This window comes from Pinus tabuliformis, chromosome 1_2 (assembly GCF_031772625.1).
Source record: "Pinus tabuliformis cultivar Carrire ecotype Pingquan chromosome 1_2, CPIR1, whole genome shotgun sequence".
NCBI lineage: Eukaryota > Viridiplantae > Streptophyta > Pinopsida > Pinales > Pinaceae > Pinus > Pinus tabuliformis.
Genome location: NC_142298.1, coordinates 366,988,219 through 367,060,307, shown reverse-complemented (window position 1 = coordinate 367,060,307; position 72,089 = coordinate 366,988,219). Strand labels below are relative to the sequence as shown.

The 72,089-nt window shown below is 39.1% G+C and overlaps 4 pseudogenes; all 4 read right to left on the bottom strand.

Moving 5' to 3' along the window:
- Positions 1–23,190: 23,190 nt before the first annotated feature.
- On the bottom strand, positions 23,191–24,087 carry LOC149205897 (ribosome-binding factor PSRP1, chloroplastic-like; annotated as a pseudogene).
- A 71-nt stretch (positions 24,088–24,158) lies between these two features.
- On the bottom strand, positions 24,159–25,292 carry LOC149205896 (uncharacterized; annotated as a pseudogene).
- A 4,146-nt stretch (positions 25,293–29,438) lies between these two features.
- On the bottom strand, positions 29,439–30,259 carry LOC149205895 (ribosome-binding factor PSRP1, chloroplastic-like; annotated as a pseudogene).
- A 133-nt stretch (positions 30,260–30,392) lies between these two features.
- LOC149205894 (uncharacterized) lies at positions 30,393–31,545 on the bottom strand (annotated as a pseudogene).
- Positions 31,546–72,089: the final 40,544 nt, after the last annotated feature.

Below are 72,089 nucleotides of genomic sequence, written 5' to 3'. Positions count from 1 at the left end.
TGATTAGATAAATGAATGTGAGACTTCATTCAATATTTTGAGAGAGAAATTATTAAGTTCTTCAATTTTTGTGTTCCGAAATTGATTAGTCAATTTTCATGTGCATGTGGATGTTTTGAGTATAACTCTACCTATAGCACTAACACAACCTATAAAAGGAAATATTAATCACCCTATACACTTTACTAGCATACATTTACCTTGAGATAAAGGGAAAAAAACCACCATTGAATGAAAGACACTCTACTGTTGTATGCCCTTCAAAAGTTTTAGAATTATCCATTAGGAGATCACTTAAGCTTTATACCAACCATTATTTTTAGATTATGTAATTATTAAACTAGTGTTGGAAGATCAACTACGAAGATGGTTACTTGAAATTTGAGTTTGAAGTAGTTGTATAGCTAAGAAAACATAATGTGGACCTAATTACCAATCTATAATAGAATTAGGTTATTTTGGAGAAGAAGAGGATGATCAATTACCAGATGTAGACTTATTTAGGTTTAAATCCATACCATATTACTTGTAAAAAATTTTCCTTTTTAACAATAGTTGTGGCATCTCAAGTATATAGTACAACAAAGAGAATGTATTTGGTTGCTAGAATTGCCAATTACAAATTGATTACTGGAAAAATTTATATAATGGGAAATAATGTTGTGCTTGTAATTGCATCTTGGATTATTAAAATTGAGATATTATATGGGAGTGTCACAATGGAGTCATTTGGGGACACTGTGTAGGTAAAAATTCTATAAGAAAAGTTATACTAGAAGGTCTCTAGTTTTGTATAGTGTTTAAGGGAACCAAAGAAGGTACCAAGAGTTGTGACAATTGTCAAATAATTTAAATACCCTTTAGGATATATGAATTGTTTTTGCATCCAAATGCCAGTTTAACCATTTGAAAAGTGGGTTGTGGAATTTATTAGGTCTATTAACTACCTACTTGGTAAGCTAGTGTAACATACATTATCACTATTACTTACTATATAATCAGGGGCAATGCTAGTTGCCTAATATTGTTTATTTCAAATTAAAGCTTAGCTCATTTCTTAAAACATCGTTACTTGTTTTGGTTTTCCATGAAGTCTATAGTGTGATTAGGGGAAGCATTTTTTGAACACCATTATCACAACCCTCTATTATTCACATGGTAATGGTACAATGTACACTTTCAATAAGATCTTGGAGCATGAACTTACCAAAATTGATGTTATCAATAAGGATGACTGGGATGAAAGGATATCAACATTATTATGAGCATACTAGATCACTACAAAAGATTATTCAATTATGCCTCATTTTGATTAGTTTACGGACAAGAAATAGTAGTACTAATAAAGTTTGAGGTCCTTATTTTTATTTTTATGTAAGATACACAAATAATTCATGAGGAACCCTTAGAGGAAAGATGGGTATATTATTGTAACTTGAAGAGGATAATTTCCTTGAGTTTTCACTAAAATGTGGAGAAGGATAGGCAAACAACTTGACATGATATAAATATTAAGAATAAGGCATTTTAAAAGAGTGATTTGATCCTATTATATGATAGTAGGTGCATAAAAAAATCTAAGTTTCATATGGATTGGTTGGATCCCTTTTTAGATGCATAGATAAGAGGGTAAAGCACTATACAACTAGTTTAACTTGATGATATACTATTATAGTGGTGGGTGAACGTTGGTCAGCTAAAACCTTTCACCCGCCCAACACTAATGCATGTTTCATATCTATGTAGAGTAATATGTAGATATATTTTTTTCTACTTAAATATGTTAAGTCTATTTAGGGTTCATCTTGCCCACTTAATTAGATTCCAAGTCCAAATCTTTTAGTTTTCCACTTTTAACATTTCCCATTTCAATAAGATTCATTTATGTTTTTGTAGTTTTTCTTAGGGATATGACACATATTTTAGGACAAGGAGGGAGAAAGCCAGTAATTCAATTTTTGACACCTTTTCATGATTGTGAAAGTCTTTCGTAGAAATTTTCTTAATTCCTTAATTTAGGAGGGTTTGTTTTCATATGGCTGGGTGCAAATGAAAATTAAATACATGTTATGTTAGTGATAGGTGCATCATGAGATTTTGGTTGGGGTTGGGATTGGAGTATCATTGCAAAGATGTAGTGGCATATAACTTTAAATAGGTCAGGAATTATTATTAATGTGATGATTTGTTATAGTATGGATTTTAGTATTTAAGGACTATTTTTGGTGGACAAGGTGAATTTATGGAATTTTTTTAAATCCAAATTTACTTGCACACGGGATGGATAGAGGATATTACCTACCCATATTTAGTGTTATATTGGATAGAAATGTTAGGCTTAATCATTTTTGCTCATTTCTTTATTAGATTGTGCAACCAGTTTCTCCTTATTTCATTAATAGTTTGTACAACCATTTTCTCCTTGTTTATTTAACAATTCATGATCAGTAATCACATGAAAATCTAGATAAGAAAAATGGTGAGAACAAAGCTATTGCTAAGATTCCTCAGTTTTGGTTATTATTCTGTGTCCACCTCAAGATTATTAGAGTTTATACCTGAAATCATACACAAGTATGGAAAACATGGTGAGTTTGTACCTGAAATCATACATGAAAAGTTACAAGCGGAGTGAAAGTGAATGCATGTTGTACCAAAAGGACACATGCTAAGCATATTTGGAAACAAATTGAAGCTATGCTTAGGGATTCAAGGAAGAAAAAATTTGTGGTTGATGAGTTCATGGTTGCTCCCATTAAAGTATTGTAGGACTTAAAACGGAAGGAAGAGCACTCAAAGTTCATTGAGGAATATTTATTCCTAAAGCTACATCCCACAATGTAGAAGAATTAAGTCACAATGGAAAATAAAGAAACGATGTTCACATGGAGAAATGAATTTTGATCCTTGAAGGAGTTCAGACTTTTAAATTTGTTGAGGAATCTTGTCTTTAGGAGCACAGGGGACATGTTTTTTTCAAGTTTGATATTTTTTGAGTCAGATTCACTAGTGATGTCTCCATGTCAAGGCCTATATGACTAATAGTTCAAGTTATTCACCTTATGATGAGACTTTTGACAAAATTTCTAGATGTGATGAAGGGGTTTTAGAAGCCAAAAAAACCCATAGGATTAAAACATGCCATATAATTGTTATAATAAAATATGTAACCACAAAGGGTAGTAAGGGACCTAAGATGTAATCTATAAATGCTTTTCGAGTCAAGATGGCTTTCTAGATTATGGTTTGTAGAGTCATGATGAAATCAAATAAGGAAGAGTGTACCTTGGACACTTTGTAAGTGCTATAATTCTACATCCAAGGTGTGTACTTGGATTGGTGCACATATATTCTCTATGAAGGTATTGATGTATTTTGATATTCCCAAGATACTAGGTAATTGTTTATCTATGGATACATTATCATGGATCTCGCTGTGATATAACCGAAGGAACCATTGGATCACACTCTTGTTTTCTAGAGGACAAGGATTTATTATTTATTATCTACTATTCTTAATGGGTTTATAAGGACCCTAGTGATATTTATTTCAACAGAGTCTATTTCTATAAGTGGTATAATACTTGATGGTGGCTAACATGAAAATCATCTAAATTCCTAATTGCCTATTTGATTCTGAAAAATAGGTTTTGATTTTTATTGTATATATGCATCTTGCATGGATGTTGGTGGCAAGAATTGGTTTTCACCCTTACCCTACATTCTCACAGACGAGGCACTTAAACTTGGGTTACAATTACGTTTCAAGGTATAATGAAAGCATATAGATATAAGCTTGGATTATTTATTTGATAAGGGAAATGATGCTTAGTCTATTTTAGTTGTTAGGAAGAAGATTATAACAATCTATAGTGTATTACTTGAATTTTGATTCCTAGGTTAGTATTGTGTATGTATATCATGAATGTATAAAATTTGAGTGATGATTTGTGTAAGATTTTGGTGCAGCGGAAACAATGGTTTAATAAAAACCCACAAATGGATCTATAAAACCCAACAATCACCCCTTTTTACAAAATATAAGCCCTTTTCCCTATCGGAATCCAAAAGCCTTTGAAAAAGCCTAAAACAGTGCTTTTTCCCTTTCGGGACCCAAAATACCTTTGAAAAGGCTAAAACCAAGCTTTTCCGCCTTTTACACAGTTATATGGACTATTACCGCAGATCCAGATCTGGCCGATCGAACGGCTTAGAATGAATCGCAATATTGGCGATCGGGATTCCAATGGTCCTCACTATCGGCGCTATTCCCCTTGCGGAGGTCTGATGTGATATCGTTGATCACTATCGGTGATTTCAATGGGTTGCTTACAATATATATATATAACTCCGCTCTGAAGTGCTGATGCGATTTATGTCGGCAATCACAATCACAAAGGGTTGGGTCAAAAATTTAACGTGCGTCGATCCAACCGCGCGATGCGATATATATGTCGGACCCGATAAGGCCCAAAACTCCCATGCATAATATTTCATGTCCGCTTTCTTGAATCCGCTAAGTGTTTAGCGTGATTTCCCTTTGTAAATGGCTTTTGGCGATGCGATAAGGAAATACACAAGGTCGATGCGATTTGGGTTTCTACGGACCCGATATCATTCAAAACCTCCGTCTAAAGGATTTGAAGTCCGGATTTTCAATCCGAATGGCTTTTATGCCCAATACTTAGTGTATTTTGGGTTCTCTGCCTGTGAAACTAGAACAATGGAATGTGCTCACTAAATGATCCTTTAACACAATATCTCCATTAAAAAACATGAAAACCACAAGGACAGCATCTATAACATCTGAATCAAAGAAAAGCAAGCATTTGAAGGCCTCCACGACTATTTATAACACTATGCACGCAACACTATTTTATTTTCAATAAGCAATAACAAAGTCTTGGCCTTAGGCCATATTACACAGAAAAAGACCTTTGTCTCCAAAAAGAATGCAATCCACACACACTCTCTCTATGCTCTCACTCCACTCATCCCCCGCTCATTACATTTTCCTTCCTTTTATGCATCGATAGACACTCTAACCATATCTAACATCAAATCTCTATTTTTAATAGATCTAACAACAATCTTCTATCTCCTAACTCTTTCTCACACCTATGCTAACAACCCTATCTCTAGATTTAAAATAAGATAGTCTCTAACTTCTTACAATAATGAATTATAACTAATTTCTTGAGAGATCCAACCCTCTCAGTAAAACTGGTTTTTTTTTACTAATCAGGTCAATGAATTTCAACCTCTTTTAGCCACAACATGTGAACAAGTTTTCACATTGCTGGCTAAGTCTGGATGCTCCTGCATCAGACTCCCGGGGAAGAAAATAATTGTCCTTCAAACTTTCAGGACTTACTCCACACTTTTGTAGTTCTGTTATAGTCAACCAACTAGAATCTTCCACTGCCTGTCCTTTCCACTGGACTAGGTACTGGAAATAAGTCTACCCTCTAGTTTTCTTGGATACTCTTTGATCCAAAATAGCTTCAACTTCTTTCTTGGCTGCTTTTGGTACCTGTTCCTCCTAGTTCATAGTTTGAACTTCATCACCTATAGCTTCTTCGTGCAACTCTGTCTCTACCTCTTTGTACGGACATAGATCTGCAATATTAAAAATGGGGTATATTCCAATCCCTTCTGGCAACTCAATCTCATATGCATTGGCTGAAAATTTTCTGACAATTTTGCAAGGTCCTATCATTTTCAATTTCAATTTGTTGTATGTTTAGCAGGAAATATCTCTTTCCTCAAATGCACCATCACTAAGTCTCCCACTTGGAATTCTTTCTCTCTTCTTTTCAGATCTACCCTCTGCTTGTATTTTTTGTTGCTTTCCTGAAATTTGCCTTTGACTTCTTCCTGTAACCTCTGCATCTATTCTGCAAATTCTTCAGCGTTTGCACTCCTGGCTTCCTGTTTTCCCAAATCCCTGAGTTCATACACACCTCTCGAATGCATTCTAAAGACAATCTGAAATGGACTCATTCTAGTGCTTCAGTTTGGTGTATCATTTTAAGCAAACTCAGCTTGAGCTAGTGCCAAATCCCACTGTTTGGGATTCTGATATACTAAACTCCTTAATATATTCCCCAAGCTTATGTTCACTACTTCAGTTTGTCCATCTGTTTGAGGATGGTATGTTGAACTAAAACTGAGGTTAGCTCCCAGTTTTTTCTAAAGAGTCCTCCAAAAATGCCCTACAAACTTGATATCTCGGTCAGATACAATACTTATAGGTAACCCATGCAATCTTACAATCTCTGAAAAGAATAAATTAGCTATGTGTGTAGAATCACTAGTTTCCCTACAAGCAATGAAATGTGCCATTTTAGAAAATCTATCTACTACAACATAAATGGAATCATTTCCTCTCTGAGTTTTTGGTAATCCCAAAACAGAATCCATGCTAACTACATCCCACGGATGGTCTAGTATGGGCAATGGCTGATACAGTATTGTATTCTGACTCCTTCCTTTGGCATGCTGACATATCTTGCATTTCTCAACAAAATTTTTAACATCAGTTTGCATTTTGGGCCAATAATAAAAAGCATTCACCTGAGCAAAGGTTTTATCTTGTCCAAAATGACCAGATAATCCTCCACTATGTTTCTCCTTTATGATTTTTTCCATCATGGAACATTTTGGAATACACAACTTATTGCTTTTAAATAATAGGCCTCCTTGAATGAGGTAGTCCAACCACTGAATTCTGCTATGGCTCATGGGATTTTGAACTGTTGTGTGGATATCTCTGAAATCTTCATCATCATTGTACATTTCAATAATTTCCTCAAATCCTACAACACCCACTTTGAATTATTGCATAAAGAAACTTACCCTGTTCAATGCATATGCTACTTTATTTTCCTTACCACTCTTATGCTTTATTACAAAAGTAAAACTTTGCAGAAATTATACCCACTTGTCATGTTTCTGATTCAGCTTTGACTGGTTATTGATAAACTATAAGGCATGATTGTTTGAATATAATATGAATTCTTTTGGTAGAAAATAATGTCTCCACTTTTTCAAAGCCTGCACAATAGCATAAAACTCCTTATCATAAGAAGAATATTTCTTCTTTGCATCATTCAGTTTCTCACTGAAATATGCTATTGGTCTTTGCTCCTGACTCAGAACTGTGCCAACTGCAACTCCACTAGCATCTATTTCTACTTGAAAGACTTTCTCAAAATTAGGCAATGCTAAAATTGGCTCCTCTGTGATCTTCTTCTTCAACAAATTAAAGTTTCTGTCTGTTGCTTCTGTCCATTGAAATGGTTGATTGATCTCCTTGATTGTCTCAAGGATTGGTGCACAAATTTGACTAAAACCTTTTATAAACTTTCTGTAAAAACTTGCAAGTCCATGGAAGCTTCTTACCTCAAATATGCTTCTAGGAGTAGGCCAGTTCCAAATTGCTTGAACCTTCTGTAGATCCATCTTCAAGCCTTCTTTAGGAACTACAAATCCCAAGTAAACCAGCTCATCCTTCATGAAACTACACTTCTTTAAATTTATTAGTAGTTTCTCTTTCTGTAGAGTTCTTAGGACCAACTTAATATGCTCTAAGTGCTCCTCTTTACTTTTACTAAAAACCAAAATATCATGAAGGTACACAATAACAAATTTACCTGCATACTCCTTCAAGACTTGATTCATTAATCTCATGAACATGCTGGGTGCATTAGTGAGCCCAAAAGGCATCACTAACCACTCATACAATCCACTATTTGTTTTGAATGCAGTTTTCCTTTCATCACCTTCTCGGATTATTATTTGATGATATCCACTTTTCAAATCTATTTTAGTAAAGTATTTTGATCCACTTAGACAGTCCATTAAATCATCCATTTGTGGCAAAGGAAATCTGTACCTGATTTTGATTTTGTCGATAGCTCTGGAATCTGTGCACATGCGCCATTCTCCTCCTTTCTTTGGACTGAGTACTGTTGGTACAACACATGGACTAAGGCTTTCTCTGGTCATCCCTTTATCCATCAGCTCCTGTACTTGCCTTCCAACTTTTGTGTTCTCTTGAGGAGATAGTCTATATGCTTCTTTATTTGGCAAGCTTGCTCCTAGTATTAAGTCAATGTGATGACTAATACTCCTCATCAGTGGTAATGCATTTGGCAACTCATCCACAATAATATCAACAAAATCATCTAACAGTATTTTAACTTCTTCAGGAAAATCATTCAAGTTTGTGGAAGTTAAAATTACCTTTGGCCTTCCCACAATAGCAAAATGCAACTCCTCATTCTTCACTACTTCCTATAGCAGCTCCTTTCCACTCATCAGCATAACACTACTTCCAAGTGTTCCTTTGTCAACATCGTCCTTCAATGGCAGCAATGTGTGTTTAGTTCCATCTTTCTCCAAAGTACAAGTGTTTCTCCTTCCATCATGAATAGCTTTCCGATTAAATTGCCACGGTCTTCCTAGTAATACATGACATACATCCATGGGCATTACATCACATAAGATCACATCTTTATACGTACCAATTTGTATCTCCACCTTGCATTGTTCAGTCACAATGATCTGATGTCCCTTCTGCAACCATGACACTTTATAAGGAGTAGGGTGCATGGTCTTTGCTAGCCCGAGCTTGTCCACCATTTCTGTAGAAACAAGATTGTCAGTGCTTCCACTATCAATTATTACTTTGCAGCACTTACCTTTTGACTTACAGGTAGTTCTAAACAAATTCTTCCTCTGTGCAGGTTCTCCAGTCTCCTTCTCTGCTCTAAGCAAAGTTCTTCTCAATAACAGTGATTCACCTTCTTCAGGGGGTTCTTCCTTTTCCACAAGTCGAGGTGGTTCTGGCTTTGCCTCAACCACATTCACACTCCTCTAACTTGCTGGTTTATTATGAGGACAATCCCATGACATATGTCCCCATTCTCCACATGTATAACACCGAACATCTCTTCCTCGCCCTCTTCCTTTGGGCACAAATCTTCCTCTATTAGATTCTCCCCTCTGTGGTGGTCTACTACTTGAGCTTCTTGCTTCATGCTGATGTTGTCGTCCTCTTGATCAGGTAGCTCCTCTACCTCTTGCTGAGCTTTTTCCTCTATTCCTCTAGTTCTGTTTCCTCAAGATCTTTTCTTTTTCCTTCAAACTTTCTTGATAGGCTTCCTCAATAGTTTTGATACTTAACAAGCTAATCTCATCTTTTATGTCATGCCTTAAGCCATTTATATATCTAGCTACCTTTTCCACATCATCCTCTACATGTCTTGCTCTAATATTCAATCTATAAAATTCTTTTGTATACTCTTTAACCGACATTCCTTTTTGCCTTAAATTTTTCAATTGCTTAGAAAAATTGAAATGATAGTATTTAGGAAAAAACTTTCTTTCATTTTACTTACCATTTTATCCCATAACTTGATCTTGGACTTCCCTTTCCTCGTTCTTGATGTGTGTACCTCGTCCCACCAGATGGCTGCGTGACCCTTCAATCTGGTATCTGCAAACTTCACTCTCTTCCTGATGTAGGAGCATCCATCACCCTTAGACAAAGGGAGGAATCCAAAGCGGAAAAAGAAAGTGGACGTGGACCAGGGGAGAAAAACAAGGAAAATTTTGTTTTAAAACAGATTTAAAAGATGGAATGAATAAGTCTCGAAGACTTATTAATGTAATCTGCCATGTGTATACAGGTTGTTGAGCAAATCAAGGAGGGGATGTGATCGGATCCCTCATAGTGATCCGATCCACATAGTGAGGGGATGTTATCTGCCACATATGCATGCATTATCAAGCTTTAAGGGCTTTTTGTTGGAGGATTGATCTGATCCTTCTGTGATCTGATCCAACAATGCTTCCTTATATATATGTGATTGAACCTGCATGTTCAAAGTAGTAGATAGAGAGAAATAGATAGAAGACTGTGAGAATAGCGTGTTTACAATGTAGTTGAAGGAGAACCCGTGCTAAGGCTGAAATGCCTTATATTTGTAATTATGTTGTATATAATATATAGTGTGCTTAAGTGTTGCTTTGTGCCTGTGTCTTTTATTTCTTGAACAGTCTGAGTATGTGGGTTTGATCGACCATTGATCACAGTTGGATCGATGGTGATCCACTAATTAATATATTGTTGTTGTATATGAGTGTTCATGCATAAATAGAATTATGGCATGCGTAACCGAAATGTTTCTAGACTATGGTGGAACTGGATTTAACCGTAGAACCCATCAAAGGAGTGTGTAAACCGACTTACACTGAGAAATCACCCAAAATCCTTAGTATATCCATAAATCGGATGTGAAATTTCATACAGAATGGCCTATACCCTTATCGGGTCTGGAAGACATATCTGGTCGGCGTTTTCAACGAAAGAGGTCCAACCATTAAGCAGAGCAATCAGCGATAAGCGATGGATCCTGGACCATCAGATTGGAAGCCCGGATCGAAGACCCAGATACGATCGGTGATCGCATATCATAGAGGCCAAAGGATTTGGACAGTGGAGCAGCAAAGGGCGATACACCGATCGCAATATCACAGATAAACTAGTCGGCGATCGGTTGGATCAGAGATCGGGTGTATTGGGGGACCTGAAGGAACAGAGCTTAAGGTAGTGGACCCGATGATGTATAGAATCGGGTATATATATTTTAAATTCCAGTATATTGAGTCGGAGTGGGATTTCCATGACTTTCCCGTATTCCGATAGTTAATGGTTGAAAGGGGTTTAAGGCTTGAACACCTATGTGTAATGCCTCTGATGGGGAAAAAGACCCGATAGTATAAAGCTTCTGATGGTGTGGAAAAAGGGTCTGATATGTGTTGTGGTCCATGGTTAAAGGCTGAAGGCCTAAATAAATGAATGAATGCTTCCGATAGGCTTAGTGGATAGAATAAAACTCATGTAACAGAGAGTGATTAAAAATGTAGTCAAATGAGAACCTATTCTAAGGCTGCAATGCCTTAGTTCTGTAACTTTATACATATAATGAATGGATTGTATATTATGTGGATTTGCGCAGATTTGTGTATTAAGTATTTTCTGTTCTATTGTATATATGTGCATGATGGCTTGAATTCCTGTGTTGTAAGTGTGTTGATCAACCATCGACCCCAGAAAGGATCGATGGCAACCCAAAGATACTAATAGAAGTTATGCGTGAATGTCAGAGAGGATGGCAGAACTGGATTTAACCGCAGAACCCATCAAAGGCGTGTGTAAACTGACTTACACTGAGAAATCGCGCAAAACGCTTAGTATATCCGTAAAGCGGACGTGAAATTTCATACAAAATGGCCTATACCCTTATTGGGTCCGGAAGACATATCGGGTCCGCGTTTTAAACGAAAGAGGTCCAACCATTGAGCAGAGTGATCAGCGATAAGCTATGGATCCTGGACCGTCGGATCAAAAGCCTGAATCGACGTCCCAGATATGATCGGCAATCGCATATCGAAGAGGCCAAAGGATTTGGACAGCGAAGCAGAAAAGGGTGATACACCGGTGGTGATATCACTAATAAACTAATCGGCGATTGGTTAGATCAGAGATCGGGTCTATCGGGGGGCCTGAAGGAATAGCGCTTATGCTAGCGGACCCGACAATGTATGGAATCGGGTATATATATTTTAAAGTGGAGTATATTGAGTCAGAGCGAGATTTACATGACTTTCTCATATTCCGATAGTTAATGGTTGAAAGGGGTTTAAGGCTTGAACGCCTATGTGTAATGCCTCCGATGGGAAAAAAGACCCGATAGTATAAGCTTCCGATGGTGTGGAAAAAGGTTCTGATATGTGTTGTGGTCCATGGTTAAAGGATGCAGGCCTAAAGAACGCTTCCAATAAGGCTTGTGGGCCATAACCCACAGGCCTCAAAATTGATTTGTTAAGGAAAATGGATTTTGACTAACCCCCAAAATATCCTTTCCATCATTTGGTATTAGAGCAGAATAAGATTCTGCATGCAAGAGAAGGAGAAGGATTCCAGAGAGAGAAAGAAGAGGAGAAGGAGGTACAGTTGTTTAAAGTTGGAGAGTTATGATCTTACTGTCGCACAGAGAACGACAGCAGAAGGTGAGTGGATTTACAGCAAACCTAGAGCATGGAGTGCTCATATGGTTCCAGAGGAGAGAACTTGAAGCATGCCAAAAGACCGAGTGAGGAGAGCTTGGTGAGGTATCATGTAGTAGGAGGAGACTGTTACTACAGAGGTTTGGTTGCAGCTCACAGAAGACCATGAAGTCAGTTCCACTAAAGAATGCAGTGGGTAGAATTGCTAAGGACAAGGAGAAGCATATGACCAGGAGGTCATAAATTTTTGTGCCTCGGGAGTCTGATGCAGGAGCATCCAACACCCTTAGATAAAGGGAGGAATCCAAAGAGGAAAAAGAAAGCGGACATGGACCAGGGGAGAAAAACAGGAAAAAATTTGTTTTAAAACAGATTTAAAATATGGAATGAATAAGTCTCGAAGACTTATTAATGTAATCTGCCATGTGTATATGGGTTGTTGAGAAAATCAAGGAGGGGATGTGATCGGATCCCTCAAAGTGATCCAATCCAATGTTTCCATGTTATTTGCCACATATGCATGCATTATCAAGCTTTAAGGGCTTTTTGTTGGAGGATTGATCGGATCCTTCCATGATCCGATCCAACAATGCTTCCTTGTATATGTGATTGAACCTGCCTATTAAAAGTAGTAGATAGAGAGCAACAGATAGAAGACTACAAGAATAGTGTGTTTACAATGTAGTTGAAGGAGAACCCATGCTAAGGCTGAAATGCCTTAGATTTGTAATTATGATGTGCATAATATATACTGTGCTTAAGCGTTTCTTTGTGCCTGTGTCTTTTATTTCTTGAACAGTCTGAGTATGTGGGTTTGATCAACCATCGATCATGGTTGGATCGATGGTGATCCACTAATTAATGGATTGCTGTTGTATATGAGCGTTCGTACATAAATGGAATGATGTCGTGCGTAACCGAAATGTTTCCAGATTATGGCAAAACTGGATTTAACTACAGAACCCATCAAAGGAGTGTGTAAACTGACTTACACTAAGAAATCGAACAAAACCTTTATTATATCTGTAAAGCGGACATGAAATTTCATATAGAATCACCTATACCCTTATCAGGTCCAGAAGACATATCGGGTTAGTGTTTTAAACGGAAGAGGTCCAACCATTGAGCAGAGCGATCAGTGATAAGCGATGGATCCTAGACATGTTAGCACTCAAGGAAAATCTCCTAGGTTGTAGCTCGGAGATGCTTGGTAACATATAAATTAAACTATTTTTGCAGAAGTTTATTGGAAGGGATGATGGTTTGATTCAAGCCAAATAACCACTTCTACTCTATTTTCACTCCAGACATGAATGAACACCCTCAGACTACAAGGCTTTAGACCACCAATGCTCAACAATTTAGGAATTAGGTGAGCATGGAGAATATTGACCACACCAGTAGATACACACAACCATGTGATGGTTGGCTGCAACCAGTAATGAAACTTGTAGATCTAATCTATTGATGCAAAGACAAGGTGACAGTTGTTTTGCATCAGACACAGAAGAAACCTGAGTGGCCTACTCATTGATACATTCAATATTTCAATACAGAGATAAGATGACAGTTATATAGTATTAAACATAGAAGCAATCATGAATATAGCACCACAGGCACAATCTTAGAATAGAGAAGAAATGGACAGTGAGAATGTAACAACAAAAGAAGCTTACATTTCTGAAAATGAAGATGAGATGCTACAAATTACAGAGTGTCTAGAGTCTCCAAAAGTTGAACCTTACATCAAATGCCAACCTTGATTACATATTTCTGGTGGCTATTTATAATTTTTCATTACAATGGCCCCCCTGGCCTTTAGGGATGGGGGATCTTTAATTGACCACCAACTGCATTTAACTGTGTGATAGTGTCTCTGAATGAAGTTGCTTTCTTCACAGTGAGAACCTGATCAGTTTAGGTGCTGTGTTATCCTTTCGGTGGTTGGATTGATTCACAGCAGTGGAGTTTCGTGACTGTTTAATTTGGTTTCTAAGTCGTGTTGGGTCCTTTTTTCCTTCAACCATGCTCTTCATTTAATTCAGTTTCATGGTCAGACTGTCGCCAGACTGACGGACTTTCCCATCTTCTCCTTCGAGTAACAGACAGGATGTGGGACATGGAGTGCATGGGCAGATGAACGGCTGGGATGATCGTGGATGGTGGTCATCGGATCAATGGAGATGAGTGGCGAAGATCGTTTTACAGAGGCTAGCGATTGCAGTGGGAGTGGGATGTGTCTGGGCTGTTAGATCTTCAGCGGGTAGATTGGACGGTTATAGAGCGGTGGAGATGTCCGGGTGATAACGGGCGGGGTCATTTAGCTTGGGTGGTAATTGTTATCATCGCGCGAACATCAGGCGATACATGGTAAGTGTTAGAAGTCACGCGATTCCATTCAGCGGCTGACACGTAGCAGCAGATGAGAGAGAAAAACCACCCATATCGCGTGGGTATTGTCTATTCTAGTTGCTCATGTGATGTGAGCGAGGACCGTCAGATATGGTGAAGGTGATCTGACGGTGGGGAGGGATCGGGCATGTTTTGCTTTATCGGGCACAATATGGGCTGATGGATTGGTGGGAGAAGATCGATGGCAGAAATGTTGTGCGATGAGTTATGAGCACGTAAAGGCATATGGTCGGGTTTTTGGGTACTTTGGCTTTGCGCTTGGGGCTAATGGTAGAAAAAGGGGGTTTTGTTAGGTTTAGAAGGTGAATTAAGGAACGGGAAGGGTAGAAACTGAGCGGGGTAAGGGGAGAAGGGGAAAATGACCCAGGTGGGGCCCCTTTTAACAGCAGCAGAGCAGATCGAGCCCTTCCTTGACCTTTCAAAAGTCAACACTAAACCTCAAGGCTAACATTGGCTCCTTCTGGGGATGAAATCCTCCCTGTGAGGTTTCAAGAACCGTAGACCACTACCTTCTACATAAAAACAAGATCAAAAACATTGCCTAGTATTCCATTGGGCATGGAGTCAAACTAGTATGAAATAAAAGCCTGAAAACCAACATATTTACAATACCAAGGCTTAAAAGCCTTAACTGAAACAAAGTTTGAAGAACAACTCATTGACTGGGCCATCAAAAACATATCCTCCTTCCTTTAAAGCATTCCCTTTGAGAAAACATCCATTAAACTGAAAATTGACCCTTTTTACCTTTCTATGAAAGGTTTTTCTTGTCTTGGTCAATGTGCATATCAGAAAATTCATCAAAGACTTGCAAAATCCTATTGATTTGATCCTTTACTTCAAAAAAATTCTAGCATTTGGTATTATCAGGCAGAGATGGTCTATATTTCACCTTATCTCTGTATGCTTTTAGCCTTGGATGTTTTTCTCGAAAGGTTTGGCACACCTGCTGAAGGATAAGGTCTGCTTCATACTCTGTTGTGTCATTTCTGACCTAAAAAGTTAATATGAAGGATGAATCAATGCATTCTTGTGTGGGGGACACAAGGACTTCACCTATTCCTGCAGCTTCCTTAGAGCAAGCCCCATCAAAGAACATGTCCCAAATTTGTTAGCCTTCTTGCTCTGTGATCTGGAAAACTAGTTTTTTAAGCTGCGTAGAGGCCAACTGATAAGGCTTGGTAATGTCAAGGTAGAGCTTAACCATGACAGTCTTGGGCATTGGATTATGGCCGGCTCCAGTGTCCATAAGACAATTATGAAGGATTTCATCATGAATAGATAGAGAAACATAGAATGATGGGGAGTTGTCTTCACAACTTTCAATGATTGGGCTGAGAATAGTAGCTAGTTAGTCATCTTGCAGATTTACATAGTCAGTGGAGGCTTGGATTGCTTTAGGCTCAAGATCCCCAAGGATGGATGCTTTGAAGGACTCATTCTTCACTAGTTCAACCAGAGGCATAGGTATTCTTGGCTTCTGAATTTCTGATTGAAAACCAAAAGAAGAAGGGGACTTGTCAAGGCCTCTTACCTCTATGGTTGGAGCTTTGAGGATGATAGGTGGTGTGCCCCAGTATTGCAGCAATAATGTTGCAACTCCTGGAACTCCCTTCTTTAATTTTATCAACCCGATAGTTCGTAACAAACTTGGAAGCGACGGTGTTGTATGCACAAGTACTAGCTCTTGCCGCAGCTGTCACTTGGTCAGCTGGCACAAGTCCGCTAGGAGCTTAAGCCAACTTCTATGAGCTCTTAGAAGAAGCTTTTTAACTGATGAATGAAAGCTAACTCAAAGGGGCTAATTTACTTGCCGAAATAAACTGGAAAGCGGAAAGGAAATGCAAACCCTAGCAAACCCTAATTTTACCAGCTAGCCCTACTGATGTGAAAAAGAGGATGCAAGCTACTGAAAGAGATGCCATTGACTTCTAGGAAGGTAAAATTCATGTGTCTAAGTTATCACTATGTGAAGAAAACATCTTTTTGTATTTTTGAATAAGTTGTCACAATTATCATGCATACAATTTAACTGTTTTTTATTGTGCCGAGGTGGATTGGCGAGAGGAAATGCTTGGAAGAGGTCGGGAAGGTTCAGAGAGGGCCTAAGGGGTCCCTAACACCCTTCCAGAGAGTTTCACAGAGTTTGGCTATCAAGAAACCTCATTCATGAGCTTCTACAGGAAGTGTGCAGGGGTTCTACAGGATGTTTCAGGAATTTCTACAGGATGTTCAGAAATTTCTACAGGATGTTTTAAAATTGGATTTTGGAGGATGGGTGAGTGAGGGAAGATGCATGAATAGATATGGAGGTAGGATAGGGGTCTGAAGTGGCCCAGGGGCTGGTGGATGGAGTGGTGAGAAGGTGTAGATAGCTAAGTTGGCTCAAAGAAGGCTGAAACAATGATGTACAAAAACTAGGGTTATGTGAGCAAATGTGGCAAACGTGAGGGAAGGATTCTAGGTAGAGGGTGGAGTGGATGGTGCTGATGGAGAATAAGCAGATGAAGGAGTGGTACAGGTGCTCTGCAAGTCGTTTTTCCAATCTGAACCAACAAAGACTTGTAAATTCAAAGACCTAGTTTCGTTGACCTAATTTGCTAGCTGTCAATAAAGAGAATGAACAGAAGTGTGACCTGCAATGAAACCATGTATTTTAACTCATGCAACTAAGCAAACGAGAGTCTGAACTTGTAACCAACTTCTACACATGAAGATCAAACACTAGTGATTGCATGGCAAAGCAAAATCAGTGTTTTTGTGGGCAGAAAAGTCATCCTAGTCACAGCTCCTGATCCCACTGAGGGAGAGGTGAAACCACAGATGTTTTTTGCCCCTTTTATTGAATATTTTTTTTTTAACAACCTATCAACTAAATCTGAGCATGAAAAGCTATTTTACTCATAAAAAACAACCTAAATAATAAAACAAGGTTTAAATCTAAATAACAGATTTTATTCTAAGAATGCAGCAAAGACACATGAAAGTAAACAAAGGAGGTACTGGGCACTTGAGATGGGCCCAACCCCAAGAGCTATAGCCTCCTAAGAGAGATTTAGAGCTGGTGCAAAGCTGGATTCATCTTTATTGATCAAAAGAAATGTTACATTCCAAAAACTGTCCACAAGGAGAACTTGAAAATGTGTTGAAAGCAAAGCTAATCTACTGCCTAAAAATCGAACTACAAAATGACTACAAAATGAATACAAAAATGACTATAAAGTGACTAACTGAAATGAGGCCCTAAGCCCTCTTATTTATACAAATTTAGGACCCCAACAGTCCTCCTAAACTTTAGGGACTCGACTGCTCAAAACTTGCAGTTAACATTAGTCCTACTTGACTTGCTTGGCTGCCCTTGCGATAATTGATTTGGTGGCCCTTGAACTCAGAGCTGATGGTGGAGAATTCGAGGTAAGGGCCCATAAATGAAGGGGACACCTTCCTAAAAATCCTCTCCCTTTTTCTCCCACGAATTTGGTTGCCAAGTGCTCATTAAGACCTTTGATTTTGTCTCCAAATTGACCAAAAAGACTACACAAAGCACACATTAGACTTGTTGGCATAATGACTAACCCAGTTCACTCTATTAGCATAAATATAATCAAAAATATGCAATAAACTAATGAGAATGGTGGATTAAGTCGAATTAGGAGGTTGAATGAGCCCATATAATTATCCATTTTTGGGGCTCATCAATAGGATCAACTGATAGCTACTTCTACTTATTGGCTTGATGTTCTGCTGGAACAACAGCTTTATGAACAGGAGTTTCTTTAACATTATTCATCATAGACCTCAGATTATATTGGTGTTGATCTACAATTTGTAGAATAGCTGCACCATCCCATTCTTGGCTTATCTAGTCATTGAATAATGACTTATCATAGGCAGCTTTGGTTAAAAAAGTGGCGCTGCCTTTGTCTTCCATAGAATGGATATCATCATCCTCCTCAAATTGTGCTTCTTCCATGACTGCATTTTGAAACGGGGTCTTCACCCTTTGGTCTTCATTGGCATCTTTGTTTCTTTGCAAAATCTGCAACTACTCATTTGCTCTTCTATATGGATTTGGATTTGGAAGAGCAAAGGGATTAGGAACCCTTGCTTTCCCAGAATGTTGCTCAACCATTAATTTGGAAACTTCAGAGGCTAATGACTCTATCATCTTGGCCATTTTATCGATCTTGGGATCTGAAGATAATGAGGGCTCACCCCTCTGTCTTCTTCTATCAGCATTACCTTTTAGCTTTTCTGCAGCCATGATGTTTGATTCTACTTCCAGGGCCGCATCTTGTATATCAGTCAAAGAAGCACATCTTCTCTCCCTCAATAGTAAACAAAAATAAGAATTGAAGGCATTGGCATAGGTGAGCTTAGCAGAGGTAGCGGTGGGTTTCACTTCTGCTGGTATCTTGTTGTACATGCGGTTAAATCTCTTATTAAAATCAGATAGCGGCTCACCATTTTCCCTCTGTAAGTTCCCAAACTCAGTATGATAGTAGAGCAGATCTTTCTTATCCCCCCAATGCTTTAGGAATATATCATCCAAGGCCTCAATGTCTACTATAGACCTAGGGGTTAATTCTCTGAACCATTTGCTAGCCTCTCCATCTAGGCTTTGCACAAATACTCTCATTCACACATCATATTCACTAATGTCTAGATTATCAGCGTAGCTATAGAAGGACTCAAGATGTTCTTCTACTGTGACTCCTTCTGTTCCAATGAACTTAGGCATGTACTTCTGATATTCTCCTACATGCATGGCATTCAAAAGACTAGGCAAAACCAAGGTCCCATACCTAGCAGCTATGATTCTTTCCATTTTGGTGGGTGCTTGTGGGCCTGCCATGAGTGGGGTAGACGAAAGAATGCTAGCAGTCTAAATGATAAAAAGCTGAGGGGTGACTGACAGGGCTAAAGGAATATGGTGGACTGGAGGGTAGGTTTCCTTTGTGTTGAAATCTAAAGGAGGACCTAAAGAATAAGGAGCTTTATGAATCTCTAAAAAAATTTCCTCACTGCTAGTGCTATAGGCTATATTCTCAATATGTATGTGCTCTGTTACAAGCCTTTCTTGCAGAGATGCATAAGATTGTTTAGGTTTACCTGATCCTGATGCTCCCTTTTGTGATGTCTTTCATTCCTTGATAATCTTCTTAGGGTCAGGTACTGGGTGAGCTGGTGACTTCTGAGGATTTCTCCAAGTTTGCCTCACAAACTGAGCCAGAACTGTGATGTGGAGTCACAATGAGGTTCAACCTCCAGTAGAGTTTCCATATAGATGATTATAACCAAAAATGTGTCTAGACTTTTTCTATCATCAAAGCTGAATCTGTGTCGTTCTCCCAGGGAAGATGAGCTTCAATCTTCTCTCCCTGGCAACGACACCTATTATGCTAGCTCTCCAGGAAACTCTCCTAGGTTGTAGCCTGGAGATGCCTGGTAACATATAAATTAAAATATTTTTGCAAAAGTTTATTGGAAGGGATGATGGTTTGGTTCAAGCCAGATAATCGCTTCTACTCTATTTTCACTCCAGACATGCATGAACACCCTCAGACTACAAGGCTTTAGACCACCAATGCTCAATAGTTTAGGAATTAGGTGAGTATGGAGAATACTGATCACACCAGCAGATACACACAACCATGTGATGGTCGGCTACAACCAATAAAGAAACTTGTAGATCTAATCTATTGATGCAAAGACAAGGTGATAGTTGTTTTGCATCAGACACAGAAGAAACCTAAGTGGCCTACTCACTGATACATTCAATATTTCAATACAGAGATAAGATGACAATTATCTAGTATTAAACATGGAAGCAATCATGAACATAGTGCCACAGGCACAAGCTTAGAACATAGAAGAAATGGAAAGTGAGCATGTAACAACAAAAGATGCTTACATTACTGAAAATGAAGATGAGATGCTGCAAGTTACAGAGTGTCTACAGTCTCCAGAAGTTGAACCTTACATCAAATGCCAACATTGATTACATCTTTCTGGTGGCTATTTATAATTTTTCATTACAACGCCCCCCCTGGACTTTAGGGATGGGGGATCTTTAATTGACCATCAACTGCATTTAACTATCTGATAGCGTCTTGAATGAAGTTGCTTTCTTCACGGTGAGAACCTGATCAGTTTAGGTGTTGTGTTGTCCTTTAGGTGGTTGGATTGATTCACGGTAGTGGATTTCCATGACTGTTTAATTCAGTTACTGAGTCATGTTGTGTGCTTTTGTCCTTCGTCCATGCTCTTCATTTAATTCAGTTTCATGGTCAAACTATCGCCAGACTAACGGAGTCGGCCATCTTCTCCTTCGGGTAACAGGCAGGACGTGGGACATGGAGTGCGTGGGCAGATGAACAGTTGGTATGATCATGGAAGGTGGTCATCGGATCAAGGGAGATGAGTGGTGGAGATCATTTTACAGAGGCTAGTGATCGCAGTGGGAGCGAGATGTGTCCAGGTCGTTAGATCTTCAATGGGTAGATCAGATGGTTATCAGGCGGCGGAGATGTGCGGGCGAAAACAGGCAGGGTAGTTTAGCTTGGGTGGTAATGGTTTTCATCGCATGAACATCAGGTAGTAAATGGTAAGTGTCAAAAGTCACGTGATTCCATTCAGCGGCTGACACATAGCGGTGGATGAGATAGAAAAACCGCCCATATCGCGCAGGTATTGTCCGTGCTAGTTGCTCGTGCAATGTGAGCGAGGACTGTCAAATATGGTGAAGTTGATCTAACGGTGGGTAGGGATCGGGCATGTTTTGCTTTATTGGGTGCAATATGGGCTGACGAATTGGTGGGAGAAGATCGACGGCGGAAATGTTGTGCGATGAGTTATGAGCGCGTAAAGGCATATGGTCGGGTTTTATGGGTACTTTGGCTTTGCGCTTGGGGATAAGGCCAGAAAAGAGGGGTTTTGTTAGGTTTAGAAGGTGAATGAAGGAACGGGAAGGGTAGAAAGTAAGTGGGGTAAGGGGAGAAGGGGAAAATGACCCAGGTGGGGGCCCTTTTAACAGCATCAGAGCAGATCGAGCCCTTCTTTGACCTTCCAAAAGTCAGCACTGAACCTCAGGGCTAAGACTGGCTCCTTTTGGGGATGAAATCCTCCCTGTGAGTTTTCAAGAACCATAGACCACTGCCTTCAACATAAAAACAAGATCAAAAACATTGCCTAGTATTCCATTGGGCATTGGAGTCTAACTAGTATGAAATAAAAGCCTAAAAACCAACATATTTACAATACCAAGGCTTAAAAGCCTTAACTGAAATAAAGTTCGAAGAGCAGCCCATTGACTGGGCCATCAAAAACATATCCTCCTTCCTTTAAAGCATTCCCTTTGAGAAAACAACCATTAAACTGAAAATTGACCCTTTTTACCTTTCTATGAAAGGTTTTTTTTGTCTTGGTCAATGTGCATATCGGCAACTTCATAAAAGACTTGCAAAAGTCTATTTATTCGATCCTTTACTTCAAAAACTTTCCAGCATTTGGTACTATCAGGCAGAGATGGTCTATATTTCACCTTATCTCTGTATGCTTTCAGCCTTGGATGTTTTGCTCGGAAGGTTTAGCACACCTGCTGAATGATAAGGTCTGCCTCATACTCTGTTGTGTCATTTGTGACCTGAAATGTTAATATGAAGGCCGAATCAATGCATTCTCGTGTGGGGGACACAAGGAATTCACCTATTCCTGCAGCTTCCTTAGAGTAATCCCCATCAGAGAACATGTCCCAAATCTTGAGCCTTCTTCCTGTTAGTGCTCGAATCTACCTTAGGCTGAAGGAAGGCAGGATTTCAAGGTAACATCAAACCAAGCTCAGCCTCGTAGCTAGCCCTACGAGGATAGGAGAGGGCTCTCTCCGGGTCTATCTCGACAAAAGGTATCCAATAGGGTCTGAGATGACTTAAATGCAAAACTAATAATGATTTTAGGCTAGTAAATAGATATGAAAGAGATAATTCAATAAATGACTAAGTTTCTGGGTTGTATGGGACAAGGACAACATGAGTAGAGATTTAACCATAGGTACAGGATATTTCATAAGGCGAGATAGGCATGAGGCTTTAGCAATCAAATTGAATTTAAATGGGGTGAAAAGATTGTTTAAGAAGACTGAAAAGGGCATTAATGTATGAATCCTTTCCAGGAAGAAGAAAACACATAAAGTCTGAACACTTCCTCAAGGCAGAGCAATGACTGAATTCTACCTTTCTCACTTAAAATTATTCAGCTGGAAACGATCATGAATGAACTACAAAACATAACAAAGACATATGAAACATAAAGGAAGAAACACATGCTAAATTCATACCGCAAGAATCTTATAAATCAGAGCTGCACCATTTAATTAATTCTCTGTCAAAACTGTACAGTGATAGTGCTAGGTTTTTTCCTCCCACACTTTTTCTCAGAGCTCAGGCCCATTTACAAATGATTTTTCATACCATAAATAATCTCTACCATGAGAAAACAAATCGACCAAAAAAAATGAGGGAGTTGTTTCAACTAAAATCATGAAAATAGCAAAGGAGTTGTCCATCTGTTCTAAAGATAGAACAACGTTACATTTTCCACTCAAATGACCAATGGAGAGGCGGAAGCTGAAGCTGTAAATCCCTTTGAGTTGCAACTAAAGACAAAAATAAACCATTCGTTCATATTTCTCTATTATGATAATTATCTACGTTTTAAACTTAGGCGTTCGCTTTCCTTTGCTATTTCTTTAGGAACTTCTGGCGCTTCCATTGTTGTCTACCCCCTTTCATAGTTTTTTGAAACTATCAATCCATACCCACCGTGTTTTCTTTTATAAAGAACATTTATTTCTCCAGTTTCCAAATTATAGAATGCATAGAGATCGTGATCAACATTCACCAACTGCTCTAAGGCTTCTTCATTGGTCATTAGTGGCATTTCAAAGTATTTCACCCAAACCACCTCATCAAATAAATCAATTTCTTCATAACGCGTGTCCTTGACATCTCCCAAATCATCAGATTCTTTGTCAAGCATATCCTTGACATCTAACAATTCTTAGAGAAACTCCCAAGGCTTAGGTTGTTTGCGCATCTTGGATGGACGGCCATGGCCCCCATCTTTCTCTTTGATCTTCCTCAACTTTCTCTGAATAATATCCGAGATGATGTCTATGCTGGCATAGATGGTTTCAGCCTCCTCTTCAGCTCTTACAACTCCATGCTTTTTGTTTTGTGAAGATGGTTACCTCACTCCGCCTGATTTTCGGGTCTTTTCCAATCTCCCCACCTCGGATGGACAAACGGACATCGACTTCTCTTACTAGGTTGGCATTTTTCTGAACTGCATTGGCAACCTTTTCTTCTACATAAGCCTTCACTACATCTGTTAACTCTCTCCTATGCGCTCGAACTTTGGTGATGATCCTGATCCCTAGGCTCACTCATCACTACTCCTTGTGTCTAAATACCATCGCGCTCCTATATTTCTGCTACGGTGACTTTTCACCTTACGCTGGCCTTTTGAACAAAAACTAATTTTTCAATAAAAATGGTTTCCACTAAAATTTTGCCTTTAATGAACGCACCCAGCTGCCATTTGCTAATCTCACCACGTGTCTTCAGTTTGCAGAAATTACTTGTATCACCATTGTTTGATTACCAGCGCATTTATTTTTTTTTAATCACCTGATTAGTCACTAATACAAACAATGAAGAGGCCTCCTGCTCAAATACTTCGTCTTGGTGTTTTCTTCATAGCTTCAAAAGAATATATGTACCACTCAGAACTTACAATCTGTGCAGACATAATGGAAAGTGCAATCTTGATGCTCTGAAAGTGGTAGGGATGGGCTTTCTTCTCCATTTTCAGAACAGAGGAATATGATTTCCCAAGTCCATTCAGTGCAATAGCCTCGTTCTCCAAATGCTTTTCTTCTGCAATACGAAAGGAAACCTTGAAATAATCTATAGCTTCCCAGATTATCTCCATATCGCTACACATTACCTTCTCCAAGAGCTCTTCCACTTGAATGCGCGCCTGGATTGTTTCACACAGCGTTTGGTATTTGAAAACCTCTGTTTTCAAATCTGCTACATGTTTCACCACTTCCTTACCCATGGAAGCAGCACCTACAAGGGTTTCAGCTCGTTCAAGGAGTCCATAACAGTCACGCATTGCGTTCAAACATTTCTTGTAACCATCCCTGTCAGATAATTCTGTATTCGTCAGGGATTCAACGCCCCGTCGAAATATGAACTGTGCATGGATTTTATAAAGCATAGCGCCCATTCTTCTCCTCCCTGCCCACTCTGTTTTAGAGCTTGCCACGGTCTCGCAGAGAACTCTGAGGAGGGGTTCAAAACTTGTGCAGCGATCACCGTAAAGCTGATCAGAAGACCACTGAACGATTTTGGAAATTGTGTCTTCAATCTGAGTTAACCACTGCTGTTCTTTCACTGCCAGGCTTCCATCATCTAAAGCATTGAAATAAAACTCTAGGCATCTGGTCATCCCGGATCTTGCAACACATAATGCAGAACCTGGTCCTTGTTTCTGTTTCCCTGCAATTTTTTCCTTGATGATATATCCATTCGGTTTTCCCCTCATAACCAATTTAAGGCAACCAAGTTTTTATAACGTGAAGCTTTGTCCTCCTCAGTGCCACTGACACCGAGGACTTTTTCATAGAATTCGTGAGCTTTCTGTAGCTCGTGGCGTGCCACAGAAGGCCTAAGGTCACCTTTTGATACTTCCATGTACAGGTTGTTTCCATCACGAAAGCAACTGGTATCTACGTGCATTTTTTCTCCATTACCTGAAGTAATGAGTCATTGATACGAGAAATTCAATGCCTCTTTCTAGACAACACCAAACCGAAGTCAACAGCAGTGGCAAACGCACTCACACATTCATTTGGATCAAAAAATTTGCAGTTGTTTGAAAAATTGAGCAATGGAGATAAAATTTTGGGCTGGGGGCTCTGTGCGCCGCGCCTGGGGAGTGCGTCGCGCCAGTGTTAATTTACACTGCGGAGGAGCGCCCAATGCGCCGTGTGGCCCATGTGCGCCGCGCCTTCTTCCTATGCATCGCGCCGCTCTATTTCAACACAATTTCGATCTTTCTCACCCCAAACGATTTTGTTTTTCTTTTTCTAAGCTTTACACGCTTGGGGACATGATTTTTACATGAAGATTTCCAATTTTAAATTTTCCAAACTCATTTTCATAATGCTTGAAAATGCCTTTAGTTACAAACTCTGTTCTTTGCTGCAAGCTTTGTTTTGCTTCCTACGATTCACCCCAGCTCGAAACTCCCGACAAAACAACAGTTGTGCATCATGAGGATTTTGGTACAAGGAATTCATATCCAGTGAAGTATCTTTAGTATTCTCCCAGTCAAATGAAAATCGAAACTTTTCACTTGGCTTGATAACACATTTCTTAGGCTTCTTTGTTCCCAGATACTGCTCTTAATAGCTTCAAGTGCTTTCTCCCTCTCTCTTTCGCTTTATACGCGGCACTTTTTCACATTTTAATACAACGTTGTTTTTCTTATTTCCACTTGACTTTTTGAACTGACGATGACCCTCTTTGTCAATTTTGCAGGGGTGTTTGGCATGCGATCTTGGCAGAAGATGACCAGGGTTGCGCCTGAAACATTGCATGTTTAAGCTTTAAAAAATTACATATTCACTACAAAAACAAATTTGACGATTTCTTCTTCAAAACTCTGTTTTGAAGAAGAATCATTCTTGAGCCTTATTGATAATGGATATTTTGAAATGAAGACTTATTGGAGACATCCTCATGGCCTGTGGGCGTTATTTGACATTGTTGAAGACCAAATCAACTAACCCTAGTCTTACTGACTGAAATGCCTCTTGCTGACCATGAGACCAAACAAGACTGTACATGACTTTAAAACTGACTTTGATGAACAGACTAGAGCCAACAGAGCAAGGCATGAGGGATAATAAATGAAAAGAACCTTCCGTCAGATTATTGCATGCCCCTAGCAGAATGCAGATGAATGACGAAATGAGACACCTAAAATGAAATGCAATAAGAGAACTGATCTCTGACGGAGGGATGTAAAGACCGACTCTAACATTGGCTCCAATGGGGATGGTAGCTCCTTGGAGGTGCCAAGAATGGCAGATCTCTGGGAGAGCTAGACAGTGCCTTCGTCCATTGGGCTATGGAGTCATTATTTCGACAAACAACACTAGACTTTGACTCAAACTAGCTCAACTTTAAACTGAAATAACTGCTGAAATGGCTGAAAAAACTTGCCTTTAACAAACTAACTCAAAATGACTAAGACCTGGACTTAAAACTTAAAGCTTGGTGGCAGTAGATGACCACATGTGTTTCTTACAAAATAATATACCATCAAACTATATCAAAATGCCAATGCAACCAATCAAGCAGATGCCTTCTTGATTGATCCTCCTGATCAGATCTTCTAGTCAACAATAGATACTGGTAACTGGGCATCCAAAAACACAGTTGACCATGATCTCCTTCATCACTAAATACTGCAATAATCACCTTCACTGCTGAGTGCAACAGATTTTCCATTGGATCATGAAAAACATGAAGTATTTCCTCCTGCTGAAAGAGCAAGGTGTCTTTCTCCTTTGATTTTGATCTTTCATCACACTGTAATTCAATAAGAGCATGTTCCTAGTTCTCAAAAAATTCTGAACAAATAGATGTGCAGATTCCCCCTTCAAATAACACTTCAAAACATGAGACGTATCAGGAATAATCTGAAAGGGAATCCTGAATGGCCTGATCTTCTGTAGTCTAAATATATTGTAGTTCATCTTCATATGATATGAAAGACAGATTCTCATTACATTCATCAATCATGAGAAAAGAAACTTCAAATGATTCTTGAAACCCAACACTAACATTTCTATCATCTACCATAAATTCATCCAGAGAAACCTTTTCACTTACTTGAACGAAAATCTCGTCTTGTTTTTCATAGAGGGAATGAGCTGCCTTCTCATGAAGATCTAGTTCTGGTGAGATGAGGGCAGTTAGGTCTGTAAATCCGCTTTCTCCATTTGAGACAGCATCAACCATGCAACTCTCTTTTTCCTCATCACAATCTGTCTCTCGATCTGATTTATCATCATCACTTTCTGAGATTGGAACATTAGTTTCCTGCGTTACCTACATGCTGTCTTCTTCTATGGACAGATCTGAAATGACATTTCCTCTTTCATCACTTTCAACCATATGGAAATCTTCATCCTGCTGATCTTGACAAGTATCCTCTAAGATTTATGTGTGCTGCTGAAACGGATTTTGATATAGGGCTTCCATGATCTCTTCATCCATGAAATTATCATATTCATAATACTTCTCAAGGCTTTCAATAAAACTATAAGCATGCTTGAAACAGTCTTGAGCTAAATTTAATGATGGATAAGATTCTTTATACCTTTCAAAGAACATGGTATGAAAATCTTTCAAACAGTAAATACAAGCAGGCGGTAAACTTTCATACCAAGATTGGGCTTCACCCTCTAGGGTGGCCAGGAATATCTTCATCAGGCAATCTTCAGGAAAATCAACCTTCAACTTGTGAATATGCATGTGAAATCGAACTAGATGTAAAGCAGCATCCTTCTTACCATCATCTTTAAACGTCGGCAAATTCCTTGACCAATCTACCTTCGGAATTTTATTTGGAAACCTGGAATGTGATCTCGGCTCATAGGAGCATATCTTCTTGCAACCCGTTCCATCTTGAAAATCTCAAGACTACTCATCTCTCTGCAGTGGAGTCACCATGAAGCATTGATTGTTGGATTCTTCAGTGAATGGAATCGCCAGGTGATGATTTCAGCCTTCTGATGTCTGATCGTTGTCCACCATCAACAATCAGATCGGAACTTGAGATATGTACTGGGGCAAGACAATCTACAAGTAAACTTCGTTGTCCACAATATGGTCACCGCTATGTTAGTGCTTGAATCTACCTTAGGCTGAAGGAAGGCAGGATTTCAAGGTAACATCAAACCAGGCTCAGCCTCGTAGCTAGCCCTACGAGGACAGGAGAGGGCTCTCTCCGGGTCTATCTCGACAAAAGATATCCAATAGGGTCTGAGATGACTTAAATGCAAAACTGATAATGATTTTAGGCTAGTAAACAGATATGAAAGAGATAATTCAATAAATGACTGAGTTTCTGGGCTGTATGGGACAAGGACAGCATGAGCAGAGATTTAACCAGAGGTACAAGATATTTCATAAGGCGAGATAGGCATGAGGCTTTAGCAATAAAATTGAATTTAATGGGGTGAAAAGATTGTTTAAGAAGACTGAAAAGGGCATTAATGTATGAATCCTTTCCAGGAAGAATAAAGCACATAAAGTCTGAACACTTCCTCAAGGCAGAGCAATGACTAAATTCTACCTTTCTCACTTAAAATTATTCAGCTGGAAACGATCATGAATGAACTGAAAAACATAACAAAGACATATGAAACATAAAGGAAGAAACACATGCTAAATTCATAACGCAAGAATCTTATAAATCAGAGCTGCACCATTTAATTAATTCTCTGTCAAAACTGTACAGTGATAGTGCTATGTTTTTTCCTCCCACACTTTTTCTCAGAGCTCAGGCCCCTTTACAAATGATTTTTCATACCATAAATAATCTCTACCATGAGAAAACAAATCGACCAAAAAAAATGAGGGATCTATTTCAACTAAAATCATGAAAATAGCAAAGGAGTTGTCCATCTATTCTAAAGATAGAACAGCGTTACATTTTCCACTCAAATGACCAATGGAGAGGCGGAAGCTGAAGTTGTAAATACCTTTGAGTTGCAACTGAAGACAGAAATAAACCATTCGTTCCTATTTCTCTGCTATGATAATTATCTATGTTTTAAACTTAGGAACTTCTGGCGCTTCCATTGTTGTCTACCCTCTTTCATAGTTTTTTGAAACTATCAATCCATACCCACCGTGTTTTCTTTTATAAAGAACATTTATTTCTCCACTTTCCGAATTACGGAATGCATAGAGATCATGATCAACATTCACCAACTCCTCTAAGGCTTCTTCATTGGTCATTAGTGGCATTTCAAAGTAGTTCGCCCGAACCACCTCATCAAAAAAATAAATTTCTTCATAACGCGTGTCCTTGACATCACCAAATCATCAGATTCTTTGTCAGGCATATCCTTGACATCTAACAATTCTAAGAGAAACTCCCAAGGCTTAGGCTGTTTGCACATCTTGGATGGACGGCCATGGCCCCCATCTTTCTCTTTGATCTTCCTCAACTTTCTCCGAATAATATCCGAGACAATGTCTATGCTGGCATAAATGGTTTCAACCTCCTCTTCAGCTCTTACAACTCCATGTTTTTTGTTTTGTGAAGATGGTTACCTCACTCCACCTGATTTTCGGGTCTTTTCCAATCTCCCCACCTCGGATGGACAAACGGACATCGACTTCTCTTACCAGGTTGGCATTTTTCTGAACTGCATTGGCAACCTTTTCTTCTATATAAACCTTCACTACATCTGTTAACTCTCTCCTATGCGCTCGAACTTTGGTGATGATCCCGATCCCTAGGCTCACTCGTCACTACTCCTTGCGTCTGAATACCATCGCGCTCCTATCTTTCTGCTACGGTGAGTTTTCACCTTATGCTGGCCTTTTGAACAAAAACTAATTTTTCAATAAAAATGGTTTCCACTAAAATTTTGCCTTTAATGAACGCACCCAGCTGCCATTTTCTAAGCTCACCACGTGTCTTCAGTTTGTAGAAATTACTTGTATCACCATTGTTTGATTACCAGCGCATTTTTTTATTTATTTTTAATCACCTGATTAGTCACTGATACAAACATTGAAGTGACCTCCTGCTCAACTTCGTCTTGGTGTTTTCTTCACAGCTTCAAAAGAATATATGTACCACTCAGAACTTACAATCCGTGCAGACATAATGGCAAGTGCAATCTTGATGCTCTGAAAGTGGTAGGGATGGGCTTTCTTCTCCATTTTCAGAACAGAGGAATATGATTTCCCAAGTCCGTTCAGTGCAATAGCCTCGTTCTCCAAATGCTTTTCTTCTGCAATACGAAAGGAAACCTTGAAATAATCTATAGCTTCCCAGATTATCTCCATATCGCTACACATTACCTTCTCTAGGAGCTCTTCCACTTGAATGCGTGCCTGGACTGTTTCACACAGCTTTTGGTATTTGAAAACCTCCGTTTTCAAATCTGCTACATGTTTCACCACTTCCTTTCCCATGGAAGCAGCAACTACAAGGGTTTCAACTCATTCAAGGAGTCCATAACAGTCACGCATTGCGTTCAAACATTTCTTGTAACCATCCCTGTCAGATAATTCTTTATTCGTCAGGGATTCGACGCCCCTATGAACTATGCATGGATTTTATAAAGCATAGCGCCCATTATTCTCCTCCCTACCCACTCTGTTTTAGAGCTTGCCACGGTCTCGCAGAGAACTCTAAGGAGGGGTTCAAAACTTGTGCAACGATCACCGTAAAGCTGATCAGAAGACTACTGAACGATTTTGGAAATTGTGTCTTCAATCTGAGTTCTTTCATTGCCAGGCTTCCATAATCTAAAGCATTGAAATAAAACTCTAGGCATCTGGTCATCCCGGATCTTGCAACACATAATGCAAAACCTGTTCCTTGTTTCTGTTTCCTTGCAATTTTTTCCTTGATGATATATCCATTCGGTTTTCCCCTCATAACCAATTTAAGGCAACCAAGTTTTTATAACGTGAAGCTTTGTCCTCCTCAGTGCCACTGACACCGAGGACTTTTTCATAGAATTCGTGAGCTTTCTGTAGCTCGTGGCATGCCACAGAAGGCCCAAGGTCGCCTTTTGATACTTCCATGTATAGGTTGTTTCCATCACGAAAGCAACTGGTATCTACGTGCACTTTTTCTCCATTACCTGAAGTAATGAGTCATTGATACGAGAAATTCAATGCCTCTTTCCAGACAACACCAAACCGAAGTCAACATCAGTGGCAAACGCATTCACACATTCATTTGGATCAAAAAATTTGCAGTTGTTTGAAAAATTGAGCAGTGGAGATAAAATTTTGGGCTGGGGGCTCTGTGCATCGTGCGCACTCCCAGTTCGTCGCGCCTGGTGAGTGCGTCGTGCTATTGTTAATTTACACTACGGAGGAGCACCCAATGCACCACGCGGCCCATGTGCGTCGCGCCTTCTTTCTATGCGTCGCGCCGCTCTATTTCAACACAATTTCGACCTTGCTCACCCCAAACGATTTTGTTTTGTTTTTTCTGACCTTTACACGCTTGGGGACATGATTTTTACATGAAGATTTCCAATTTTAAATTTGCCAAAGTCATTTTCGTAATGCTTGAAAATGCCTTTAGTTACAAACTCTGTTCTTTGCTGCAAGCTTTGTTTTGCTTCCTATGATTCACCCCAGCTCGAAACTCCCGACAAAACAACAGTTGTGCATCATGAGGATTTTGGTACAAGGAATTCATATCCAGTGAAGTATCTTTAGTATTCTCCCAGTCAAATGAAAATCAAAACTTTTCACTTGGCTTGATAACGAGTTTCTTAGGCTTCTTTGTTCCCAGATACTTCTCTTAATAGCTTCAAGTGCTTTCTCCCTCTCTCTTTCGCTTTATACGCGGCACTTTTTCACATTTTAATACAACGCTATTTTGCTTATTTCCACTTGATTTTTGAACTGACGATGACCCTCTTTGTCAATTTTGCAGGGGTGTTTGGCTTGCGATCTTGGAAGAAGATGACCAGGGCTGCGCTTGAAACATTGCATGTTTGAGCTTTAAAAAATTACATATTCACTATGTTATTACTGAAAAGATTTCAAAGGAAAAGGGTAAGGTAAGGGAGAATTGGTCTTGGTTATTCTCATGCTCCTTTCATGCATAAGAAGCACATGGCAAAGCTCAGGTTCAACATACATCAGAGTTTTCCATTTAAACTCAAGTAAGGCAGTTAGCACTCAAGAAGAAGAATGTAGCTTTGAGGAAGTCAGAAAAGAAATTGATGTCTACCAACCTTGAGATTGCCCAATTCAAGGAAAGGGATTACTTACAAGGTATAAACATCAAGCAAAGGAGACAACATGGTCAGCAGAAGGATTCGAAGACAAGCATAAGAATGAAAAGCATAAAAAGGGGGAACTTTCTCTCCTTGTTTTTACCAGTCAACATCTAGAAGAGTTTCTGAGCATTTAAGAACTCATCTCTAAAAACTGAAAGAGGCTTTCATTCCTAAGATACTGAAGTACAAAAACCTCTTCCAATTTCTTCAAATCAATTATGATCTGGGAGAAATGAAGGACCAAACTTGCACTACGAAACTGTTGTAGGTGCAGTTTTTCACAGGCATATTTCTCTGTTTGACACCTGTTTTTCAAAGAAATATTATGGACGGTAGGAAAGGTGTTTGAAAAAACCAAGAGAGGTTTTTGTTAAGAATATATTGGTTCACAAAAGCCTCCTTCAGTTTCCTCAAGTCCATTACGGTATTGGAGAAATGAAAGACTAAACTTGCGCTACGAAACTGCTGTAGGTGCAGTTTTTCAAAAAATCAAAATTTCCTGTTTTACACATCTTCTTCAAGGATCGATTTTGGGCAGCTGGAGTAGTATTTAAAAAACCCAAAAGAGGTTTTTGTTCAGCATGGATTTTTTCACAAAATCCTCCTTCAGTTTTTCCAAATACATTTTGTACGAGAAGTTATGAGCTCTGTACCAAGACCTATTTTTCAGCCAGAACAGAGCAAGGGACAGTCTCCTAGTTTCTAGGAACACCAAAAGGATGAGTCATCAAGGGCCGGCTGGAAGGTTATGGGCTTCATCAAATTCGACTTCATGAAGTTTTAGGTGTCAAATAATGTTTTAAATGTTTATATAAGGTTGTTGTAATCATAATAAGGAGTTACACTCCTAGTTGTATTAGGTCTGTAGGACTCCTAGTTAGTTGTCCTTTGTATTAAATAGTTAGTTTTAACTGTCAATAGGTGTCAAATTAGGAGGAATTCAAATTCCCCTCATGCTAGAGGAAGGAATATACATGAACTCTATATATGGGAGAATAAATAATGTAATCAAGGTTGGAAAACTTTATAAAAGAGCATAGTATTTGGCTTATGTAAAGACTCACTTTCAGTAATATAATTTTGATTTTACTTCTCATGATTCATGAAGGATTTTTCATATTCAAAATGTGTGATGTTGTCTTCTTCTTGGTTTTGTTTATAGTGGTATGGATGTATAATCACTCAGAATTCACTGAATGTGCTCTGATTTCCTGTATGCATCTATAAACTGTGTGGTTCCTTATGAGTGTATATTCTGAATATTCAAATGTTGAATGCCCTGACTTCCATGTAAGGTCAAGATCTTTGTTGTATTGAAGTGTTGTTGACTCCATAGGCCCAATGGATACTTGTTTGATGTATTTCCAGCATTCATATTTGTCACAATTGTTCTACAAGAGTTAGCCATCTTATTTTTAATCAAAATCATTATTACACCCAGAGAGAGCCCTCTCAGGTTGAGGAGGCTAAGCCTCAGCCTAAAGTAGGTTTGAAATAGTTACTTAGAATCAACCTGAACAGCAGCCTATCAGGGTCTGATTTTGAGATAACATTTTGGTGCGTCTGCCGGGAGCCTGAAGTCTATTCATTCCCGAAATTAAGAGGTTGAACTTCTGAAGGTAGCAGGAGCTCAGACATCTTTTTGAGGCTGCAAAACTACCTTGGCGACTCCACACATCGAATAAGAAATTGGAAGGTGACTCCACTGCTAGAAGATCAGTAGCTTGATGAAGTTACAAGATGAATTCCACTGCAAGAATGAATTCCAGGTATGCTCCTATGAATCGATCTCATATCCCTGGTTTTCCAAATCCTATGCCAAAGGTTGATTGGTTAGAGGATCTTCCGATATTCAAAGATGAAAAGAAAGACAATGCTGCTCTTCATTTGGTTAGGTTTCATATGCATGTACGCAGTCTTAAGGTTCATTTCCCTGAAGATTGTCTCATGAGGATGTTTATGACCACTTTAGAAGGAAAAGCATGGTCTTGGTATAAAAGTTTGGAAAATGGTTCATTATATTCTCTTGCTGATTTCCATGATGTGTTCTATGACATGTATAAAGAGTGTCATCCCTCCTTATTGCTGGTCAAAGATTGTTGTAAACATTCTACGAGTTTTATTCAATATTTGGAGGATTGTTATGATGATGATGAATTTATGGATGAAGAAATTTTAGAGGCTCTTCATAACAATGCATTTCAACACCAAGAAGAAAGTATAACATCTCATGAAACGCAGCATGAAGAGCAGCAGGGATTTACTTGTGAAAACCATGTTTCATCCTTTGATATGAATGAAGAGATGCAGCAGTATTCTCAGTCTTCGAATCATAATGAAGATAAAAATGATTACACACAACAAGAAGAAATATTGGAAGAAAATTTTTATAACCCTCAGGTAGAGGAAAAGGTTGATCATTTATGTAATTCCTTGCAGCAGCTTACATCAAAGAATGATCACAATAGTGAGGAAAATTACATTGTCTATGGGAGTCATGAAGAAAGGCAGTTGGATAGCACATCAAAGGAATTTTGTGTGGCTAAGGATCAGTTGTCTAAAGAGATAGAATGTTATGATGATTATCAAAATAACCATGTTTTCTTTGACCCTATAAATGAATACATGGCAAAGTTTTGCACATCAGCATTTCAATTTCATTTGCATTATGAAGATCATATACATTATAGGTTGATTTGGTCATCTCACTACCATGGTTATTTTGAGGTTGAATGCAGTCAAGAGCCTCCAATATCAGAGAGGATAATTGATTGGCTTTATTGGAAATATCATGTTGCTTGAGCTACAAGTGGAGCTTGCAGCTGATAGGGTAGGTAGGTAGGAAAATGCAAATAAGCTCAAGGTTGACTGAGCATTTTTTTTTCAATAGTGGTAGATTTCTTTCTCTCACAATGATCATCAAGTTTAAGCCCGAGGTGAAGGCCCAAGAAGCTTAAAGGGGATGCTTGTCAAACAAATTTCTGTTTATCATAAGAGGATAAGGCACTAGACCTGCGAGTTCTTAGTGTACCACAAGGGCACACTATCCAAAGTGGAGCCACTGTTATCACTGAAAAGATTTCAAAGGAAAAGGGTAAGGTAAGGGAGAATTGGTCTTGGTTATTCTCATGCTCCTTTCATGCATAAGAAGCACATGGCAAAGCTCAGGTTCAACATACATCAGAGTTTTCCATTTAAACTCAAGTAAGGCAGTTAGCACTCAAGAAGAAGAATGTAGCTTTGAGGAAGTCAGAAAAGAAATTGATGTCTACCAACCTTGAGATTGCCCAATTCAAGGAAAGGGATTACTTACAAGGTATAAACATCAAGCAAAGGAGACAACATGGTCAGCAGAAGGATTCGAAGACAAGCATAAGAATGAAAAGCATAAAAAGGGGGAACTTTCTCTCCTTGTTTTTACCAGTCAACTTCTAGAAGAGTTTCTGAGCATTTAAAAACTCATCTCTAAAAACTGAAAGAGGTTTTCATTCCTAAGATACTGAAGTACAAAAACCTCTTCCAATTTCTTCAAATCAATTATGATCTGGGAGAAATGAAGGACCAAACTTGCGCTACGAAACTGCTGTAGGTGTCGTTTTTCACAGGCATATTTCTCTGTTTGACACATGTTTTTCAAAGAAATATTATGGACGGTAGGAAAGGTGTTTGAAACAACCAAGAGAGGTTTTTGTTAAGCATGTATTGGTTCACAAAATCCTCCTTCAGTTTCCTCAAATCCATTACGGTATTGGAGAAATGAAAGACTAAACTTGCGCTACGAAACTGTTGTAGGTGCAGTTTTTCAAAAAATCAAAATTTCCTGTTTTACACATCTTCTTCAAGGATCGATTTTGGGCGGCTGGAGTAGTATTTAAAAAAATAAAAAGAGATTTTTGTTTAGCATGGATTGGTTCACAAAATCCTCCTTCATTTTTTCCAAATACATTTTGTACGAGAAGTTATGATCTCTGTCCCAAGACCTATTTTTCAGCCAGAACAGAGCAAGGGACAGTCTCCTAGTTTCTAGGAACACCAAAAGGATGAGTCATCAAGGGCCAGCTGGAAGGTTATGGGCTTCATCAAATTCGACTTCATGGAGTTTTAGGTGTCAAATAATGTTTTAAAAGTTTAGATAAGGTTGTTGTAATCATAATAAGGAGTTACACTCCTAGTTGTATTAGGTCTCTAGGACTCCTAGTTAGCTGTCCTTTGTATTAAATAGTTAGTTTTAAGTGTAAATAGGTGTCAAATTAGGAGGAATTCAAATTCCCCTCATGCTGGAGGAAGGAATCTACATGAACTCTATATATGGGAGAAGAAATAATGTAATCAAGGTTGGAAAACTTTATAAGAGAGCATAGTATTTGGCTTATGTAAAGACTCACTTTCAGTAATATAATTTTGATTTTACTTCTTAGAATTCATGAAGGATTTTTCATATTCAGAATGTGTGATGTTGTCTTCTTCTTAGTTTTGTTTATAGTGGTATGGATGTATAATCACTCAGAATTCACTGAATTTGCTCTGATTTCCTGTATGCATCTATAAACTGTGTGGTTCCTTATGAGTGTATATTCTGAATATTCAAATGCTGAATGCCCTGACTTCCATGTAAGGTCAAGATCTTTGTTGTATTGAAGTGTTGTTGACTCCATAGGCCTAATGGATACTTGTTTGATGTATTTCCAGCATTCATATTTGTCACAGTTGTTCTACAAGAGTTAGCCATCTTATTTTTAATCAAAATCATTATTACACCCAGAGAGAGCCCTCTCAGGTTGAGGAGGCTAAGCCGCAACCTAAAGTAGGTTTGAAATAGTTACTTAGAATCAACCTGAACAGCAGCCTATCAGGGTTTGATTTTGAGATAACACACTACAAAAACAAATTTGACGATTTCTTCTTCAAAACTCTGTTTTGAAGAAGAATCATTCTCGAGCCTTATTGATAATGGATATTCTGAAATGAAGACTTATTGGAGACATCCTCATGGCCTGTGGGCGTTATTTGACATTGTTGAAGACCAAATCAACTAACCCTAGTCTTACTGACTGAAATGCCTCTTGCTGACCATGAGACCAAACAAGACTATACATGACTTTAAAACTGACTTTGATGAACAGACCAGAGCCAACAGGGCAAGGCATGAGGGGTAATAAATGACAAGACCCTTTCGTCAGATTATGGCATGCCCCTAGCAGAATGCAGATGAATGACGGAATGGGACACCTGAAATTAAATGCAATAAGAGAACTGATCTCTGACGGAGGGATGTAAAGACCGACTCTAACACTTCCTTTGTGATCTGGAAAACTAGTTTTTTATGCGTAGAGGCCAACTAATAAGGCTTGGTAATGTCAAGAACGAGCTTAACCATGACAGTCTTGGGCATTGGATTATGGCTGGCTCCAGTGTCCAGAAGACAATTATGAAGCATTTCATCATGAATAGACAGAGAAACATAGAATGATGGGGAGCTGTTTTAACAATTTTCAATGATTGGGCTGAGAATAACAGCTAGTTCGTCATCTTGCAGATTTACATAGTCATTGGAGGCTTGGATTGCTTTAGGTGCAAGATCCTCAAGGATGGATGCTTTTAAGGACTCATTCTTCACTAGTTCAATCAGAGGCATAGGTATTCTTGGCTTCTGAATTTCTTATTGAAAACCAAAAGAAGAAGGGGACTTGTCAAGGCCCCTTACCTCTATGGTTGGAGCTTTGAGGATGATAGGATCAAATTTTCGCTACTTCTGCTTATTGGCTTGATGTTCTTCATGAAAAACAGCTTTATGAACAGGAGTTTCTTTGACATTATTCATCATAGACCTCAAATTATATTGGTGTTGATCTACCATTTGTAGAACAGCTGCACCATCCCATTCGTGGTTGATCTGGTCATTGAATAATGACTTATCATAGGCAGCTTTGGTAAAAAAAGTGGTGTTTCCTTTCTCTTCCATACAATGGATCTCATCATCTTCCTCAAAATACTCTTCTTCCATGACTGCATTTTGAAACGGGGTCTTCACCCTTTGGTCTTCATTGGCATCTTTGTTTCTTTCCAAAATCTGCAACTGCTCATTTGCTCTTCTATATGGATTTGGATTTGGAAGAACAAAGGTATTAGGAACCCTTGCTTTCCCAGAATTATGCTCAACCTTTAATTTGGAAACTTTAGAGGCTAATGACTCTATCATCTTGGCCATTTTATCGATCTTGGGATCTGAAGATGATGAAGGCTCACCCCTTTATCTTCTTCTATCAGCATTACCTTTGAGCTTTTCTACAGCCATGATGTTTGATTCTACTTCCAGGGTTGCATCTTTCATATCAGCCAAAGAAGTACATCCTCTCTCCCTCAATAGTAAACAGAAATAAGAATCGAAGGCATTCGCATAGGTGAGCTTAGCAGAGGTAGGGGTGGGTTTCACTTCAGCTGGTATCTTATTGTACATGTGGTTAAATCTCTTATTGAAATCAAATAGCAGCTCACCATTTTCCCTCTGTAAGTTCCCAAGCTCAGTATGATAGTAGAGCAGATCTTTCTTATCCCCCCAACGCTTTAGGATTACATCATCCATGGCCTCAATGTCTGCTATAGACCTAGGGTTTAATTCTTTGAACCATTTTCTAGCCTCTCCATATAGGCTTTGGACAAATACTCTCATCCACACATCATCTTCACTAATGTCTAGATTATCAGCATAGCTATAGAAGGACTCAAGATGTTTTTCTGATGTGACACCTTCTGTCCCAGTGAATTTAGGCATGTACTTCTGATATTCTCCTACAGGCATGGCATTCAAAGGAGTAGGCAAAACCAAGGGCTCATATCTAGCAGCTATGATTCTTTCCATTTTGGTGGGTGCCTGTGGGCCTGCCAATACTGGGGTAGATGAAAGAATGTTGGCAGTCTGAATGATAGAAAGCTGAGGGGTGACTGACAGGGTTAAAGGAATATGGTGGACTGGAGGGGAGGATTCCTTTCTGCTGAAATCTAAAGGAGGACCTAAAGAATAAGGAGCTTTATGAATCTCTGAAAATTATTCCTCGCTGCTAGTGTTATAGGCTATATTCTCAATATGTATGTGCTCTGTTACAAGCCTTTCTTGTAGAGATGCATAAGATTGTTTAGGTTTACCTGATCCTGATGCTCCCTTTTGTGATGTCTTTCTTTCCTTGATAATCTTCTCAAGGTCAGGTACTAGGTCAGCTAGTGACTTCTGAGGATTTCTCTGATTGTGCCTCACAAATTGAGCCAGAACTATAATGTGGAGTCGCCAAGAGTTTCGGCCTCCAGTAGAGTCGCCAAATAGATGATTACAACCAAAAATGTGTCCAGACTTTGTCTATCATCAAAGTTGGATCAGTGTCATTCTCCCAGGGAAGCTGAGCTTCAATCTCCTCTCCCCGACAACGGTGCCAATTACGTTAGCTCTCCAGGAAACTCTCCTAGGCTGTAGCTCGAAGATGCCTGGTAACATATAAATTAAACTATTTTTGCAGAAGTTTATGGGAAGGGATGATGGTTTGGTTCAAGCTAGATAACCACTTCTACTATGTTTTCACTCCAGACATGCATGAACACCCTCAGACTACAAGGCTTTAGACCACCAATGCTCAACAATTTAGGAATTAGGTGAGTATGGAGAATACTGACCACACTAGAAAATACACACAACCATGTGATGTCCGGCTACAACCAGTAAAGAAACTTGTAGATCTAATCTATCGATCCAAATACAAGTTGACAGTCGTTTTGCATCAGACACAGAAGAAACCTGAGTGGCCTACTCTCTGATACATTCAATATTTCAATACAGAGATAAGATGACAGCTATCTAGTATTAAACATGGAAGCAATCATGAATACAGTGCCACAGGCACAAGCTTAGAATAGAGAAGAAATGGATAGTGAGCATGTAACAGCAAAAGAAGCTTGCATTGTTTAAGATGAAGATGAGACGTTGCAAGTTACAGAGTGTCTACAGTCTCCAAAAGTTGAACCTTACAGTGTCTCTGAATGAAGTTGCTTTCTTCACGATGAGAACCTGATCAGTTCAGGTGTTGTGCTATCCTTTAGGTGGTTGGATTGATTCATGGTAGTGGAGTTCCATGACTATTTAATTCAGTTGCTGAGTTGTACTGTGTCCTTTTTTCCTTCGGCCATGATCTTCATTTAATTCATATTCATGGTCAGACTGTCGCCAGACTGACGGAGTCAGCCATCTTCTCCTTTGGGTAACGGACAGGACGTGGGACATGGAGTGCATGGGCTGATGAACGGCTGGGATGATCGTGGATGGTGGCCATCAGATCAAGGGAGATGAGTGGCAGAGATCGTTTTACAGAGGCTAGCGATCATGGTGGGAGCGGGATGTATCCGGGCTGTTAGATCTTCAGCGGGTAGATCGGACGATTATTGGTTGGCGAAGATGTGTCGGCGATAACAAGCAGAGTGGTTTAGCTTGGGCGGTAATGGTTTTCATCACGCGGACATTAGGCGGTAAATGGTAAGTGTCAGAAGTCGCGCGATTCCATTCAGCGGCTGACACATAGCAGCGGATGAGAGAGAAAAACTGCCCATATCGCACGGGTATTGACTGTGCTAGTTGCTCGTGCGATGTGAGCGACGACCGTCAGATCTAGCGAAGGTGATCTGACGGCGAGGAGGGATCAGGCATGTTTTTCTTTATCGAGCGCAATATGGGCTGATGGATTCGCGGGAGAAGATCGATGATGGAAATTTTGTGCGATGAGTTATGAGCGCGTAAAGGAATATGGTCGGGTTTTATGCGTACTTTGGCTTTGCACTTGGGGCTAAGGCCAGAAAAAAGGGGGTTTTTTTGGGTTTAAAAGGTGAATGAAGGAACGAGAAGGGTAGAAAGTAAGCTGGGTAAGGGGAGAAGGAGAAAATGACCTAGGTGGGGCCCCTTTTAACAGCAGCAGAGCAGACCGAGCCCTTCCTTGAACTTCCAAAAGTCAGCACTGAACCTCAGGGCTAACACTGGCTCCTTCTAGGGATGAAATCCTCCTTGTGAGGTTTCAAGAACTGTAGACCACTGCCTTCTACATAAAAACAAGATCAAAAACATTGCCTAGTATTCCATTGGGCATGGAGTCTAATTAGTAAGAAATAAAAGCCTAAAAACCAACATATTTACAATACCAAGGCTTAAAAGCCTTAACTGAAATAAAGTTGGAAGAACAACCCATTGACTGGGCCATGAAAAACATATCCTCCTTCCTTTGAAGCATTCCCTTTGAGAAAACAGCCATTAAACTGAAAATTGACCCTTTTTACCTTTCTATGAAAGGTTTTTTTTGTCTTGGTCAAAGTGCATATCAGCAAATTCATCAAAGACTTGCAAAAGCCTATTGATTTGATCCTTTACTTCAAAAACTTTCCAGAATTTGATATTATTAGGCAGAGATGGTCTATATTTCACCTTATCTTTGTATGCTTTCAGCCTTGGATGTTTTGCTCAGAAGGTTTGGCACACCTGCTGAATGATAAGGTCTGCTTCATACTCTGATGTGTCATTTGTGACCTGAAAAGTTAACATGAAGTATGAATCAATGCATTCTTGTGTGGGGGACACAAGGACTTCACCTGTTCCTGCAGCTTCCTTAGAGCAAGCCCCATCAAAGAACATGTCAAAAATTTGTGAGCCTTCTTCCTCTATGATCTGGCAAACTAGTTTTTTAAGCTGCGTAGAGGCCAACTGATAAGGCTTGGTAATGTCAAGACAGAGCTTAACCATGATAGTCTTGGGCATTGGATTATGGTTGGCTCCGGTGTCCAGAAGACAATTATGAAGGATTTCATCATGAATAGATAGAGAAACATAGAATGATGGGGAGTTGTCTTCACAATTTTCAATGATTTGGCTGAGAATAACAACTGGTTGGTCATCTTGCAGATTTACATAGTCAGTGGAGGCTTGGATTTCTTTAGGCTCAAGATCCTCAAGGATGGATGCTTTGGTCAAGGATGGATGCTTTGAAGAATTCATTCTTCACTAGTTCAATCAGAGGCATAGGTGTTCTTGGCTTCTGAATTTCTGATTGAAAACTGAAAGAAGGGGATTTGTCAAGGCCTCTTACCTCTATGGCTGGAGCTTTGAGGATGATAGGATCAACTGATGGCTGCTTCTGCTTATTGGCTTGATGTTCTGCAGGAACAACAACTTTATGAACAGGAGTTTCTTTGACATTATTCATCATAGACCTCAGATTATATTGGTGTTGATCTACCATTTGTAGAACAGCTGCACCATCCCATTCTTAGTTGATCTGGTCATTGAATAACGACTTATCATAGGCATCTTTGGTTAAAAAAGTGGTGTTGCCTTTGTCTTCCATACAATGGATCTCATCATCTTCCTCAAACTTCTCTTCTTCCATGACTGCATTTTGAAACGAGGTCTTCACCCTTTGGTCTTCATTAGCATCTTTGTTTCTTTCCAAAATCTGCAACTGCTCATTTGCTCTTCTATATGGATTTGGTTTTGGAAGAGAAAAGGTATTAGGAACCCTTGCTTTCCCAAAATGCTGCTCAACCTTTAATTTGGAAACTTCAAAGGCTAATGAATCTATCATCTTGGCCATTTTATCGATCTTGGGATCTGAAGACGATGAGGGCTCACCCCTCTGTCTTATTCTATCAGCATTACCTTTGAGCTTTTCTGTAGCCATGATATTTGATTCTAATTCCAGGGCTGCATCTTACATATCAGCCAAAGAAGCACATCTTCTCTCCCTCAATAGTAAACAGAAATAAGAATCGAAGGCATTGGCATAGGTGATCTTAGCAGAGGTAGGGGTGGGTTTCACTTTAGCCGGTATCTTGATGTACATGCGATTAAATCTCTTATTGAAATCAGACAGTGGCTCACCATTTTCCCTCTATAAGTTCCCAAACTCAATATGATAGTAGAGTGGATCTTTCTTATCCCCCCAATGCTTTAGGAATACATCATCCAAGGCCTCAATGTCTGCTATAGACCTAGGGGTTAATTCTCTGAACCATTTTCTAGCCTCTACATCTAGGCTTTGGACAAATACTCTCATCCACACATCATCTTCCCTAATGTCTAGATTATCAACATAGCTATAGAAGGACTCAAGATGTTCTTCTGCTATGACTCCTTCTGTCCTAGTGAACTTAGGCATGTACTTCTGATATTCTCCTACAAGCATGGCGTTCAAAGAATTATGCAAAACCAAGGGCCCATACCTAGCAGCTATGATTCTTTCCATTTTGGTGGGTGCTTGTGGGCTTTCCATGACTAGGGTAGACAAAAGAATGTTGGCAGTCTGAATGATAGAAAGCTGAGGGGTGACTGACAAGGCTAAAGGAATATGGTGAACTAGAGGGGAGGTTTCCTTTGTGTTGAAATCTAAAGGAGGACCTAAAGAATAAGGAGCTTTATGAATCTCTGAAAAATTTTCCTCACTTCTAGTGCTATAGGCTATATTCTCAACATGTATGTGCTCTATTACAAGCCTTTCTTGCAGAGATGCATAAGATTGTTTAGGTTTACCTGATCCTGATGCTCCCTTTTGTGATGTCTTTCTTTCCTTGATAATCTTCTCAGGGTCAGGTACTGGGTCAGCTGGTGACTTCTGAGAATTTCTTCGAGTGTGCCTCACAAACTGAGCCAAAACTGTGATGTGGAGTCGCCAAGAGGTTCGGCCTCCAATAGAGTCGCCAGATAGATGATTACAACCAAAAATGTGTCCAGACTTTGTCTATCATCAAAGCTGGATCTGTGTCGTTCTCCCAGGGAAGCTGAGCTTGCATCTCCTCTCCCTGGCAACAACCCCAATTATGTTAGCTCTCCAGGAAACTCTCCTAGGTTGTAGCTCGGAGATGCCTGATAACATATAAATTAAACTATTTTTGCAAAATTGTATTGGAAGGGATGATGGTTTGGTTCAATCCAAATAACCACTTCTACTATGTTTTCACTCCAGACATGCATGAACACCATCAGACTACAAGGCTTTAGACCACCAATGCTCAATAGTTTAGGAATTAGGTGAGTATGGAGAATACTGACCACACTAGCAGATACACACAACCATGTGATGGTCGACTGCAACTAGTAAAGAAACTTGTATATCTAATCTATCGATGCAAAGACAAGGTGACAGTTGTTTTGCATCAGACAAAGAAGAAACCTAAGTGGCCTACTCACTAATACATTCAATATTTCAATACAGAGATAAGATGACAGTTATCTAGTATTAAACATGGAAGAAATCATGAATACAGTGCCACAGGCACAAGCTTAGAACAGAGAAGAAATGGAAAGTGAGCATGTAACAGCAAAAGAAGCTTGCATTGCTGAAAATGAAGATGAGATGTTGCAAGTTACAGAGTGTCTACAATCTCCAGAAGTTGAACCTTACATCAAATGCCAACCTTGATTACATCTTTCTAGTGGCTATTTATAATTTTTCATTACAACGGCCTCCCTAGCCTTTAGGGATGGGGGATCTTTTATTGACCACCAACTGCATTTAACTGTCTAATAGCGTCTCTGAATGAAGTTGCTTTCTTCACAGTGAGAACCTGATCAGTTCAGGTGTTGTGTTGTCCTTTAGGTGGTTGGATTGATTCACGGCAGTGGAGTTCCATGACTATTTAATTCGGTTGCTGAGTCATGCTATGTCCTTTTGTCCTTTGGCCATGCTCTTCATTTAATTCAGTTTCATGGTCAAACTGTCGCCAGACTGACGGAGTCGGCCATCTTCTCCTTCGGGTAATAGACAGGGTGTGGGACATGGAGTGCATGGGTAGATGAACGGCTGGGATGATCATGGATGGTGGCCATCAAATCAGGGGAGATGAGTGGCAGAGATACTTTTACAGAGGTTAGCGATCGCGGTGGGAGTGGGATGTGTCCGGGCCATTAGATCTTCAGCGGGTAAATCGAACGGTTATCAGGCGGCGGAGATGTGCGGGCGATAATGGGTGGGGTGGTTTAGCTTGGGTAGTAATGGTTTTCATCGTGTGGACGTCGAGCGCTAAATGGTAAGTGTCATAAATCGCGCAATTCCATTCAGCGGCTGACACGTAGCGGCGGATGAGAGAGAAAAACTGCTCATATCGTGCGGGTATTGTTCGTGCTAGTTGCTTGTGCGATTTGAGCGAGGACCGTTAGATCTGGCTAAGGTGATCTAACGATGGGGAGGGATCGGGCATGTTTTGCTTTATCGGGTGCAATATGGGCTGATGGATTGGCAGGAGAAGATCGACGGTGGAAATGTTGTGCAATGAGTTATGAGCGCGTAAAGGAATATGGTCGGGTTTTATGGGTACTTTGGCTTTGAGCTTGGGGCTAATGCCAGAAGAGGGGGGTTTTGTCAGGTTTAGAAGGTGAATGAAGGAACGGGAAAGGTAGAAAGTGAGAGGGGTAAGGGGAGAAGGGGAAAATGACCTAGGTGGGGCCCCTTTTAACAGCGGCAAAGTAGACCGAACCCTTCCTTGACCTTCCAAAAGTCAGCACTGAACCTCAGAGCTGACACTGGCTGCTTATGGGGATGAAATCCTCCCTATGAGGTTTCAAGAACCATAGACCACTACCTTCTACATAAAAACAATATCAAAAGCATTGCCTACTATTCCATTGGGCATGGAGTCTAACTAGTATGAAATAAAAGCCTGAAAACCAACATATTTACAATACCAAGGATTAAAAGACTTAACTGAAATAAAGTTCAAAGAACAACCCATCGACTGGGCCATCAAAAACATATCCTCCTTCCTTTAAAGCATTCCCTTTGAGAAAACATCCATTAAACTGAAAATTGACCCTTTTTACCTTTCTATGAAAGGTTTTTTTTGTCTTGATCAATGTGCATATCAGGGAATTCATCAAAGACTTGCAAAAGCCTATTGATTTGATCCTTTACTTCAAAAACTTTCCAGCATTCGGTATTATCAGGGAGAGATGGTCTATATTTCACCTTATCTCTGTATGCTTTCAACCTTGGATGTTTTGCTCGGAAGGCTTGGCACACTTGCTGAATGATAAGGTTTGCTTCATACTCTGTTGTGTCATTTGTGACCTGAAAAGTTAATATGAAGGATGAATCAATGCATTCTTGTGTGGGGGACATAAGGACTTCACCTATTCTTGCAGCTTCCTTAGAGCAAGCCCCATCAAAGAACATGTCCCAAATCTATGAGCCTTCTTCCTTTGTGATCTGGCAAACTAGTTTTTTAAGCTGCGTAGAGGCCAACTGATAAGGCTTGGTAATGTCAAGATAGAGCTCAACCATGACAACCTTGGGCATTGTATTATGGCTGGCTCCAGTGTCCAGAAGACAATTATGAAGGATTTCATCATGAATAGATAGAGAAACATAGAATGATGGGGAGCTGTCTTCACAATTTTCAATGATTGGGCTGAGAATAATAGTTGGTTGGTCATCTTGCAGATTTACATAGTCAGTGGAGGCTTGGATTGCTTTAGGCTCAAGATCCTCAAGGATGGATGCTTTGAAGGACTCATTCTTCACTAGTTCAATTAGAGGCATAGGTATTCTTGGCTTCTGAATTTTTTATTGAAAACTGAAAGAAGAAGGGGACTTGTCAAGGCCTCTTACCTCTATGGCTGGAGCTTTGAGGATGATAGGATCAACTACTAGCTGCTTTTTCTTATTGGCTTGATGTTCTACAGGAACAGCAGCTTTATAAACATGAGTTTCTTTGACATTATTCATCATAGACCTCAAATTATATTGGTGCTGATCTACCATTTGTAGAACAACTACACCATCCCGTTCTTGGCTGATCTAGTCATTGAATAATGACTTATCATAGGCAGCTTTGGTTAAAAAAGTGGTGTTTCCTTTGTCTTCCAAACAATGGATGTAATCATCTTTCTCAAACTTCTATTCTTCCATGACTGCATTTTGAAACGGGATCTTCACCCTTTGGTCTTCATTGGCATCTTTGTTTCTTTGCAAAATCTGCAACTACTCATTTGCTCTTCTATATGGATTTGGATTTGGAAGAGCAAAGGTATTAGGAACCATTGCTTTCCCAAAATGCTGCTCAACCTTTAATTTGGAAACTTCAGAGGCTAATGACTCTATCATCTTGGCCATTTTATCGATCTTGGGATCTAAAGATGATGAGGGCTCACCCCTTTGTCTTCTTCTATCAGCATTACCTTTGAGCTTTTCTGCAGCCATGATGTTTGATTCTACTTCTGACGCTGAATCTTGCATATTAGCTAAAGAAGCACATCTTCTCTCCCTCAATAGTAAAAAGAAATAAGAATAGGAGGCATTGGCATAGGTGAGCTTAGCAGAGGTAGGGGTGGGTTTCACTTCAGCTGGTATCTTGCTGTACATGCGGTTAAATCTCTTATTGAAATCAGACAGTAGCTCACCATTTTCCCTTTGTAAGTTCCCAAACTCAGTATGATAGTAGAGCAGATCTTTCTTATCCCCCCAATGCTTTAGGAATACATCATCCAAGGCCTCAATGTCTGCTATATACCTAGGGGTTAATTCTCTGAACCATTTTCTAGCCTCTCCATCTAGGCTTTGGACAAATACTCTCATCTACACATCATCTTCACTAATGTCTAGATTATTAGCATAGCTATAGAAGGACTCAAGATGTTCTTCTGTTGTGACTCCTTCTGTCCTAGTGAACTTAGTCATGTACTTCTGATATTCTCCTACAGGCATGGCATTCAAAGGAGTAGGAAAAACCAAGGGCCCATACCTAGCAGCTATGATTCTTTCCATTTTGGTGGGTGCTTGTGGGCCTACCATGACTGGGGTAGATGAAAGAATGTTGGTAGTCTGAATGATAGAAAGCTGAGGGGTGACTGACAGGGCTAAAGGAATATGGTGGACTGGAGGGGAGGTTTCCTTTGTGCTAAAATCTAAAGGAGGGCTTAAATAATAAGGAGCTTTATGAATCTCTAAAAAAATTTCCTCACTGCTAGTGCCATAGGCTATATTCTCAATATGTATGTGCTCTGTTACAAGCCTTTCTTGCAGAGATGCATAAGATTGTTTAGGTTTACCTGATCCTAATGCTCCCTTTTTTGATGTCTTTCTTTCCTTGATAATCTTCTCAGGGTCAAGTACTGGGTCAACTGGTGACTTCTAAAGATTTCTCCGAGTGCGCCTCACAAACTGAGCCAGAACTATGATGTGGAGTCGCCAAGAGGTTCGACCTCTAGTAGAGTCCCCAGATAGATGATTACAACCAAAAATGTGTCTAGAATTTGTCGATCATCAAAGCTGGATCTGTGTCATTCTCCCAGGGAAGCTGAGCTTCAATCTCCTCTCCCTAACAATGGTGCCAATTATGTTAGCTCTCCAAGAAAATCTCCTAGGTTGTAACTCAGAGATGCCTAGTAACATATAAATTAAACTATTTTTGCAAAAAAAATTCACTCTAGACATGCATGAACACCCTCAAACTACAAGGCTTTAGACCACCAAAGCTCAACAGTTTAGGAATTAGGTGAGTATGGAGAAAACTTACCACACCAGCAGATACACACAACCATGTGATGGCCGGCTGCAACTAGTAAAGAAACTTGTAGATCTAATATATCAATGCAAAGACAAGGTGACAATTGTTTTGCATCAGACACAAAAGAAACCTGAGTGGCCTACTCACTGATACATTCAATATTTTAATACAGAGATAAGATGACAGTTATCTAGTATTAAACATGGAATCAATCATGAATACAGCGCCACAGGCACAAGCTTAGAACAGAGAAGAAATGGGCAGTGAGCATGTAACAGCAAAAGAAGCTTGCATTGTTGAAAATGAATATGAGACGATGCAAGCTACAGAGTGTCTACAGTCTCCAGAAGTTGAACCTTACATCAAATGCCAACCTTGATTACATCTTTCTGGTGGCTATTTATAATTTTTCATTACAACGCCCCCCTTGGCCTTTAGGGATGGGGGATATTTAATTGACCACCAACTACATTTAACTGTCTGATAGCATCTCTGAATGAAGTTGCTTCCTTCACGGTGAGAACCTGATCAGTTCAGGTGATGTGTTGTCCTTTAGGTGGTTGGATTGATTCACGGCAGTGGAGTTCTGTGACTATTTAATTTGGTTGCTGAGTCGTGCTATGCCCTTTTTTCCTTCGGCCATGCTCTTCATTTAATTTAGTTTCATGGTCAGACTATCACCAGACTAACGGAGTCGGCCATCTTCTCCTTCGGGTAACAGATAGGATGTGGGACATGATGTGCATGGGTAGATGAACAGCTGGGATGATCGTGGATGGTGGCCATCAGATCAAGGCAGATGAGTGGCGAAGATCATTTTATAGAGGCTAGCGATCATGGTGGGAGTGGGATGTGTCTGGGCCATTAGGTCTTCAGTGGGTAGATCAGACAGTTATTGGGCAGTGGAGATGTGCGGGCGATAACGAGCGGGGTGGTTAAGCTTGGACAGTAATGGTTTTCATCACGCGAATGTCGAGCGGTAAATGGTAAGTGTCAAAATTCGCACAATTCCATTCAGCAGCTGACACATAGTGGTGAATGAGAGAGAAAAAGCGCCCATATCGCGTGGATATTGTTCGTGCTAGTTGCTCGTCCGATGTGAGCGAGGACCGTCAGATCTGGCGAAGGTGATCTGACGGTGGGGAGGGATCGGGCATGTTTTGCTTTATCGGGTGCAATATGGGCCAATGGATTGGCGGGAGAAGATCGACGGTGGAAATGTTGTGTGATGAGTTATGAGCGCGTAAAGGCATATGGTCGGGTTTTATGGGTACTTTGGCTTTGTGCTTGGGGCTAAGGCCAGAAAAGGGGGGTTTTGTCGAGTTTAGAAGGTGAATGAAGGAATGGGAAGGGTAGAAAGTGAGCGGGGTAAGGGGAGAAGGGGAAAATGACCCAGGTGGGGCCCCTTTTAATAGCAACAAAGTAGACTGAGCCCTTCCTTGACCTTCCAAAAGTCAGCACTGAACCTCAGGGCTAACAGGACCTTCGGATTGAAAGCCTGGATTGACGGCCCTGATACGATCAGTGATCGCATATCGAAGAGGCCAAAGGATTTAGACAGCGGAGTAGCGAAGGGCGATACGTTGATGGCGATATTGCCGATAAACTAATCGGTGATCGGTTGGATCGGAGATTGGGTGTATCGGGGTCCTGAAGGAATAACGCTTAAGGTAGTAGACCCGACGATCTATAGAATCAGGTATATATATTTTAAAGTCCAGTATATTGAGTTGGAGCGGGATTTCCATGACTTTCCTGTATTCCGATAATTAATTGTTGAAAGGGGTTTAAGGCTTGAACGCCTATGTGTAATTCCTCCAATGGGGAAAAAGACCCGATAGTATAAAGCTTCCGATGGTGTGGAAAAAGGCTCTGATATGTGTTGTGGTCCATGGTTAAAGGTTGAAGGCCTAAAGAACACTTCCAATAAGGCTTGTGGGCCATAACCCACAGGCCTCAAAATTGATTTGTTAAGGAAAATGGATTTTGACTAACCCCCAAAATCTCATTTCCATCACTTCCCCTCATCAATCTCTTCATAGTCAAAGTACTGGTCTAAGGATCTGATCCAACCCGTTAACTCTTTTGCGTTCAGACTCCCTTCATACATAGGGATTTCTGCCTTAGGTTTTCCCCCCACTTTTGCCAACATCTTCAGGACCTTGGCAGTTTCATAATTTTCGTCTACTATATCCTTTGTAGGGGATTCTTCTGAAGAACTTTCATTGTCTTCATCAGGGGATCTTCTCTGGGCAGTCTCAATTAACTCCATCTGCATACGCAAACTCCATACTCCTTCCAGTAGAATTGCATTTGGATCAACTCTTCCTCGACCAATGCCTCTCCTTGGTGGCATTTTCGCTGCAACAACCCTTTCTTTTGCTCTGATACCAAAAATGGTGCAGCGGAAACAATGGTTTAATAAAAACCCACAAATGGATCTGTAAAACCCAGCAATCATTCCTTTTTACAAAATATAAGCACTTTTCCCTATCAGAATCTAAAATCCTTTGAAAAAGCCTAAACAACGCTTTTTCCCTTTCGGGACCCCAAATACCTTTGAAAATGCTAAAACCAAGCTTTTCTGCCTTTTACACAATTATATGGACTATTACCGCAAATCCAGATCTGGCCAATTGAACGGCTCAGATTGAATTGCAATATCGGCGATCGGGATTCCAATGGTCCTCACTATCGACGCTATTCCCCCCGCAGAGGTCCGATGCGATATCGTTGATTGCTATCGGCAATTTCAATGGGCTGCTTACAATATATAGAACTCCGCTCTGAAGTGCCGATGCAATTTATGGCAATCGCAATCATAAAGGGTTGGGTCAAAAATTTAATGTGCGTCGATCCAACCGCGCGATGCGATATATATGCCAGACCCGATAAAGCCCAAAACTCCCATGCATAATATTTCACATCTGCTTTCTTGAATCCGCTAAGTGTTTAGTGTGATTTCCCTTTGTAAATGGCTTTTGGCGATGCGATAAGGAAATACACGAGGTCGATGCGATTTGGGTTTCTACAGACCTGATATCATTCAAAACCTCCGTCTAAAGGATTTGAAGTCCGGATTTTCAATCTGAATGGGTTTTACGCCCAATACTTAGTGTATTTTGGGTTCTCTGCCTGCGAAACCAAAAAAATGGAATGCGCTCGCTAAATGATCCTTTAACACAATATCTCCATTAAAAAACATGAAAACCACAGGGACAGCATCTATAACATCCAAATCAAAGAAATGCAAGCATTTGAAGGCCTCCACGGCTGTTTATAACACTATGCACGCAACACTATTTTATTTCCAATAAACAATAACAAAGTCTCGGCCTTAGGCCAGATTACACAGAAAAAGACCTCTGTCTCCAAAAAGAATGCAATCCACACACTCTCTCTATGCTCTCGCTCCACTCATCCCCCGCTCATTACATTTTCCTTCCTTTTATGCATCGATAGACACTCTAACCATATCTAACAGAAAATCTCTATTTTTAATAGATCTAACAGCAATCTTCTATTTCCTAGCTCTTTCTCACACCTATGCTAACAGCTCTATCTCTGGATCTAAAATAAGATAGTCTCTAACTTATTACAATAATGAATTATAACTAATTTCTTGAGATATCCAACCCTCTCAATAAAACTGGTTTTTTTTTACTAATCAGGTCAATGAATTTCAACCTCTTTTAGCCACAACATCTGAACAAGTTTTCACATTGTTGGCTAAGTCCAGATGCTCCTGCATCAGATTCTACATTGATTGATAATATAATAATAATAAAATATATTGCAAGTTATAGAAGAGAAGGACAAGATAATGGGGGGATATAAATCCTTTAGAGGGGAAATAAAGGGGACATAGTGGGCTAAAGAAAAAGAAAATGTTATTCATTAATAAGCCTAAGTCCTTAACCTTGCTCAATTAGTATTCCCTAATCATTGATATTAGTGATAAGAGAGGAAAAATGTGTACTTCCCATGAAGCATGTGGCTTCCCACTTACTCGAAATTTTATATATGTTTTTTTAAATCCATGGGGGGAGATTAATTTGAAGGCCTTATGGGAGAGTTTGAATGTTTTTGGGGTTCCATTTAAAATTAATGACAGGTTTGAATCATCAGGGTTTCATAGTACCAAGGGTTCAAGTGTTGAATATGTTCAAACTACTACTCTAGTTCAAATCTTCAACTTATTCAAGTTAAATCATTTGATGGTAGAATTTGAGTTATCAAAATTAGGAAAGTTTGAATTTACATAATGTTAGGGAAATTGGAGGGATTTACTCCTTGATATAGAATGACCATGGAAATAGTATAAACGGGTTATTGAAATCTACAACCATGGATCATGAGAGAATTGTAATTGTATGGAATGATACTAGTTTTCATTGAGGAGTTTGATACAAATAATAATTCTTATAATCCTAGCAATAAGATTTGTTGGCCAACCTATGTTGAAGCCCTAGAAGGAAGTGGGATAGTTTGAGGGACTTATAGGCAAAGAAAGGGATCCCATTTCTTGAGTTATATAGGCTAATGGGGCAAGATGTTTATTTCTTGGGACAATTCTAGTTGTAAATATTTACTGAAAACTTGGGAATTGGGTTGTGCGAAGATAATTATAGCTAACAATAGAAGAGTTTACCCTCATGGATTCAAAGCCTTAGCTAAAGGATGGCCTTTGTTGCAAAGAGAATTGGTGCAATAGGGAGCCTATGGTTAGGTAGATTATCTTTATTCTGTAGTGATTTAGCCAAGACTTTCTAAACAAAAGTGGTCATGAATGTACCTACGAATTGCATAGAATTAATTTTGTTTATGTTATTGATTTTATCACTTTCTAATTTGTTCAGTCTTGTTTACATGTGTAATCTTACAATGTGTAATTTATGGTACCATTGTTCATTGAATGATTAACTATTCTTGCATATTCAACATTGTCAATGTACACACGTTTAAATTTTAATAACTAGATGGTGGCTATCACAAAAAAAATGTGAAATTGTTGGTTCAAGAAGCACCTTGCATCCTCGAAATGGACAATGGGTATTGGGTATGTTACAATATGGTACCAGAGCTAATAGTGATATCAATAGGGATATATGGGCTATAATTTTGTTGTATATTTATTCATATTGGACCATTATATTATTTGTCATCCATATTAATGCTTTCAAAGTAGAAAAAGTGGAGGAATCATCTCACAAAACCATTTTTACTAGTGGGTCCCAATTTGGCAAATTGGGGTCTAAAAACTTTCAGAAGTAGTTTGAGGCATTAAATAGCATTTTTTGGGGTAAAACTTTGCCACTTAAGTTCATCACCCCTACATATATTCTTCACATAACTACTTTTCCAATGGTGTAAGAATCACCTCAATCCGAAGTTTGTATGCAAAATTTATGCCACCCAAAAGTTGACCTTCTTGCTTTGAGCACCATGATTCGAGAGGATTCGATGTCAACCCCCATTATTCATGAAAGAGGGGATAGTTAGGTGATAATGATGAAGAATACTTTATAAGATTCAATATTGTAACTCTATTTAATAGTTGGAGTCAAACTTAACCATTAGGTCTATTGGAGTGTGCTATAACCATACAACTAGGAGGAAAAGGGGTTCTGCGATCTTCAAGTGAATTTTGTTTGTTAGCTAAGCAAAGTAGCTAGGAATGCATAGAGAGAGAGAAAATAGAGAGGGTTTGTACATTGTATTTTCCCATGGGCCACATGTTTCACTCCTTTGTACTTGCATCCATTTTCATTCAAAGAAAGAGAGAGCAAAGCGGCCTCGCCTTCTAGCTGAGTTTCCTTCCGCTAAGGTTTCCTAGATCATATATTGTGTTATTATGGTTGTTAGTAATTGTATTTTGTCTATTATATATATTTTTTTATTATGGTTGTTGGTAATTGTATTTTTGTTTATTCTCTATTTTATATACTGTACACATTGTATGCAAGAAAACAATACCTTAGTCAGTCCAAAAGTCTATGGAAAATTACCCTCATAGTATAGATTTTATATTTTAAGTATGATTTTATTAGATTTGTTGTGACGAACTACCTAGTGGAATATCCTTATTAGCTTACGTATAATATTGGCATCAGAGCAAGTTTCTTTGGGCATATTGTGTGGAGTTGTATGGGATCTATATCGATTAAGTTGAAAGTCATAAAACCTCGAGCATGGCTGACAAATCTGTTAATAAACCTCAATATCCAACAAAGGAGAGGTTTGTAGGACTGGAAGCATAAGTCACAAATATAAACCATGAGCCTACACATGGTGGCCTTGACTAATAAGCTCAGGCTATTTGTAGTACGAAGGTTCTAACATAGAGTTTATATTGGAGGGGAGATAAGTGTGTCTAGAAGAACTAAAGGAGTCCAAGAAAAAAAGAACCTAGTTCAAGTGCAATGAACCGTTTTATATTTATTGTTTTATATGTAAGCAAAGGTTAAAATTGGTCCATATCAAGGTGATATCAAAAGTTTTAAGTTAAATCAATAGTTATAGTAGATAGAGGCTTATTTTAGTGTTCACGATATAGAGGAAGAATAGATAATTTTGTTTCCTTGTTTGAAATTAGAGGACCATGCCTTGACCTAGTGGGAAAGCCACATGAAAACCCATAGGATGGAGGGAGATATTCAAGTAACTAAGTGGAAGGATTTCAAAATTCTCATAAATTCCTAGTTCTACCCTATTAGGTATGTAGAAGACAAGTGGATCTGATGGCATTACTTCAAGCATAGACAAGGGTAGAGTGTATATGAGTACACCAACAAATTTACGAAGATGAAAATAATGCTAGATATCTCCCCAAAGAACTCATATGTGCTCCTAAATTATATGGGGAGTCTACATAGCCATCTATGGAAGCAAGTACGTTGTTCAAACCTAGAACAATGGACAAGGTTTACGTATAAGCATAATACCTAGAGAACATAGGCCAAAATAAACGGAAATCAAGTGGGTCAAAGCTAAAGAACCACCATGAAGCTTCCAAGGAGGGGAAGAAGAATTGTAAAGGGTGAAAAGGAAAAAGATAATAGCGACGACACACCAATGCAAACATCCTAGCAAATCACTACAACCAATGTAACATTGATGGTAATATAGAGGAAAAGTGTTGGAAGTTGCATTCTAAGCTCAACCTGAAAACAGAAATAAATATGCTAAGAAGAAAAATATCATATCCACATATTTGAGTAATCAAGTGGAAATTAACTCAAACATGGATGAGAATATTTCCTATACATCAATGTAGAGGCAAGTGAATCTAAGTATCTTTCAACAACAAGAAGAGAAGGAAATGACTAGCCTCTTCCATATAAATATACATATAAAATATGAAAAATGAGTTATCTATTAAACATAGGATCATAGGTAAATGTCATAGATATATATGTAGAAATTTGAATAATATAACACTTATTCATAGAGATTATCCTGATTATACACTATTTGCGGAATGCATGCATAATACATAACCTCCTCTACCATTGATCATCAATTTGCGGAATTAAAAAAACAATCGCATGCACACATTGAAACATCAATCACACATATCAACATAGTATGTAATGGGGAAAGCATACAACTGAAAACCCCCAACTATCTGTATATTATAATGATAGAGAACATGTAACAATACATATTACAATACTCCTCACAAGTACTTAGTATTATCTCCACATGCTACACACAAACTAGCTCAGATCTGAACAAGTCACGGGTTCAAATCTCCTCCACTGTTTGCCTGCCTCTACTGCGCAATCCAAGTTGAGAATAGATCAGATCCAAGTTCGAATTCCCCTGGCTTGTACTGCGCAATCCTCATTGGAAATCTCAATCAATGATTGTGCAAATCTCATGCACAGCTATAGTCACAACTGATAGTAGTCTCACCCTTTCATCCACCTCTAACACTTGTCTCCACTGAACTGTCCATGCACTGAGTTAACTGATGTATTCTTTAGTTGATTTATGAGTTAATAATTAGTGAATTTATTAATAATTAATTCACATCACTCATAAACACAACTCCATCAACTCCTCAATCAACTCCACCAAACTCAATAACTTGAGTTCTAACTAAAGTCCATCATGAAATAGCTCAACTAACCCATAGGAAAAGCGTATTTCCTTCTGGCAGTTGCATGTGCCACATCCGTAGCTTGAATTTAAGTGTTGTAAGAGGATAAGATAATGTTTATAGTCCAAATATTATTAAGAGCTAATACTATTCGACTGTTCTATTTTTTGATTGGCAATATAAAAATAGACTCCACCCATATGTCTAAAAATAGAGGTCCATATATTTTTACCAACATGACCAATCATCCATAAATAGCATCCTACAACTCATAGACCATGATCCATATGTCTAAAAATAGACATAGTCTAAAAATAGGCTTTGCGCGAAAAATAGCCTGCAGGCCCACTTAGTGAAGGCGACTTCTTTTCACTAAGCTCCATCATCTTGTTGCATTTTCAACACTCCCTCTCAACAAGATATGGATTATCAGCAACCCCTATCCTACCTCTGTGGTATTTGAATTTCCTCCTGGTGATCACCTTCGTCAAGATATCAGCATCCTGACCCTCCGTGGGAATGTATGAAAGTAACATGATTCTCTGCTGCACACAATCTCTGATATGATGGTGCCTGATGTTGATGTGCTTGGATCTATCATGAAATACTAGATTAGCTGAGAGTCTAATGCAACTCTGGTTATCACAATAAATCACCGTAGGCTCCAAGTGTGACCCGAACAACCCGACCAAGATCTTCCTCATCCATATAGCCTCGCATGCAGCCAAACTTGCTGCCATATACTCAGCCTCTGCTGAACTAAGTGCCATAGATCTCTGCTTCTTGCTTTATCAAGAAACAGTTGTCGACCCGATACTGAAGATCCCTCCAGATGTGCTCTTTCTGTCCATTGGGCTCCCTACCCAATCTGCATCCGTGAAGCCACATAGCTTCACCTCATCCTACTGTCTGTACCACAATCCATATCTTGATGTGCCTCTGAGATAACGCAATACATGCTTGCCTGCCTTCCAGAAGAGCTTGGTTGGCTTAACCATAGCTTGTGAAAGCTGGTTAACAGCATAGCATATATCGGGTCGTGTATTGACCAGATACATAAGCAACCCCACCAACTATCTATAAACAGTGGCATCCACTACCTCCGCTGAAGTAGCATCCTCCTTCCTCCAACCTCCAGGAAGAGCAGTATCAACAGGCTTGCAGCGATGCATGTTGAACTTCTCCAGTATCTCCCGGGAATACTTACCCTGAGAAACAAATAGTCCATCACTGCGCTGCCAAATATCCAATACCAGGAAATAATGAAGGAGGCCCAAGTCCTTCATCTCAAACTCTATAGCAAGATCCTCCTTGCATGAAAGTATCAACATCTCATCTCCCATCAAAATCAAATCATCTACATAAAGTACAATGATTAGCAACTTACCCTCCACCACAATCTGGTATAGGTTAGGATCTGCCTCACTCTTGGAGAATCCAAATCTGGTGAAATAATTGTCTATCCATGTGTACCAAGCACGAGGTGCTTATTTCAACCATACAACGCTCTCTTGAGCCTGCACACATGCGACTCGCTGTTGAAGATCTCGAAACCTTCGAGCTGCTCTATGTACACCTCCTCCTCAATGACTCCATTGAGGAACACAGTCTTCACATCCATCTGATGGATGTGCCACCCCATCTGCGCTGAGAGAGCAAGAATCGTTTGTATGGAAGAATACCTTGCGATAGGTGCAAAGGTCTCCTCATAATCGATCCCCTCTATCTGTGAGAAGCCTCGAGCAAAAATCTTGCCTTGTACTTCTCCACACTCCCGTCAACTGCCTGCTTCACTTTGTAGATCCATCTCGAACCCACCACTGATTTCCCCTCCAGTCTTGGGACAATCTCCCATGCATTGTTTCTGACAATCGAATCATACTCTTCCACCATGGCATCTACCCATGCGGGATCCTCCACAGCTTCCTCGAAAGAGGATGGCTCAGTCATGACACATTTTCTCACAAGAGCCATGTATCCAGTGTACTGATTAGGTGACTGTCTCCGTCTGTGCTATGCTGTAGGTGGTCCTACAACCTTCTCTGCATCTTGAGCCAGTCGCTCAGCTTCTGTAGTGCGCTTTTTCCCTATGATGGTTGGCGCTGCATGAGTGGTCTCTTTCACTCCAAGAACTTCATCTTGTGTCTGATCCACATCCTGAAGCTCATCCTTAGAAACTAATAGCTCCTCATCTGCATGCAAGTGTGGCTCCCTCTCAACCAAACACTTCATGGCTTTCTCCTCCTAAAATTTGATATCCCGTCACACAACAGTCTTGCGACTGTCTAGCAAATACACATGATAGTTGTGGGGCGTATCAGTGTACCCCACAAATATCCCAACCTCTGTGGTCAGCTCCAACTTCTTCCTGGCATCCTTCGTCACATGCATGTAAACAGGAGAACCAAAAATCCTCAAATGTGAAATATCAGGCCTCTTACCAGAATAAGCCTCCTCGGGTGTACTCATGCCAAGTATCTTGTGAGGAAAATGGTTCTGCACATATACTGCAGTATTGGATGCCTCCGCCCACAAGTGAAGGGGTAGGCCCTGATCATGCAAATCACCCGTGCAGCACCCACGATCGTTCTGTTCTTCCACTCAGCAACCCCGTTCTGCTGTGGGTTATGGGGAGCTATGAGCTCTCTTCGAATCCCTTCAGTGCTACAGAAGTCCTTGAACTCGCCAGAGATGAATTCACCACCATTGTCGCTCCTAAGAGCCTTCACCTTCTTACCTGATTCCTTCTCGACCAGTGCTTTGAACTCACAGAACTTTGAGTATGTCTCTCTCTTCTTCTGCATGAAGAAGATCCAGCACTTTCAAGAGAAATCATCAACAAGATCACATAGTACTTGTGCTTTTCTGTCGAAGCTACTGAGAAAGGTCCACACACGTCTATGTGAATTCTCTCAAGGATCGTCGTGGCACAACTATCCTTCTCGTGAAAGGTGGATTTCACAAATTTTCCCAAAGTACACCCCTTGCACTGATCTGACTGCGCAAGAGTGCCTTTAGGAAGCCCAGTAGAAATCTGCTGCAGTATCTTCAAGGCTCCATGGTGAAGGTGGCCCAATCTCCGGTGCCACAGCTCACCATCATCCCGGCTCACCAATCCTTCTACCTTGCATGCCATTGTTGCGCAGCCATCTACATGCAATTGATAAAGGTTCTTGACTCAAACCCCTATCTTCTGGGTTTCTCCAGTTGTCTTACTGCGCAGGAAAGCCTTTCCCTCGCTGAAGACAACATCATATCCCTTGTCTTCTAACATCACCACAGAGATAAGATTCTTCTTCAATCATGGAACATGCATCACTTCCTTCAATACGAAGGGTTTACCAGACTCCCTCTCAAAGGAAATGGTACCGATACCGGTCGCACTATATCTACCATCATCGCCCATCTCGATGTGCACTCCAAGATCTTTCTCATCCAGATCAAAAAACAAATCTCGATCTCCTGTCATGTGAAAAGATGCACCACTATCCAAAAACCATACCGATCCCATCACACTTGATACCAAGCATGCGATCAGTGAAAAATCCAACTCAAACTGCGAGGCTAAGGCCTCTCCCGCTGCAGATCCAGCAGCTTGCTTATTTTTCTTCTTCTGCGGACAATTTGTGGCATAATGTCCGTGCTGGTGACAGTGAAAGCACTTCACCTTGGACATGTCCTGCTTCTTGCCTTTCGCACCAGAATGAGAAGATTTCTTGTTCTTCCCCTTCTTTACTTTGGTAGCCAAAGCACAATTTTCTTCATTAGATGCCTTTGATGAAGATCCGTCCCTAGTATTCCGCATGATCTCCTCTTGCACAAGATCAGACCAAAGTCTCTCCCATCCTGGCAATTTCTCCTGACCATTAACAGAGTCCTCATAGGAATGCCAACTCTTTGGAAGACAAGGAGAACCAAGCTCACCAAGTCCTCATCATCGACAGTCACCCCCACACTTCCCAGCTCATCCCGACATTGGGTGAACTTCGTGAGATACTTGGGCATACTGTCTCCTTTCTCACACTTAATGTTTTTGAGTTTGTCCTTAAGCGCCAACTTCCTCTGGTCACTCTTGCTTTGGAATAAATCTGTCAACGCTTTCCACATCAAGTATTGAGAAGCCTTTCCATGCAGGTTGGATACAATGTGATCCTTCACGCCCTCCAATAGAATCCTTCGACACTTTGTTGTCTTCTTTTGCCAAGCCTCAACTTGAGCAACATCAGTAGGCTTTGGGACCTCAGCCTCTATGAACTCCTTCAACCCATTGTCATCCAACACCGCCTCCATCATATCTTTCCATGCAATATAATTTGAGCTGCCTTCAAGAGCATACTCCAATCGCAATCCGTTGAAAGACATTTCAACTTCGACACCAAGAAAACACTGCTGCAAATTCGAATTCCACCAGCTCAAAAATCAACCGCTTCTGATCTAAAATTCGTGAGAACAAAGTATTTCTCATACAGAGATTGACTATATGGGCATTTACCGGATATCTCACCTTCCAAAGGAAGGATGAATCCAGAGGCTACCTAGCCCGATTACAGACTTTGCCTGAAGAAATAAAATGTAATCACTTTCTGAATAATAGATCTGATGATCAACTTCACTCTGATACCATGTAGAAATTTGAATAATATAACACTTATTCACAAATATTATCCTGATTATACACTATTTTCGGAATGCATGCATAATACATAACCTCCTCTACCATTGATCATCAATTTGCGGAATTAAAAAAGCAATCGCATGCGCACATTGAAACATCAATCACACATATCAACACAGTATGTAATGGGGAAATCATACAGCTGAAAACCCCCAACTATCTGTATATTATAATTATAGAGAACATGTAACAATACATAGTACAATACTCCTCACAAGTACTCAGTACTATCTCCACATGCTACACACAAACTAGCTCAGATCTTAACAAGTCACGGGTTCAAATCTCCTCCACTGTTTGCCTGCCTCTACTGCGCAATCCAAGTTGAGAATAGATCAGATCCAAGTTCGAATTCCCTTGGCTTGTACTGCGCAATCCTCATTGGAAATCTCAATAAATGATTGTGCAAATCTCATGCACAGCTATAGTCACAACTGATAGTAGTCTCACCCTTTCATCCACCTCTAACACTTGTCTCCACTGAACTGTCCATGCACTGAGTTAACTGATGTATTCTTTAGTTGATTTATGAGTTAATAATTAGTGAATTAATTAATAATTAATTCACATTACTCATCACTAGTGTATTTGGCAGTTAGACTAAATACAACTAGTTCAACTAAGTCAAACTGAACACAACTCCATCAACTCCACCAAACTCAATCACTTGAGTTCTAACTGAAGTCCATCATGCAATAGCTCAACTAACCCATAGGAAAAGTGTATTTCCTTCTGGCAGTTGCATGTGCCACATCCGTAGCTCGAACTGAAGTGCTGCAAGAGGATAAGATAATGTTTATAGTCCAAATATTATTAAGAGCTAATAATATTCGATTGTTTTATTTTTTGACTGGCAGTCTAAAAATAGACTCCGCCCATATGTCTAAAAATAGAGGTCCATATATTTTTACCAACATGACCAATCATCCATAAATAGCATCCTGCAACTCATAGACCATGATCCATATGTCCAAAAATAGACATAGTCTAAAAATAGGCTTTGCGCCAAAAATAGCCTGCGGGCCCACTTAGTGAAGGCGAATTCTTTTCACTAAGCTCCATCATCTTGTTGCATTTTCAACAATATATCTGGTAAAAAAAAATAGGACTAGAGACTCCTGACCATCCTATTCCATAACCATTGGGATGGATCAATAAGGAGGAAAAGACAAAGGTAACTAAATAATGTAGAATCAAATTTTCTATGAGTGTTTATTTTATTGATGAATCAGAGTTGGACATATTTCCACTTGATGTATGTGGATTTGTATTTGGGAGTCCCTATACATACATGCAGGATGTGATTTTCATGAGGAGAGACAACCAATACTTCCTCATCAAGGACAGAAAATACTTCATCATCATCATGCATAAGGCCAATTCAAAGATCTCACTGGTAAGTGCCAACCACGCCAAGAAGTTGATTCCCTCTATCAAGAAGTATGTTTATTTTTTTAAGAGGAAACAAGTCTATAGAAGAGTCCATGAGAGCTAATTCATCACTGGAGTAGTGTACTAAGGAACATAAATAACAATTGGAAGAGTTGATACATGAATACATGGGTGTGTTCCAGGATCCTAATGGGCTACCACCCAAGAGGTAAGTGGAGCATGAGATTGAGTTGGTTCTAGAATCTCCATTGCCAAACATTGGACTGTACAGGTAGTTTGTTATAGAGGCAAACAAGGTGAAGATTCAGTACCAATAGTTACTAGAACAAGGTGTCATTTGACCAAGTACTTCACCATGTGCTCACACATCATCATTATGCCAATGAACAATGGGACTTGGTGGATATGTATTGATTATAAATATTTAAACAAAATTACACTCAAGAATAGGTATCCCCTGCCAAGGATACATGATTTGTTGGATTAATTGCAGCAAACCAAATAATTCATCAAGATGGAATTAAAGTCAAAATATAACGAGGTTTAAGTCAGAGAAGAGGATATGTGGAAGAATGCCTTCAAAACCAGAAAATGTTTGTGTCAATGGTTACCTATGATGTTTGGACTATATAATGCACCTGCTACATTCATGATTTTAATGAATTATATATTGAACCCCTTTATAGATTCATTTGTTATTATTTATTTGGATGATATACTAGTATACAGTGCTACCTAGGAGGAGAACATCTCACAATTGATGTAGGTGCTAGAGATATTAAAGAAACAACAACAACTGGAAAATTTGAAGAAGTGTGATTTTGTAAGACAATATTTGGTGTATCTGGGATAACTGATAGGTGGACCAGAGCTAAAGAAATATCCTTCCAAGGTGGAGACCATTATGAAGTGGTTGGTGCCTACTAATAATTTTGAGGTTAAGATTTTTATTAGGGAGACATGGTACCTAAGGAAATTCATACAAGCCTCATTTTTAGTAGTGGAAACACCACTCCATGCCATAACAATGCGTGGTGAGAGTTTCTAGTGGGGAAAGTGTCAATGGAGGGATTTTCAGGAGTTAAGAAGAAGAATTCAAGCAATGATTATGGAATTACCAAAATTTTAGCAACCCTTTTAAGTGGATACAAATGTGAGTAGGTATGTTATGGGAACGATCTTAATGCAAGGAGGAAGACTTGTGTGCTAACAATTTAAAGTATTTAATGGGACAACTATTAACTCCCCTAATTATGGCAAGGAACTATATGCCTCGGTACAAGCTATGAGAAGTGGAAACACTATTGAATGAAAAAGGAGACAATGATCCATATATATCACCAGCCACTACATTAGCTACAATAACAAAGTAAGCTAAAATAGATGACACATATGTGGATGGGGTTTCTATAATAGTTTATTTTATTGATCAAGTACAAGAAGGGTAGAACAAACAATTTTTCCTATATGCTTTCAATGCCACCCACATCAAAGATCAAATCTTTGGGAACTCTTATGCACATGGATCCTTTCACTCATAATGCATATAAAGAGGCATATACAAAGGAAGAGGACTTCAAGAAGGTGTTTCAGTAGTTGCAAGGATAGATTCATATGCATGATGGAAACAAAACAGTTGACTGTCATCTCCAAAATGGGTTACTCTACAGGTTAGATAAGTTATTTGTTCCTAAAGGTGAGTGATTGAAGCTGATTAGAGAGTCTCCCATCTCCAAGGTTGCATGTATTGTTGGTTTAGGGAAGAGATTGGCTTACTTGAAAAGGTCTTAGGATGAAAGAAGAGGCATAAATGATGTATGATTTATTATATTGGTAAGCCTAGTAATAGGAAAAAGGGTCTATACCATCCCCCCTGTACCACCTTGTCCTTAGGAAAGAATTTCCATGGACTTTATGGGAGGTTTACCAACAACCCTGGAAGGGACATGACTACATGTTCATGGTATTTAACAAGTTCAACAAGTTGTGTGTTCTAATGCTTTGTAAAAATACCATCAATGGGTAATAAGTAGCAAACTTGTTCTTTGGACAAGTCTAGGTGTAATTTGGGATACCAAGGAACATTATTTCATATAGTGATAAGATTTCTCACCACATTTTGGACTACAGTATAGGAGAAGATGGACATGAATTGAATATATCTATAACATTCCATCCATAGATATATGGGAAAAAAGAAGTAGTCAATAGGATGTTAGTGCAACTTTAGGGGGTTACAATCATAAGCATCCAAAGACTTGGGATGAAAATCTAGTACATATACATCACTCTTATAATAGAGAAGTTCATAGTCTCCATTTGAAACTTGTTTATGATATTTTCCACCTCCACCTTTGGATATTGCATATGGACAACAAGGAGGACTAAGGGAGGATCTTATATGGTATGCCTTAAGGGAATTTTTTTTTTAGAAGATCAAGCAAATTTTTATATAAGCATAAGAGACATTGGATAAGTTACAAGAAAATACAAGACCAAGCATGATCAACATGTAACAAATAACTCATTCAAAGTGAGTGATAAATTATGGTTGTAGTTGAATCATTAGAGGTTATAAGGTCCTAGTAAGAAAATCAAGGCTTTACAATATGGTCCCTTTAAGATAATGGAAAAGATGGGAGATAACACCTATAGACTCAGTATACCCCCATACATGTGCATTTACTTAGTGGTGAATGTAGAGAATCTGAAACTCTATGAGCTTTCCATGCTAGATTTGTAAGAGGAACAAGTCCTAGCTTCTATAGAGGATTTGGCACTCGATGCTCAAGTAGAGTTGAGAGAAAATACAATTTTATAGAAGAGGTCCATATGACAAGACAAGTGTTTTATGATGTTTGGCATATTAGGTTGAAAGACAACTTCTATGCAAGGCTAAATTGTAGATCTAGAAGAAGGTCGAGGAAAAATTTCCTCACCTCATTCAATAAAATCTTTGATATATATATGTGTGTGTGTGTGTGTGTGGAGATTACCAAGCGGGGGGAGGTGAATCAATAATCTTAAGCTTCAAGTTTTTCCCAACTTAATTTCTTCTTATGTAGCTAATGACATATGTATATGCTCAGTTTTATTAGTTTCTTTTTGCAGTGACCAGAGAGAGATACATTTGCATAGATACTTATTCAAAATTCAAGAGCATTCACACGACATCCAACAAAACAACACATGAAGACACCAGATATAGGTGGAAACCAATAAGGGAGAAAACCATGAATTTTTGGCTGAAAGTGATGTGAAGGCAAGCTCCTACTTCCCGCTACATCATATTTTTGTAGACTCTAACTTACAAGAGGCTCCTACCTCAACACAATACAACTTGTTCTTTATCAAGCTATAATATGAAAGGATACTGCAATCTCCCAATCACAATACAAAGTCAAGTGTTTTGGTTACCTGATATTAATTTTTTTTGTCAAGTATGTTGTTAATATTCTCTACTTATCTTCTTCAATTATATTCCTCTTATGTTGTTTCTCATGAACTCTCTCACACAAACTTCTTAACTCCCAAAAAATTATTTTCCAATTCAACAATGTATATTTTATAAGGATAGCTTGTTGGTTGTTTTTATTCTCTGCAGGAATACGAAATGAAACATCATCTCCTGGTGTTATAAAATTGTTCACAACCTGTCTCTTCATTTTCAAAAATGAAAAATAGAATTTTGTAATATAAAATAGAGCTGAAATAATATAACTCAAAAGTAATGATTACAAGAGACAAATCAGATTTGTCTTAGCTACATTTTCCAAACTTGTACCATACATTTTTCCTATTTAATGAAAGCATATATTTTCCAACTTGTGTCTCAATATATCATGTCCCATTTTTAAATAAAAATAACCAATCAACATATTTATTTAACAATTTTCAGCCTTCACATTAATTATCATAACCTTTCCACTTCACATCACTTTCAGCTTTTGCACTTCAAGAAGCCTTGCAACAATAGCCATATAGTATTCAGCATAAATCAACCTTTGCACAATATCATCACCATATCATCACCAATTGACATCAATGCCAACATTACCAACATTATCCCCCTTTGGCATTGAAGGAAACATAATGATTCCTTCTTCCTTAAGAGAAAAAAATATCACTGTTACCTCCCCATTTGACATAAATGCCAAGTTTTTTCCATATCAAGTGTTGTTCATACCAGTCTTGTTCTCCATTGTTCACTATGTTCATCATTAATAAACAATACACTCCCTAAAGCATTAAAGACTTTGCAAGGCAAATGCTCTTTTAAAATAAATGCATTGCTTTATTAATGAAAGCACTCCAATTGTGAAAGCAGTCTTTGTATGAATATTAATAAGAACTATTACATCTCTCAGGAGACACCAATATTAATGAATGTAGTAGCCTTACTGAAAAATAATATAATGTACTCCAACTAATATAAAACCGTAAATGTTTCTCCACCAATTTTTCCATAATCTTTCATATATAATGTTATGCAAACACTTCCATTTGCTTCTCATCTTTTATTGAATGCGGTATACGCTCGAAAGCTAGAGTATTAACGTTGGAGTATTAAATAGAATAACAGTGAATGTGAGAGTATTAAATAGAACTTATATGTGCCAACCCTAGAGTATTAATGCCAATGTTTCTCTATTAAAATATCAACATCGCTCCTTTCAAAAGCTACAATGTTGTTGCTTTCAAAAGATCCAATGTTGATATATATATATATATATATATATATATATATATATATATATATATATATATATAGATATATATATATATATATTTAACAACAACTCCTTCCATCGCATACCATATTAGCTCCATAAAGGCCACATAATCCAATGTTGATATATATCATGCTTTCAAATAATCACTTGACTTTAATGTTTCTATATATTAAAAAACAAATTAATAACATCGCATACCATCCTCACTCCATATATTAAAACCTTCCTTCCATCACATACCATATCCGCTCCATAAAGGTTGTGTATAGCACGCTTGAGTGATAACGAAGGCCACAATAAAAGAATGATACTACTTCATCATGGCATACAACCTTGATAAGGCATATATACATATGTTGATGATGACCATTGATATACATTACCAACATTAACGTTGGTATTAACGTTGGAAACCTTGGTGCATTAGAGGAAATCCAGCCTAAAGGTGCCCATGAAATTTTTACCTACATAATATGTAAACCAATCAAAATCCTTTAAATTTAATAAGAGGTGCATATAAATATTTTGGAGGGTAAAATAATAATAATAATAATAAATTAAAAATAAATAAATAAATAAATAAAAACTATTTTTTTAATTTTATTTTTTGCTTATCTCCTTATAGGCTTACTCAAATTTCAAGTGTAGACACTCATTGATTGTGGAATTAAATTATGCATCCAACGAGTACCCACTGTGCATACTTCTAAGAAGACCCACATTGTTAAAAAAAAAAAATTGAAGATACATTAAAAAAGTGGGTTCAAAATATTTTTTTAATGTATCTTCAATTTTTATCAATGTGGGTCTTCTTAGAAGTATGCATAATGGATACTTGTTGGATGCAGAATTTAATTTCGCATCCAATGAGTGTCTACACTTAAAATTTGAATAAGACCTTGTTACACTAAAATTTGTCACCATGACTATTTGCAGTCAGTATGGCTCCATCAACTGTCATACTGTCCTCCTTGGCAAGTCTTATACCTCTGCTCCTCATGTCAAACTCCAAGAAAGAGAGAAAGTCCTTAAAAAGTCAATTAACTCTGGTTACGCAATTTCTCTTAACCTTACCTGCGTGTACGCACCTCAAGTTCATAATACCTGCATACTTGTACGCTCTGTCTGTAAAGGGGTGGGTGCGTACTCCTGTAAAGGTCAAAAGGCGCGAGTTTTACTTCAAAAAAGTTACTTGTGGTCGATTCTAGAGAATTCTAGAAGATGGTTTGACGTGTATTGAGCGCCTTCAGATGGTTCATGTATCCCTATGAAAGAGGAACTTATCCCATCAAGAGGGGAGCTATCCCATTGAAAGAGGGGTTTATCCCATTGATGGTGGACCTGATTAACTTCCTCCAAAGCATTATAAATACAAGCATTGGGCCAGAGGGGGAGGAGGTTGAAAGCTGAACATTCCTAAGGGTAGATGCTGCTGAAATTAGGACTCCCTTATAGAGCTTGAGAGGAGAGATTCCCATCCTTTCTTAGCTTCATTTGGAAGTGGGTAAGCTGATCAAAGTAAAGGAGAACTCTTGCTGGACCCTGGGAGGGACCTGCACAACACCAAGGCACTGGTTGTAATGGTTTCTTTTGTTTCCAATTAATACAATTAAGTTCATTTTTCTCAACAAGTTGTTATATATAATTTGTTTCATATACTCCTTGGTCTTTATGATGAATATGTTTTATTTTATGAGTTATTCAGGTGCTATGTAATCGTTTGCTTGTTAGTGAATGCAGGTTTCAAAGAGAAGGAGGAGTTCATCTGGATCGGAGAGGTTGGACTGCTACAAATAGCGTTGGACTAAAGGTATGCTTTAAACACCTGGTTGCTTGTATTTTAAATGCATATTTAGGGAAAGATAGTGCTTAAGTCTTGTTTGTCACTAGAAAGCCTTAGCTTCTAGGGAGGTCAGTTTTGTCCGCAAAATTGACTCTTTCCGCATGACAAAATGGCGACCATACTGGGGAAACCATGGATTTGATTGATTTCTCTTTTGATTGATACTTTGATTTGAGAAAATCTGATTTCTTTCTAGTTTTTGACTGATTGACTATGAATTTGGGTGGAATAGCTTAGGGTTGAGTTAGTTTGTATTTTTCTTGGTTTTGAGAGCAGTACGCACCCTCTGCGTTAAGCACAGTGCGTACCTGTACGCACTTCTGCTTTGTACACAGAGTGTGGCCACACCTGTGCAAACAGGCTGCCTACGTACCCTGTCAAAAGTTTAGAAATTTTCCATTTTTTCCTTTTTACCCATTAGATTTTGTTTATAGTTTATTTTTTGCTGCCCAGATCCACTGGTTACCTGTCAAAAGTTTTCATCTAAGCTTGTTTCATTAGCATCAAGGGTTTTAGTGAAGTTCATAGAAATTCTAGCCCTAGGTTTGATTTTTGTATTGGTCTTGTAGTGACTCTGGCTTTAGAAGTTGTAAAAACCTTGGATCTCCCTGGTCTTTTCAGTCTTCTTAGGAGTCAGACCATTCGTAAAATCCACCTTTGTGAGAAACCTACCGTTGTGTTGTCTCTTTGCGGAATTTCGAGAAGGCTTGTTTGTTAAGCTGTGAATTTCATTCTTAAGAAAAAGAACAAGAGCTTTTTGTTTTTGTTTTTGACTGATTTATGATTCTGCATGAATTAGTCCTTGGTTGAATCGTAACCGAGTAAAACATCCTGGAATTATATTTTGTAGGCTTTTACCTCATTGGATTTGTTTTTAAGTAAATTTCTCTTAGATTTTCATAGATCTTAAAATTGATTTTTGTTAAGTAGTTTTTCATGCTTTGTTAAAATAAAATAAAAAAATATTTTGGAGTTGATTTGCATTAGTTTTTCTTGATGAAATTAGTGCATTAGAGAATTTGTTGTAGTTTCTCTTAGTGATCAATTTTTGCATTGTTGGAAGTGAATGGAAACTCTCTCCTTACTTTAGTTAGGATTCATCGAATTGAAAAGATTACATTATCATATTCGATTGCATTCAGTTGAGTCGGGTCATAACACCATTGGTTTCATATCCATTTACCCATTTGAGTAATAACAGCCTAAATAACACAGCGCTTAATTAAAATTCATCTAGTAATTTTTACATTTCTAGGGCTCTGATACACCAACATAGATTAGGCTAGTGTCTTGGAGTAGGAGAGTAATTAACTCTCCAAGACAGTAAAACCAAACAAGTAGCTTATCTTGCGGTAGGATAAATCCAACTGTTACATTTATACTCTGGGAAATCTCCTCTTAAAGGAGAAGCACGAGATCGTGTTCGAACCAGTGAGGGGATCAATCCTCCTTCATTGGGAACGACGCCAGATATGCACGTACTACAAACGGTAAACCTCGGATTGACCAATGTCGAGGAGCCTGGGGTCACTTGTCGGTAAACCTTGGATTATTGTCAAGGAGCCGGCAAGGGGATTGAGCTTGTTACTCTACCCTTGCGTGCTATCGGATCGTAGAATGTTCCCCCAGGTATATTTGTTGCTGTTGGTGACCTTAGTGACTATTATCTTTAGGGTTCTACCCAAGGTGATGGTGGAGGGAAGATCCCATTGTACCTGGAGCAGACGTCGGCTAGACTCACTTGGATTTTCTGGGGGGTTCACTTCACTCGAGACGGTTAAAGTGGAGGAACTTGGTCCAGTCTATTCATTAAGCAGGTTGCCGGGGTAACTGTTCCACCCACCACTTCTGTACTGAATTCTGCGATGTTGGATTTCATCACCAACTAGTGTTTTCGGTCCGGAAGGTTACTGTTTGTGTGTGGTTTGACTCCTAGATTTGATAGCGCGTGTTAATTTGTTTGTTTTTACTTTTAGAGACCATAGGTGTGAATTGTGAATTTTAATTGTTAAGTGTGAATTGTGATTTTAGTTTTAAATTGTTAATAAAATTCACTGAAGTTGAATATAATGGCAAATGTTCCGGAATTTACCAACCTAGGAACCCCTCCTAACGAGAATCCTAGTACCTTTCCTTATTTTGGAAATGTTGGTCCTCCTTATATGGCTACTTTGTCATTACCTGGATTTACAATAGGTTTACCGATA